The sequence below is a fragment of the Daphnia pulex genome, chromosome 2 (genome assembly GCF_021134715.1).
Source record: "Daphnia pulex isolate KAP4 chromosome 2, ASM2113471v1".
Classification (NCBI taxonomy): domain Eukaryota; kingdom Metazoa; phylum Arthropoda; class Branchiopoda; order Diplostraca; family Daphniidae; genus Daphnia; species Daphnia pulex.
In genome coordinates, this window is record NC_060018.1 from 10,470,180 (window position 1) to 10,542,268 (window position 72,089).

General features: G+C 37.4%; 5 protein-coding genes and 2 long non-coding RNA genes across 7 annotated transcripts; 4 read left to right on the forward strand and 3 right to left on the reverse strand.

Annotated features, from left to right (window-relative positions):
• The first annotated feature begins 27,180 nt into the window (after window positions 1-27,180).
• Window positions 27,181-28,418, forward strand: LOC124209400. The gene is made up of 3 exons (XR_006880898.1): window positions 27,181-27,881; window positions 27,981-28,117; window positions 28,181-28,418. It is a non-coding gene; the product is annotated as an uncharacterized LOC124209400 (long non-coding RNA).
• A 9,230-nt stretch (window positions 28,419-37,648) lies between these two features.
• LOC124207070 (putative nuclease HARBI1) lies at window positions 37,649-38,538 on the forward strand. The gene is made up of 3 exons (XM_046604339.1): window positions 37,649-37,927; window positions 38,001-38,233; window positions 38,302-38,538. Exons 1-3 carry the CDS (start codon window positions 37,681-37,683, stop codon window positions 38,458-38,460), a joined length of 639 nt encoding a protein of 212 aa, XP_046460295.1. The 5' UTR covers window positions 37,649-37,680; the 3' UTR covers window positions 38,461-38,538.
• Window positions 38,539-38,568: 30 nt separating this feature from the next.
• LOC124207741 (putative nuclease HARBI1) lies at window positions 38,569-39,226 on the forward strand. Its single transcript, XM_046605347.1, has 3 exons — window positions 38,569-38,682; window positions 38,746-38,867; window positions 38,946-39,226. Exons 1-3 carry the CDS (start codon window positions 38,569-38,571, stop codon window positions 39,076-39,078), a joined length of 369 nt encoding a protein of 122 aa, XP_046461303.1. The 3' UTR covers window positions 39,079-39,226.
• Window positions 39,227-39,493: 267 nt separating this feature from the next.
• LOC124206037 lies at window positions 39,494-41,157 on the reverse strand. The gene is made up of 5 exons (XM_046603655.1): window positions 40,941-41,157; window positions 40,680-40,881; window positions 40,507-40,604; window positions 40,290-40,432; window positions 39,494-40,224 (listed from the first exon to the last, which is right to left on the reverse strand). Exons 1-5 carry the CDS (start codon window positions 41,097-41,099, stop codon window positions 39,762-39,764), a joined length of 1,065 nt encoding a protein of 354 aa, XP_046459611.1. The 5' UTR covers window positions 41,100-41,157; the 3' UTR covers window positions 39,494-39,761.
• A 4,870-nt stretch (window positions 41,158-46,027) lies between these two features.
• LOC124207171 lies at window positions 46,028-46,954 on the reverse strand. Its single transcript, XM_046604496.1, has 3 exons — window positions 46,754-46,954; window positions 46,464-46,685; window positions 46,028-46,399 (listed from the first exon to the last, which is right to left on the reverse strand). Exons 1-3 carry the CDS (start codon window positions 46,873-46,875, stop codon window positions 46,099-46,101), a joined length of 645 nt encoding a protein of 214 aa, XP_046460452.1. The 5' UTR covers window positions 46,876-46,954; the 3' UTR covers window positions 46,028-46,098.
• Window positions 46,955-52,751: 5,797 nt separating this feature from the next.
• On the reverse strand, window positions 52,752-55,493 carry LOC124204525. Its single transcript, XR_006878959.1, has 3 exons — window positions 55,050-55,493; window positions 54,885-54,992; window positions 52,752-54,809 (listed from the first exon to the last, which is right to left on the reverse strand). It is a non-coding gene; the product is annotated as an uncharacterized LOC124204525 (long non-coding RNA).
• Window positions 55,494-56,840: 1,347 nt separating this feature from the next.
• LOC124207745 (superoxide dismutase [Cu-Zn]-like) lies at window positions 56,841-57,565 on the forward strand. Its single transcript, XM_046605349.1, has 3 exons — window positions 56,841-57,042; window positions 57,106-57,276; window positions 57,366-57,565. Exons 1-3 carry the CDS (start codon window positions 56,841-56,843, stop codon window positions 57,563-57,565), a joined length of 573 nt encoding a protein of 190 aa, XP_046461305.1.
• The last annotated feature ends 14,524 nt before the right edge of the window (window positions 57,566-72,089 follow it).

The window sequence follows — 72,089 nt, forward strand, 5'->3', positions numbered from 1 at the left end:
TTTGTAAAATTTATTATAGCAGTGTTGAACTAGAGACAGTGGCTAAAATTATTATTAAATAAACATGTAATTTAGCTAAGAAAGCATCAAGTATCACTTTTATTTTTAGCAATGATGGCATCTAAATACTTTATGACTTGTTGTAAATACCAGATAATGATTGTAGCACTATCCTCTGAATAATCGTATTAGGAACTCCAAATTCGTACAGGAATTTGAGTATATACCAAGAAGAAAAATCAAGGCTAAAATAAGTGCAAGTAATGTTAATAGAATAGAATTTTGAAAAATAGCTATAGCACAAATTATTGGTGATGAAAGTAAATATAAGATCATAGCTGATGATAAAGCACAAAATATTTTTTTGTTACCAAAAGTTTTAGCTCCTGAAATTTTTGAACTAGCCTTAGTTAATTCTTCTGGGAACGTGTCTGATTTAATACTTAAGGTAGAAGATATAGAGGGGCAAATTATCAAAATTTCCATGGATAATTTTTATAATAAATCATCTAACATCTGCTCCTTATCTCTTGAAAATAAATGGTTAGTACAATCCCAAGAACAAGAAATTGCAAGGATGATAAGGAGTATGGTTTTGGATAAAGAAGATAAATATTACGTAATTAGAGTAAAGAGAAAAATTAACCGTTTGCAAAATATTGGGCTATCCGTAGAGCAAGATAGGATTTATCGTTTAAGTAAACTTATTGGAGCAAGGCTAAACATCACTAACAAAAACTCTAAGAAACTAATTCATCTTAACGAAGCATACTTTAAAATAATCTTTTTGATTTTTGTTTAGCTACCACTATTGAAAACCATACTTCCTCCTAAAGCTAAAGGATTTGTTTGGGTAGTAGCAAAGGAGCGAGACGATTTATCATTTAAATTTCGAGCAGCTACTTTGGGGGTCGAGATTTCAAGACCAGAGAATGAGCATCAACATTTGTAGTTGCACCGAATTGGATAAACTCTATGAAGAATTCCTGTACCACAATGGAATTGACCCCTCCACTGTCACTTTGATTCGAGGTGGTGAGATGCGTGGCAGTGAAATAATCGAGAACCTTCTCCAAACGAAATACTCATTTCTTCCAGAACTAAACTACAAGGCTGAAGATAATAATTGTACCAGTTTTACTTTTACCTCAACGCGCAGAGTTGTGTCTCATTCGTCTATCACATGAACGAGTGGGATGCTCTGACTCTGATGATTCATGATGCAATTCAAGATATGACGACAAGAATCCTTTTTGGGAGAAAATGTTTACGAAGTTTGAGGATAACTTAAATGAAGGTTGTTTTTTCGCAGTATGTTGTCGACCAAAACACAACACTTTTTGCTGACGCTGAATATCCACGTTCATTCACTTGCTAGGCTCTTTTGCTATGTTTGACTTTATTTTTTACTCTAACAGGAGTCTACCGATGTTTCACTAAATTTTTACTCCTTATCTCAAGGATGCTGCGGAAGACATGCATGGCATTAACGTAACTCAGCTATTAGTTGGTTCGAGTATGAGCTACACTGGCTTTCATGTCGAAAACCTGAATGTTCCCAGTTGTATCTACCTGCATCAAGGCGCCGACAAGTTTTGGATTGCTTATGATATTTAATGTTTAATTTATTTGTTTGAGCTAGACGGTTTTGCTACACCTCTTACTTGTAGTCTCACCGATGTTATTTATGTTGTTAATATTGCATTTGTTTCCCCATTACCTGGTGCCTGCTCGGTTTGCTGATAAGTTGCACCAACTTTTGAAACATCTTTTCCCAGCACAATATGCAAAATGTTCACGTTATGATTGGTGAGTATCATAAAATTTTCTGCACTGTAACCGTTGGCTTTAGGCCTACTATTTTAATTCTATTAGTATTTATTTAGTCATAAAGACTGTATAGTTATGCCGCAAGTATTGAGGGCAAATAACATTCCTTTCCACTGCATCAAACAGAGCCCAGGAGAATACGTTATCACGTTTCCGGGAGCTTACCATATGATGATGAATGCGGGTCAAAACTGGGTGGAGGCGGTAATCTTTTGTATGTCCCAGTGGCGGCATTTCGTACCGGATATAGTGTGCACCTGTACCAAGGATTGCAGTGTGGTGCGATCCAAGTTGAAGTCGCATTCTGTTGAGTTACCTTCCCAACAGGAGTATGCAGGCAAAAAATTGGAAAGTAGGACAGTCACTGAAGTTGCCTTACCAACCCATTTGGGTAAGTAGTTTTGGCTAGCGGCGGCGCTTAAGTAATCATAACTCATTTTCGGCTAAACTTCAATTATGGTTGCCGGGGGGCTTTCGCGTGGTACCGCCAGGTGACCTCCCGTCCGTTCCGTCGGGTGACTCTTCTAAAGTGAAAACTAAACGACCTGAGTCAACTGACATTCAAACATCAGGAGGGGCTGAATTGGTCGCTGCCAAACGTCAGTGTTTAATGGATGTCGGCGACATGGGCTCAAACGAACAAGACTCTAAGAATTCTCGTGAAGTCGTCGTCATGAGCGTTCATGACCGTGTGAGCGTTACTTTGACGCCCGCGGACATTGGCTTGCTTAAGCCCCCGAGCATTACTATGGGTGGCTAACTAAGTCCCACCCTTCCCTACTTATACACTCCAAGGGAATCATCTTTAACGCATCTTTAAATCTGGCGGCTCCCCGTAACCGACTAGAGACTATGGAGTGGAGGTTAAAGTCCTCACTCCTTCCACCTCGAATCCAACCAAGGGAATCATGTTAAGCACCTACCCTCCCTACCACGCTATATAAACCTGTGTTCATTTAAATCCAAATTCATTGGGTGCAGTTCTGTTGCGTAGCGACACAACTCACTCACGAGTATGGCTGTTGTTACGATGAGACTTAGAGCTAGTAATTGCTCTTTGTGACTGTTACCCAAGCCTAATTGCTCTAGCAATAGTAAGTGACACCCGAACCGTGACGTTGTCCGATAAGGGGTAGTTTATCTGCCACCTTTTGAAAGGCATGTGTGGGTTTTGATGCATCTCGCGGTTCGCCATTGCGGCTCCAAAAGAAAGATCATTGGCAATGGAAATTATCACAAAAGTAAGCTAAATCCTTTCCTTCCTATTCTACCCTGGTTAAAATTAAGACATCTACTCAAACTTACGCTACTAAAAAAACCTCAAATCAACTAAAAACAAACCAAGAAGAAAACAAGTTCTACAAAAAACAACTCTACAAAGAAGAAATTTGTCCTTTTTAGTCTATATCTTTTTAATTTAGAATTATTCTTAAATTAAAATGTTAAGTTTAGGGTTCCAGTAGAGTGTGGTCCCTTTCTTGGCCTACTCTACCTCGTCCAAAGGGAATATTTGAGATTAGAGGTCGAAATTCCCATCCATGCCTACGGTATGGACAACTTTGGATTCTCAAACTGACGAACTGGATTAGAAAACCCTAGTTTTACTAAGAAAGTTAGGTTAATTTCCAACTAAGTTATCTAGGTTAAAACTTCATTACTTGTTAACTTAAAATAAGAACAATCTTTTTTACATTCTAAAAAAAGTACGTATTAGCATGGACCCACCAGCAGAAAGAACAATTTTGGTTACGGATCTCTTTCCAAATTATCTTGGCGTGATCCTTTCACACTATTGCCCCGCCTTCCTGGCCGGACGATCGGAAGAAGAAATCCACTCTTTTCTTAACGAGGAATCATCGTCTCTAGACAATGGCTCCCACAACTGTTTTTATTGGCCTTGTTGGGCTTTCAATATTGTCCAACAACTGAAAATTTCCCATTCCCTCTCCATTGTTGTAGCCACTGGCATTGCGTCTACAGTGATTGCACCTATATTTCAAATAATCTCACCCCCTTCTTTCTTCCCCATCACCACTAACTACTTGTTTATACATAAATTAAAATAATAAACAATAGAATATGGCCCACCCGTGAAAACACGGAAACCTTCTAAAAAAACAATACTATTTTTCAATAGATAAGAATGAGCCAACATGTTTCACTCGACTTCGTAGAAATCAACGGAAGATACTACAACCTCAGCTTCATAATCGTAAAAAATGGTGATCCCAAGGATCCGTGGTCGAATTTTTTCTGCCGAACTTCATGGGCTTCAAACGTCACCACGCCCATGTCTTTTTACACGTTGGACCTTGGCGTTCACGGCCGACACAAATTCTACCCATGTGCACCGTTCCTTCTCGCAAAAGATGACTGCAGCCCTTGGTTAGAATGGGAAATCGTCCTTCCCAGTAACGACGAAGAAGATGAGGTTAAGATTGTTGCATTTCATCAATGATCCCAATGAAACACTGGCTGACACCAAACTCAAAACAAGGATTTCAGCCCACCCATGCATCGCCCAGTGGGCTGAACAACTACTACAAGGGCCCGCACCCATACTGGGAAATATAAACCGGATGAAAGATCTCGTGCGAAACACAATGTTTCACTCCTCACGTTCGATACCAAATATGGTATGTAACAGACTCCGTCAAGAATTACGAGAGCTCCAGCAGCAGGAACCACGCCAAGTAGAACGACAGTCACGACAACGATCTCCTCACAATCGGAGCTACGATAGGTCACCCGACCGACGTCGATCCCCTCGACGTCATAATTCACCACAGCAATACAGCACACATCCGGTAATTCAGCCCATGTACGGAACTCAGCAGATGCAGCCGCAACAATTATTACAACCCCAAGGGATGCTCCAACCAATGTATACCACACAGCAGCAACAACCAGCACAACAGGTTATGCCACAACAACTTGTTGTACAACAACAGCAACAACTGAACCCCCAACAGCAGCAATGGAACAACGGGATACAAAATGTGATGTCTAACCAACCACAACCGGGACTTCTTTACGCACAACAACGTATGAATAATTCTTAAATTATGTCTCATCGTAATACGTTGTGTGAACCTCACAAACACCATTTGAATTAAGAAATAAAAAGCTTACTCACATCAATTGTTCAAAAAACCGGCCTTACTCGTTTACTAAAATTAAGTTTCTGTCGCTATTATAGTACCCTATCGGAATTACGTAACATCGGTTCATCAAGACTACAAACCACAATTTTTTGCTAATGCAAAACAACTGAATAAACTACTCCAGAAGAAATTTCTGATAAACCAGTCGAACACGGAAATATCTGATGAAGCAACGGAGGTGTTGTGCCTTGGCCTCAACTTCATTCCCTCAAGGAAATTAGTTAAAGAAAAAATAAACAAACCACTTAACAAAGTAATCTCGGATATCAACAAACACATTGTGCTACACAAAAAAAAAGGAAACCGTGAATAAGGGATGGTTATCAAAAATCGTGAAAAATGAATGGATCCCGGACGAGCAGACATGGACACAAGACAACCGGATCATCCCATTGCTGCACAAACTATCTGACCCAGAGGAACGAGTTGACCCTGTCTTACACGACAGTGTCTTGGAAACTCTGAAAAAATTACAAACACGCACGGACATACACATTCTAAAGGCGGACAAAGGAAGAAACACGGTGATTTGGAGTACCGCTGATTATGATAGGGAAGCCGAACGTCAACTAGCAGACTCATCCACTTACCGTGAACTCTCGGAAGATGAGTATAACAGTGAACTATTAAAAATCAAGTACGAATGCTCCCAAATGGCGGAAAACCTACTCGCCCTGAAGCACATCTCCCCAACAGAAGATGAGGCCATCCAACAAAGACAGCCAAAGGGCGCAGAAATATATTTCCTTCCCAAAATCCATAAGGACACACAAAATGATAGTAAAACGTTCCCGGGCAGACCAATAGTAGCTACTTTCTCGTCTGTCACACACCTACTCGACAAATATATAACTGAAATTACCAGCAATCTGATAAGGCTTATTCCCGGATCCCTCATCGACACACAAGACTTTCTAAACAAGCTCCCGACGCATCACTCCCCAAATCAGCATTGCTTGTCACCGCGGACGTATCAAGCCTCTACCCCAACATACCGTGGAAAGAAGGAATTGACGCATCAACACATTTCTACAAAGCCAACCACCTGATCCTGGTCAACAAAGCAATAGAATAAAAAAAGAAGAAACCCCCACAACCCCATTTATTCAAAAGGATCCTTGAGCTCGTTCTCACCAACTCAATGATCTCCTTTAAAAACAAGCGATTTTTCAAACAAATTAAGGGTACAGCAATGGGTTGCTGCATTTCGGTCTACTTCGCAAACTGCTACATGTTTGATGTCACCAAAAACCTGATCAACAACAGACCATCTTGGCTTATTTCCTTCCTTAGGTTTATCGATGACTTATTCTTTATCTCGGAATTAAATAATATTCCTGAAATTAATAAACTCATCCAATCCATTTCAAACGAAAACATCAAGTACGAAGTAAGTACTCCGGGAAAAGTACTGAATTTTCTTGATACAACAATCACATTGACCAAAAAAGGTGTCATCTTGTTTGCCCCTTACTCAAAAGAAATGGCATCAGGTGCCTATCTCCACCCTTCTTCCACACATCCGCAGCACACAATTGTAGCATCACCATACTCTCAGCAGCTTTTAAGGATCAGACGGATATCTTCTAATATATTTATTTACGAGAAACATGCCACACCCATGAAAAATAACTTCATTGACATGGGATATCCGGAGAGACTGATCATTCGCCTCTATAACATTATTATGAAAAAAACTTTGTCCGAACTTGTTCACAAAAAGGATAACAATTCAAGGAATGCCTTTAGATTAATTACGAAATTTAATTTTACCCATGACTGGAAAAAGACCAACAGTGACCTGAAGACCTTCCATATTATTTGCAGTCAACTTATTACCTGTGATTGATTGTCGTCGTTTTTATTTTTCATGGATAGGGATGTCTGGAATGATACCTCGTCGTACGATCGTTTCATAGTTTACGATTTCCAGCTCGTTTATTTTCATGTCGTGCACAGTTTTTCTCCAGAAGTTTAACAAGTTGATTGGAGCGTTCCTAAAATACCCTTCAAATGTTACACTGGCGGTCTTTGACTTAAGTTTTTTTTTTCGTATTGCTGAATCCGGATTAGAAATCTCTGGGCTATAATTTCGCCCTCGTATTGCCTCTTATTTGTTGTTTTTAACCTTCTCTCTACTTCTGAGAATGTTTTCTATCGACGTTGCTTCAACGTATTGTGTGATACGCCAACGTTCGTTCTCTCTCTTTTTCTTGAGTCGGCGAGACTTGTGTCGTCTTGCTTTTCACTCTCTCTTGTCTCAACAAGCGTGTAAAACAAGTTTAATTGAAAATGGGCAAACGCCTTCAAGAAAATCGTGCATCTCATCAAAATTTAAATTTTCTGCAAAATGAAAATATCTACTGGCATTAAGGAGACTTGCATATTTTATTCCTTACTGAGAAATATCACAAACTCTTTCATTTGAAGCTACCACAGCTTGGTCGTAGTCGTAGTCTCTCAAAACGAGCTGGTCGACATTACTTTTAAAATTGATTACTGATCGATGTATTAGGCAAAGACGACAAAACCTTTTTGCCGACGGACTCATAAAACCACCAATTTCGTGAGCCCCCTTACTGTCGGCAGAAACGGAAACAAGGGTACCTCGAATGCAAAAAAATTGCGTGTCTGGAATATCAAGAAGCATCCCTTCCTCAGACTCTAGCTCTTCCAACTCTTTCATAAATTCTCGAAGAACAAACCCGAAATTGTCCTCAACAACATCTAGAGTTTTACAGACGGCAAAAGGCAAAACTCATTAAATAACTCGTGTGATTTGTAGTGATTAGTGTTTATATGGCAACGCATTCTACCGTCAGGGCTTGGTTGCTCTCCAAAATACAAAGCTCTAAATTTAGGAATAGCGAAAAGCGAAGATAGTGTTCCTTTAATTGGGATGTAGTGAAAAAATCGAGGAACAATTAGTTTTCTTATGGTGTTACTTTCAAAACGATTTGCCCAGCGGCGTTGCTGTATCGACAGTAACTGCTTGGGTGATTTGAAACCAAATTTTTTATGTAAAAAGCACTCCTGTTCGTCTGTGAATTCAAGTTTGTAGATGCGTCTTCTATTAGTGAAAGGGGACTTTTGGCGGCCTCAGCAAGGATTTTTGTCATTTCTGCCGAAACAAAATTCAATGCACTATTCGTAACATTGAATTTTGTTCGAAGATTGAGAAACAACTTGGCTTCCTGTACTTGCTTCTCACACACCATTGGTTTTTCTGCAACATCAAAATTTACATCTAAACTGCCATCAATACTTTCATTTTCTGTCAAACTTTCAATTTGTGGAACAGCTGTTTGCGAGGTAACATTATCTCCTTGAAAATATTCACACTCCAATAAATGATGTCGAAATGATCTGAAACTCATTAACTGAGCTGAGCAAGAGTTCTGTCCACATATTAATGGGTTACTTACACGTTTACTTGCGTTAATGTAATGCACATGTTTGAAATGTATAACAAGTTTGAGGTAAGGACCAGAAACTACTACCTTACAAATGAAACATTCAAAATTCTTCCTTGAGGAGGGTATTGATTTTGACTTGTTCGGAAGTTTTTTTGTCAAAACTGAGTTGGACATTGCCTATTGTGGTATTTTAAGTTTACTGAAGGTGCAAGTCAAGTCAAGTAAAGTGCAAGTCAAGAGGAACTCTAAAGAAAGAAAAAGCTGGTATCACGAAGGTAGACAAACCTCATTTTTACTTGGATTTGTTCGACACTTCTTTGCCAAGTTGAGCTCTGAAAGCTAAAAAAACTCATTTCAACTTGTTCGACACTAATTGTTCCACTAAAAGTTGTTAAGCCTGTACAAAGTTGTTTGAATTTGCTCGACACATGTCTTTTCAAAGATGGGTTTAGAAAGCTAAAAAACTGATTGAACTTGTTCGACAAAGTAAAAGCTAACAAATCTAACATTTACCTCTTAACACATTTGTGGTTTTCCACTGAACTCTTTCCCCAAGAGATGAGTCTCAAGTTCCTGTACTTTTAACTTTATAACAGTGCTCTTAGAATCAACGACGAACATGGCAACCGTTCCAACGCACGTGGTCAGCATGAATCCAGTAGGATGCAATCTGATGAAACGAAAAGTATGTTTATATTAGCTCTTGCACACAGCTGTCAAAGCAAGAAACCAACTAATTATTTGGTACCTTTCAAAGTTTCCAAAAATCGAAGAACACAACTTGAAAATATAGACAAGATTAAACTTGCGCAGCCGGCACTCCTATACTTGCAAATTTCTGATCCTAAAAATGGATGAGCATATTCAAAGTTCCTAAGTCCTATCAGCTGACAGGTGGATTAAACAAATCCTTTAAAAAATATTTAATTTTCAAGTATTCAGAGTAACAACTAAAACAATAATTATGACTACATTTTAATTTGTTTTTGAAAAGACAAAAGGAATTTATTTTTACAAAAATTATTCAATTTTCTTAAATTTTTTTATTTTATTGCTATTCTTATTCTCTCTAATCCTTTGTCATCTACTATCGTCTGCTTCAGTTAATCGGTAACACTTGCTTACTTCGAAGATCCTTGAGATTTTGTGATGTTTTATTTTACCTGAACTCTCGCTGGTATTATTTAAAAAATGGAATATGTCAAATATGTAAATAAATAAAATAAAATAATCATGAAAGAGGGAGTTCCCTTGAAAGCCGATTGCTATGAAAGGATGCTGAGAGAAGGTAAATTTGATGGTATTTTCTTATTATTGGTTGCATGTCTCACTCTTAAATCTAATACATTTACAGTTCACTTTTACTGGAAAATGAATATGGAATAAAAGTACACTCACCGGGACTCAGATTTCTCTTACCAAGGCCAGAAATGTATTTGTGAACGTGACTTTTTGGATGGCTTAAAATCCGCTAGTCTGAAATAATCAATCCCGAGCAATAGGCTCGTCTTTATATTTGAGAAAATGCCTGGAACGTGGGGTCGTCATCGGCTTGTAAGGCTACCATTCCATTTGGGAAATGTTGGTGCTGTCGTTGACTTAATTGGGTTGCGATCGCTTCACTTTCGATGCCCATTCTTGAGAGACCAATTTCAGATTCAGATTGCCAACACTGGCCTTGGATCCGGGTCGTTTGCTTCGTTTGACGTTCCGAAGAGTGGGTTTATCTATTCGTTCCCGTTGACCAACAGAACCCCTTGTAGCGCTAAAATAGCATCCGTTCCCATAGAGAGAGGAAAGCCTATTTTGTTGTCCTCTACTCTGTACGCTACGAATGTCGCGGGGTGGTTACCGTAGCCGATTTGAATGCATGTCTCCCCTGAGGATGGGGAAATTACAGGAAGTTATTTGGTTCACGAATGACGTTACTGGGCCAAATACAGGGCGAAGGACACATTCTAGAGCCGTGGCGATGGATTGGCGTACCAGAGTGATCGCCAAGTTGGTGATAAAATATGCACGGATGTGTCTTCCGTTTGCCACTGTGGTTACCACCACTTTCGAATCCAGTTCTGAATTGAAAATTCAGAATAATTTTACAAGAAGTCTGGCCAGTAATACTGTCGAAATCAAAATATTTTGGACTAGGATTATTTGTTTGATCCTTCCATTATTAGCCTTACTTTAAAACATTAAGGTAGAATAAAATATTTCAGATGAATTAGTTGAATTAAAATATTTTAATTTTGTGCCTTACTTAACTTTATGTTCGTAATATAGCCCCCGAAACACTGATCACTCAAAAAATGGATAACAAACGTGATGACAACTATGGTGATTCTAAAAAATTCTTGTCACCCCCTTTACTTTAGAGGGTGATAGCAAAACTATAACGCTGTATTTCGTTTCATTCGTTATTTTTTGTTAATCCTTTTTATGTTTTTGTTCCCTTAACGTTACAAAAAAAATTTCTAATGTTATTTTTGTGAACGAATCTGGTTGCTGCCAGTGGCCAAGTGGTGCGACAAGGAAGGCAGCAGGTTGTTTCGTAAGACTTCTGCCATGGGGCCAGATCTGATTCGGCAACCTTCGTATACTTGTCCGGCAGGTCCTTAGCGGAGAGGAAAGTGAGCTGAGTACCCATAAGGACACCAAGGTAGCATCGCTTTCCCCTTCCTCCAGGTGACGAAGATTGACGCCTGTGTTGAAAAGTGGATGGGCAATGAACGCCTTCCCTTTGATAAGGCAGAGGGAGTAGCACTTTCTTCCGTTGAAATGGAGGCCAAGTTTTGCAACCCCTAAACCATGACATTTAGATGGGAGAGATGACGTCGGCATTGGCCGTTCCTTTGAGAAGAGCGGGAAACCAGTTTTGTGGCTCTTTTGGCGCTGAGGATGAGTGGTTAAACGACAAGATTGAAAATAATTGAGATTAGGTCGCCCACCTTGCGGACATCGGATGTCGGATGTATCGGGATAAGCTCTTGGGAAACGACAAACTGAAAAATGCTTTCCTCGCAGATGTCAGAGAGGATGTCTTCAAGGGCAGTCGGCAATGGAAGGTTCAGAAAAAGCTTAATGAGGAATCTGTGTGGGTGGGAGCCAAATTCGTTGGCGAGTACCTACCAGCAGATGGCAAGGTTCCGCTTTTAAATTTTACTTCTTCGATGGCCAACTCAAGCACAAAATTGTGCTCCTAGATGTCACGAACACCACGAACGAGATCACGAAGCCCTTATGCTCGAGAGACAGCAAGGAGTTATTAAAGGCAACGGTGTTGAGTCTCAATGCGATGGAAATAGAACACCATTTGTACAAGGTAGAGACAACAAGGTAGGCACAAGGTCTTCAACTTCCAGGCTGAGGAATCTTCATCTCGTGTTTTGAGGGAGTGATAACAAGACAGCTGGTTTCTCCTCAGATGACTGAAACCAATGGAAGTCATCGTAGGTACCCTCGGTTTCCTGAATATTAGTAGGCAGTTAGGAGCGGTTGTTTGTAGGCCCCTCTAAGGAACGAAGCTGCAGCCTCTGATTGATCCCGTGTGGATTTATCCTGTGTAGCCCTACTAACATACGCCTGGCAACTCCCAGACGGCTGTTGGGGTAACGTTTGAAGAGAGTCTGGAGCTTCTGGCCTCATTCCACCATTTAGCGTTGTTTTTTTTCCACGATGCACTACTTTTGCGAGACCTCACCTCGTCCTTGGTGAGAAGGGATGCTAGTAGGCGGAGTAGATGGTCGGATAGCCTATCGGTAGTAAGAGGGGATGGATTGGGCTTCAGCTTGACTCTTTGCCACTCGGCGGCGAGGTTATCGGTGACAAAGTCAAAATTTTCTCTGGAAGAACAATTGGAATGAGCTGCTGTATAATACTGATACCTAGGCACGAACTCTTTGTTTAAATAACATGAAACAGGTTGAACGCAATTGTAGAAAATTGGGTGAAATGTAAAAACTAATAAGTAATCACCTAATTATACCCGCCCAGTAATTCAGGCCTGCGTCTTTCAGATTCACAATTTTTTACATGCCCTTCAGGCCCAAATTTTTTCAAATGAATTAAATGACAAATCAATTTGATTTGGTTTTTTAAGAAATGACTCGCTATAAATGACGATTTTTAGTGTTTAATAAAAAGTCAGTGCATTCACCTGAGGGATACGAAAAATAGCCTAGTGATGGAGATATCCATCCCATATATTGTAGTCTATAGTTCGAACAATAATAGAGCTAGATTTAGATTACGGTAATAGTCTTTTGCTGTCAAACAGTGGTTTCCAGTTCCAAATATTATATTTTCTTTATTTTTCTATCCTTTTTTGTAGTTGATTGATCTTCATTACTTAGTTATGAACTACAACATACTTATCATTACTTACTTCATGAACTTTTGTGTCGTGTGGATGAATATCCATAAGTGAAAGAGTTCATAATGGATTTCTAGTGTTTCTTTTTGGAAAGTATATCCTTGTTTTTTATGTTAATCTACAAATCTAACAATGTTAATCTAACAAATTCTTTGTTTCCCTTTTTCCAGGCATGAGAGATGGTATTCAACACAGTGAAGCCAGTTGGATGATACAATCACTTGACCCCGTCTTTCAATCATAACATATATCAAGGCTATAGGACTAAATCCAGCCTATGTAAAGGACAACCAGACCCGGAAAACATGTCGGAAATTGCGTATCCTGCACCTGCTGCCAACACGAAAATCCGGAAAAAGTTGAAAGTATTGCTTCCAATGTTTATGCAGCACGTCAAGATTAATAGCAACGGTGAGGGTACCCACGACAAACTCAAAACTGTTGCTCGTTTTGTGATTTCTTAAATGGTATTTCTGAATTAGGACTTAAATCCACAAATCGTATGACCTTTCTGATTAATGTGTAGGGAGTGGCGAAAAAAATTGTCATTACAGCCAAACTGTTGTAAAAAAAATAAGTCCTCCATAAACTTTATATAGACGCAAGCAGCACAATCTGACCTCTTCAATGCTATCTTTTACAAGGCGCTTTTGCAGCTCGGGGGGCTTACTAAGAAGCATTCCAAAGCATATCTAAGAGAACTGAGGAATGGCTAGGCCAGGAGATCCAATACTGTAATTGAAATTATTATTTCTTTTTATTGATTCAATGTGATCAGTATTGATTCAGATAACAATTCATTTTCATTCACTTCAGTTTTATACTCAATTTATTTCCAGAACTCATATCAAATCTACTGTGCTATCGAAGAAAAGAGTTAATTAAGATCGTCATTAAAAATGTCCTTAATTTTCACATATTTTAATCGGTATAAACATTTTGACATGGACTGGGACCTTGGAGTGGCAGTTCATCTTGCTGACCACTTTTTCACATGTTTTTACCACCATTTTACCAAGCAAACAAAAGTTGTAGTAGATAAAGCAACCGGAATGAAATTTTTCAAGCAGGGAGGTATATTTAACAATGATAAAAGGCGGCTTTTTATTGAAGCAAACTCATTGTGGCTACTTAGATTCAAACTGAAAAAGAAGCCAGAAAATGTTGTCCAAGAAGCCATTCCTCATAAGGAAGTAAATCAAGAACCCACTGAATTCTTGGATGATCTAACATTGGATTCTTGGTACTGATTTCTTGGAAAATTGTCTTCTTGACTTCATCCAAAATGTAGAATCTCCGTTAGAGGATGGAACGGAAGAAAAGGCTTCAAATGACGGCGTAATAGCCTACTGATGCTAAATCAACTAAAGAGATAGATGGGGGTGTGTTTGACGCCGAAGATGGAGACACCATAAGAGAAGTTGTGTTGTGTAGGATATCTAGCACTCTTTTCTTTTTTTCCCCTTGCTCTTTCCTCATGTTATGCTTTCTCGGTCTTTCACCTATAACGGACTCGACATTGGTGGATTCGTCCAAACTTATTTTATTCCTATTTTTGAAATTTACTTTTGATAATTCCATTTCTTCTGTAGATGTCGACGTTTGCGTTTAATTACAACTTATAACTGCAACTTTAACTGGGAATTTTTGGTCGGCCATGAGTCTTTCCCAGGTGTTTTCCCAGCAACTGAACTTGGTGAGGGAAATGATTTCCCCTTTTTTTATTATTCATTTTAACAGTCGCGAGATGGAGCGACCCTGGGAAATCTTGTAAAGCCTAAGCCTCATTGCTGAACCAGTTACATCTCTGAATTTGTTGAAGAAGTTGTTGATTGGTTCACGTTATTGAGATGTTGGACATGAACTTGAGCGACAGGCCAAGGGTTTCGTTTACTAGCCGCTGATGCAGAGGAATGTCGTCGTCCTTGAATTGCTGCGACACGTGCTGCGTACCAGAAAAACAATCTCTTTTTTTATTCTGGTCTTCTTGCCGGAGTTGCTTCGCTCGTTATTAATCCGGCTTTTTAAATTTGCTCTCTGTGGCAGCGGTGGTCTAGGCGATTCATTTTTTTCCTTAATGCGTTCTCTGCTGGAGAGTTTGCGTCGTAACACACGTTTCATTTTTCCATTGCATTTACAAGCTCCATGATGGAGATTATGGTATTGCTAGAATTGCTTCTGTATTACATCTTAAACACACAAAAATTTTCTCTGATGCCAGTCTATGGGGAAGGAGCAAGCAACGTCTGCCGTCCCACCGCAATTTCGGGGGCACTCGCAACAGCTTCCGCTGGTGAGGAAGACGACGATCTACGTCACGGCTCCCGTCGTAAAAATCGAACAGCCAACCGATTTAAATCTCGAACAGGTATTGAAGTCGTTTTCTCCCAGTGGATGGCGTAAAACGATTATTCTTTTTTGTTTTTTTGCACTTTTCAATGATCGTAGTTTACCGTAAGACAACTAGGGCTGCGTCACATGCTGAAGTGCAGGAAAGTGCCAAAGGAAAACGGAAGCTTCCGCCGGTACGGTCACTGAGTAAAAGCTGCAATGGAGCCGGTCATCATTGGAGCAAATATCCGGTGAGGGCAGAAAGACATGAGTCGACGGTGACACTGAGAGAACGCCAGCAATTGGAAGAAATAAGTAAGAAAATTTCTTGCTTTCGATAATTTGAGTTAATATGGTGGTGAATTGCGAAGATGTTACATGTTGCATGTGCCTCACTCCTTTTCAAGAGGCTTATTCAGTTGGAGTATATGACCGAAGACGACAGGTTAGTTGTTTAAAATTTTTGTTATCTTCATTATTAATAATATCTTTTTCTATTTTTATGCAGATGTGGCCCAAAATTTTTGTTGGCTAAATTCTCTTTGGACTGGGAGAGAGGAAACGATCTTGGCGGGTGGGAATATGGGAATTCCAAGTCAAGAATCCTGCAATTAGTTGCCCGAAATAACATCGACTTAAGTATGCGCGAAACATCTTGGCAACACCAAAACCGGAACGTTTTTAGGTGTTCGCTTTATATTCCTGATGGATGTAGTTAATAAAAATTAAGTGTTTAATTATAAAATAATTTTTGTTTTCTTTACAGTTTGTTTAGTGGAGAAAACGAGCACACATTCAAAAAAGGATGCTAATCTATTAGCACATATGGTATTAGCACAGAAACTGTTCGAAAAAAAATGGTGGATCGTTTTGATTACTACACTCAAGAGGCGGCTCGTAAAAGAGCTGAACGGAGGAATTTTGCCATCCCTAATTTTTTTTTTCCAAATGTTTAGTTTTGCTTATTGAAGACATTGTTATCTGTCACCCAACTGAAGCGGAATTAAAAAAATTTCCAAATTTGTTTTTTAATCCGAATTTTTTTTTACCATTTAGTAGCCAACCTTTCTCAATCTGTCAATAGTCTCTTTCTCTCTCGTTTCTTTTTGAAATTTTAACGTCGGATACGTTTTAGGAACGTTTAGTTACGTTTAGGAATGTGTTTTCTTCTAAATTCAGATTGCGAACTGAAAGAATTTCGAAATTTCTGGAATTGATCCAGCCTCCGTCATCTTTATGACCTATGGATTGGACGGAAGCAAGGAAACGGATGAACATTTCTACGGTGTTCCAGAAAAGTTCACAATTTTCACTGGAAAACAAATGCTGGATAGGATTGAGGAAAGTCGTACTCCTCAAGGAAACAGGATTCCCAAATCCACAAAAGCTCATGTGGATGGATTAATAATTTCTGCATCGAACCGTAATTTCAATAATTCATTTTTTTTCAAACAATTAATTTTAATTTTTAATTTAATTTAATTTTAGATGGCGCAACGCGAAAGACTAGGAATGTTGGTGGTCGAAAAAAGGGAAGAGGAAGCGGAAAGAAGGAAAAGGAAAGAAGAAGCCTTAGCCCGACTGATGATTATTTCCTCATTATTCCCTTATCTTATTTCCCTCATCCTCTGGCTCGGTTATTTCAATTCAACGCACATCCTCATTATCTACACCATTATTTGTCAGGAATTCTAGCAAGCCTTCAAGCGGCTACTTTGCGGCAAGGCGGCCGTCAACGGAAGGTCGGCGTATCGACCACGGAAACTTCGTTGAATAAAAAAGAAATTCACCACCTACCATATCCAAAAAACCGCAGAAAACATTTATGAAAAAAGAAAATAAAATCCCCAGTATGCTGGATGTACAATTTGTGTAGAGTGTGTAGAGAAGAAGTAGCGAAATAATCAAATGGGAAAAGAAATAGCTTGAGTTCTTCTTCTTTTTGTTATTTTTTTTAACTTGAACTTTACATTTTTATTTCTTTATTTATTTACGACTCTGGACCAGCGGAAATGATCTCAGAGAAAAAGTTGTACTGTGCATTTATTGTAATATTTCAATTTATTGTTTAATGTTCACAAATGTTAATTTTTAAATTACTTTACTGAAGTGCTTTTCTAACTGTTAGTCTTCATACACGTAAAAGAGGAAATGGGAAAATCAACGAAGATAATAAAGGAGTCTGAAGATGAAATCCATATTCTCCATAGTAATATCGGTATTTAAAAAATCACCACTTCTTATATCTATTGATACTTTTTCTTATCCTATTAATCTAGATTGTTATTGGTATTGAAAGAATACCGGAAAGGAGAATTAATACCATTGATAAAATGTTTCAAATTAAAGCGTTGTATTTGCCCAGGTCAGAGCAGAGAACAGGAACAGGTTGGCAGGAAGAGAACTTATGAATACCGGATAATTGTGAGAAATCATTTTATTGAGGAATTCCCTCATTGCATTTCCCTTTTGGATAAACCCAAACTTAATCTAATTATTTTTTAACCTTTCGATAAAAGGTTCTGAACCTCATAAAATACTGTCGATATAGTCCATTCTGTGCATATTTCATTGCTTGGAAAATATAAGGAATGAGGTTAAATTGGGCTCTTTTAAGAACGACATAAATTGTGTACTTGCTGGACCAAAGATTCAAGACCAACTGCACTACTCATTCTCTAAGAGGAAAGGGCGAAGTTGCCAAGTTATAACATGAAGGAGCAATGGAGGAGGCTCTGCTCGGGCTAAAAAGTGTCGAGATGCTGTAATTTCCGTAGGCCACGTAATTGGTTCCTTTTTCCGTCACTAGGTGCGGAAGAGTAGTCCAAAGTGTCGTTTTCAGGATTTTGGTTGCCATCGTTACGGTACTTAGTCTACTTAGTCGGCAGCCCAACCATAATGTTTCAAAAGTGCAAAATATTTACAAAGTGCCAAAGTGATTCAAACATAGTTAGTTACCCAGGTTCAAATCCAGGTTCATCAAAAATCTTTTTTCGTGAAATTCATTTGCAAACCGCCCAAGGCTGTCCAGAATTTTTAACATGCTAGAGATGACATGGAAATTATTTTTTTTTTATTTCACCATTCTTCAAATTATATCAACATTTGTTTTGCTCAGTAACCTTTGTATCTAAATTGTTTCAGTCGATTTGGGGATATGGAAAAACATAGTTACCAAAATCGAATCCAAGATTCATCAAATTCTTTTTTCATCACATTCATTTTGGAAATCGTCCCAGGCTGTCAAGAATTTATAACGCGCTAGAGATGGCATGGAAAAGTATTCTTTTTTGAAATTTCATTATTCTTCAAATTACTTTAACATTTGTTATGCTCAGTAACCACCCTTGGATATAAAGGAGATATAAAGGTCATTATGGTTGTAGACGAGTGTAAAATAACCTTTTCTTTGTTCAAAATACTGCCGGAATTTCTAGCCAAAAAAGTCGAAAATCATACTGGAGACCTTTTCTATCCTATATAAACAAATAACCCTCCCCCTCCCCCCAAAAAATATTTATTACAATTATCAGCCATTCTTCCTTTGTAGGGTTTTTACTAAAAAAATATCTATCAATAAAAAAAAAGTTCATGAATAAAATTTGAAGTTACCATTTCTTCCCAATTCCAATGTTGTGAGTAAGGCGCGCGGAGGTAGGGTGTTAATATCGATATTTTAGCTCCGTTTTCACTATCGAGCAGAGATAACAGTGATTAGCTTCGTCTCAGAAGCAGACCAACAATGTGTGAAAGCCTGGGGTTGAAAAAAGGAGATGAAGGGCGTATCAAGTTTGTAAGCCCTCATCTTGGATCAGAGGGGAAAATGGATCTCAACTGAGTTTTGTGTATGCAGTAGCAGACGACACAGCGGACGCGAAGTGCGTTAAATGTTTTGTTTGAAGAAAAACAAAAAAAAAATCTGTTGAGAAGGTGGGGATAGAAAGCTTTGGAGATCATTAAGCAAAATATTGAATTCAGAGGTTTGGGCACTAAAACCTTTTCGGGGTTAAAGTGTTTCTTTCTTTAGTTTGTAAAAAGCGTTCACAGGAGAAAGAGAGAGTGAATCATGTCTGAAAATGAAGTTTTTGGGAATGGATCCAACGTTTTGAAATATTTTATTCCTTGTTGTTGCATCGTATACCTTCGTGTGACGGAGGAGATAAAAACTAAATATGAAAATGGTAAAGTAATTTTAATTTTCTGACTATCTTTGTAGTGATTCAAATGTTCCCTTGGCGTGTTACGCACGTGTGTTCATTTCTTTCAGATTCCCAATACAAAGCTGATCTTAATGCTAAGGCGTATCAATATTTCCTCAACATGGAAGAACAGAGAAAGAGGGTCGAAGAAGAAAGAAAGAGGCAAGAAGAATTAGAATTAAAAAAGACGGTTAAGTCTGAAGTTTGCTGTATATTTCATTTGGTTTATTTCAAATAACATTTATGTAAATTTATTTTATTTTCAAGAAGACCAAACGGAATGTGAAGTAGAATCGTCAGGTGACGAGCAGGTTGCCAAATCGGGTTGTGGAGCCAAGCGTCGTTTTGGCGCTGCATCACGTGTGCAGGTTGATAACGGAGTAATTAAAGTCTTACCCGAGCCTGTTAATAGTAAACAATCCGCACCTTAAAAAAATCAAGAGAGAAAAAAGCCGACTCGACCATTCAAAAAGAGAAGAATGGACTATGCTGAGAACGAGCCGAAACCTTCCTCATCAACTGCTGTTGGTACTTGTTCATTAATCTGCGTGAAAGTTGTGTGCCGGATATTTAACTTTTTTTTGTAGACGTATCTGACGAGGAAAACGAAGACATTTCTGGGGCTGGCGAACAGGATTCTGATCCTAATTTGGCCATAGAAGATTCCGGGTCGGACGAGGGTGGTGGTGATCCTGGAAAGTGGACCACCAAAGAAGTTTCTACACTCTTGGACGTGTATCAAAATTTTAAGCCACAATTTAACGAGCCTTACGCGGTTAAGTTCCACATCTGGAAAAAAGTAAAAAAATTTAACTTTATAATTATTTTTTAGCCTGATTTACAGCCATTTTGTTATTTAGATTTCGAAAATTCCCAAAATAGTGGCAACCGGAATGTCATGTTTTCAACTCTCGAAAAAAATTGATAACCTGAAAAAGACTTGGCGCAAGATGAAACGTCCATGCGCAAAGGCTAATTCCAATTGAAGATGGACCGAAAAAATGGATCTTATATTTGGGGACGACCCAGCCATTGAGTTGAATGACGTTGCCGAGGTCGGGGATGGTGGTCCCAAAAAGAAGGCGCCAGCAGTTAATAATTCTTCAAATTGGAAGACACAGTTGGTGGCCATTGGGAAAGAACGTGTCGATGTTCTCAAAGACATCGCACGTAGTCAAGTAAAAAAAACTGCAACTTTTGACCGTTTAACTTCTATTATTGAAAAGTGGTCTGAGAAATAATAAATTAATACACTGCTTTTGTTCATACTTCGATTTGATTTCATTTTCTGATTAGACAATAATGATATACGAAAACTGACGGATTGCACTACTCACACATAATTACATCAAAAGATATGATATGATTTGTCTTTTTCCAGCAGCCGTACCACGTTCGTCACAGTTTTCATCCTCTTCACCAGCATCATCTTCTACCTCCTCAGCGTGTACATCCTCATCTACATCCTTCAGTTGATTGCACATATTGTGAAGACAGCAGGAAATAATAATGACGTCTGGCATCCTGTTCTAAAGCAACATATCTAGATAGCGAAGTCGTCTCCATTTTTCTTTCAACAGTGCAAACGCACGTTCAATAGCTGACCGATTTCTGGATAGTGTTTTGTTGAAATTTTTCTGCCTCTAAATTAAAATGATTTTCAGCATTAAGTAAATTTCCCTAAACAAAAAATAAAAATGTGAACTCAGACGAGAAAGTCTACCATTATTTCGGTACGGTTTCATGATTCGCGTAGATATGCTGAATCTGCTAACAATTAATACCGCGTCTCGGCTAGTAGTCTTGTTAAATTCTGACCAATATTGCTTTGGGCAAAAACATTTGTATCGTGCATAGACGAAGGATAACCAGTAGAAACATCAATGAATTCCCGATTAGGGTAGTTACACTTCAAGCAGTCTGTAAGACTGCTTGATTGATTTAAGAAGAACAAGAGGATGCTGATGATGTTGTTTCATTACCCCAAGTAGTGGTACTTTTTGAATTCGTCTACTGAATAGAAAAGAGAAAACACCACAATAAAATGTGACATGTCGTAGCTTTTATCCATCTTTAGTAAGTATCCACAAGATAATTTTAGCCATCGATATTGGGGGTCAGAGAAATTCAGATCAGGGACATTCCGGTCAGGGATATTCAAGCCGAGGGCTTGAAAGTCCCGGCCACTGGCCTGAATATCCTAATCCTTTTAGGCCAAGGTACTAGTAATCCATTTTCGTCTTATTATATTATAATAAATATTATTGCAAGATATCTAGTGCTTTCTTCTATCCCAATTTGTCTTAGCATCAAGGACGTCTCTTTTTTCTTCGAAACATGATTTGCTCCACCTTTTAATAGTTTGCAACCATCGATAGGAACAAACATGTCGACCGCTACTTTAAATTCTTTTTTTGTGGTATCTGAAGGTAGATTTGAAACGAAGATGTTTAAGTGATACATAAACATTTGATTGATTAGTAGTACTACCGATGTCGTAGTCTAAAAAATAATAACAATTAGAATTTTATGTTTATTGTAATTATGTAATTAATTGAAGAGAAATGGGATTTACAGACAAATTTATACCCCGGTCAACTTCTTGCTGACTTGGAGTGTATGCTGCTCTAATGTGAGCTGTAGCATCCCTGAATTCAATTCCGTAACTGCTTCTGCAATTACAAAAGATTCCGTTGTGATTGCCGCTTGGTCGATGGAAGCTGCCACACTTCAAGCATTTCAGCCTCTCTCTCAGGGTTCAGTGCATAAGGCTCTTGTTATGGTCTTACTGAAGATATTATTGGTGCAGAAAGGGTTGAACTTGACGAGCAGACAATTTTGTCATAAATCAATAAAGTAGAAACAAAATATATATATATTGGAAACAAAGTTGCTACAGAGGTGAGTGACATAGTAAGAAAAATAACTGTTGATTCAACTAGCCCTTTTTAAGTCAAAGTGTTTCTTAGTAGATATTGCTGTTAAAACTATTCTACAGCTAAAAATATTCACATACCTACTTGTCGCACCTTTACACTAGGAATTATGATTAATGACACAAAAAGGAAAGCAAGAAAAGGTTTGATAAAAAATGCTTAATTTTCCGTTCAAAAATTTTTTCTACTCGTTTCCGTTTTTGAATTAAAGAAAAAAACAGGGTTGTTAACGATACTCTAAAATAATACCGGCGACATAGATACCGATACTCGTTTTTTTTTCTATCGTCGATACCGTTACCGGTACTGATTTTCGAAAGTATCGCGATACCGATACCGATACCGGTACCTATATTTTAGACTAAAAAGTTACAAACTATTCATTTCAAATTTATTTTTTCATGTATGAATACAACTCTAATCTAGAAAAGGCAAGAATTTAACCTAAAAAAAAACAGCGATTCAAAACGTTGGTCACTCAGTTGCGTACGCATAGGAGTTAAGACTCTGCCACCAAGAGAGAAAAGCCGTTCTACTGCGGCGCTTCACAGCAAACCAGTATTGAATTGAATAAATAATTTGCGGATATAGGGAAAAGAAGAATCGAGGCATCTGAGATCATAAGTAGTTTTTGATTCAAAAAACCTACTGATTTCATCATCCGCAGGAAAAAAAATGGGCAGTTGGCTAGAGATAGGTTAAAGAGGCGCAAAAAAATCTTTAGGGTCAATCGGGCTTACATCTAGCAAATTATATTATTAGTCGCACCTGAAATCGCTTTGGTATCAGCCTAGATCATGATTTCTATTTTTCTTTTTAATTCAGCAATGAAACTAGTTTTACTGGGATCAATTTCTTATTTTGAAGAGTATCCATCTGACCACCAATTGAATTTAAGTTTTGGGTGAAGGACGGAAGCAAGTCGAAGTTCATAAGAGAAAAAGTAATTATTGCAACATGGCCTCTCCGACTTAAGACAAGGCTGTGTCTGAAACTTTTTCATGTAACAGACAAAGCCATGTCTTAAGTTTTCCTTCTTTTTATTACATTACCTCCTTATATTTGTTATACATTTATTTTATCCCTTTTCAATTCACAGCATAAAATTTTCCAAACGTTAATGTTCCCTTTCATAATTTTCTAAAAAAAATTCTGTTTCAATGGTATGGGTTACATAAAAAATTTCAGACACAGCCTTATCTTAAGTCGCAGAGCATATGTTGAGGGTTGCACATTTTGAGAATTTTTTTCCTTTTTATCTTAGCATTTCTTTAAAAAACTTAAACCTTAGCGTAAAGCAATTATCAAGTTTACTTCAAGATTTGAAAAAAAAAACATTTTTTGAAAATTCTTCCCATTTTCATTGTTGGAGCACGGTCTACCAGGAGAGGTACCCAAACGCCTATCCCTTTCGTCAGCCAGAATAATCAAGGGACTTAGAAGCTTCCTCAAAATGCCGCTTGTATCGCGGGCGTGGCTTGGCCACCTGCTCCCTCTCCCCCCTCCCTCGATATATTCGGGGAATCCCACCCCAAGCCGCCAGCGGCAATTGGCGGCAATGGCAGCATTGAAGAGTTCTGACCAAGCTACGCCCGATCCCACCCCAATCAAATCGCCTAACTGTTCAGGGAGATGAGAGGAAAGTGTCAAAATGACGCATTTTGACCGAAAGGCCTGTCATCATGTAACCACAAATTTATAAGGAATTTTAAAAATAAAAATACCAACAAGAAATGTAACTTGACTGGGAAGTGAAGAAAAGACTGTAAAGAAAGCGGCCAATGCTAACTGACTAATGGCTCAAAAGCAAAGACATCACAATTAACCAAAGAAAGTAACACCTCACATCAAAATTGCACGGAATAAGACAAGCAATTATTGACTTTAAAACAAATGAGGGGAGGGCATTCGTTCGCCTTTGGAACACCATAAAAATTCTGAATGATTTGTACGGGGGGGGGGGGGAAGAATGGCCCATTGAAAAAAGCCTCGAACCTACCTTGTTAAAATCGCATTCCCGCCAGCGACGTTGACTTGTTATATATAACAGACGATAGTCATAGGCCTACTCGCCGTCTCACGTCAGCCCGGACGAACTCGAAGACATCTGACGATAGAAAAAAGTATTTTGCTTAGATTTATAAAAATAAAGTGATCTGCACCTATGCTACTAGATTCAAATAAGTGGAAAGTTAAAATTAAAATTTTAGCAAGAAATAAGCCAGAGGTGACGTCATTAGTATCTAATATACATCCTATACAATAAAGATTCAATTAAGGGATTACTTACTTCTTTTTTTAAGGGTTGAATTCCAGAAGTCTCTTTGAAGTGACGATCCATTTTCCAGGCAGTGTCATGTGACATAGGCACAAAAATCCACTCCACTGGAGACTGCTGCTGCCGCCTGAAAAGGAGGTAACCCCAAGATCATTTCTCCGTCTCGGACGCTTCCTTCTGAGTTCATCTGATCCATCTCTTGACCTTGAACTATGCAAACATGAAATAAAGAAAATTGAATTATCACCATCTCCATTTCTTTACGATCAGAAAATCAAGGGGAAAATCAGACAAACCATCAGAAAACCACCAGGTGTGTGAAGCAAGTGGATGCGGATGTATCTGCCATATGTATTGATGTATATAAGGACTGTAATCTTGCCATCAAGTAAAGTGGGCTCAGCAACTGAAACTTCAAATAAATAAAAAGATCCATCTCCAATGGATTTCTTAAAAAAAATCTTAAGAAGAAATAGCAACTGTGTAAAACATAAATTAAATTGAACGCACTTTGGTTTGATGATGTATACTGTATATCTGCTCTGTTGATCTCATTCCAGGTTATCTCGATGCCTAATCCTGACGAACTTTGTTCCTTCCTATAGGTAGCGGAGGTAGCGAAAAAATGTATGCATGCAAACAATCAGATTTTGTTTAATGATACGCCTTAAATATATAATACATAGTTTAAACAGTTTAATAGCACAGCTACACAACCGAAGCTTTCACCATGTCGCTTTCTTTTCAAACTAATTTGAACTCTCTGGTATTGAATCTTTTTCTTGAACTGTATAATGTAACATTTTTACTGTTATTTTGTTAGAAAAGAATGGGCCATGCTTTCCGTTAAAAAAAACAAAAACAAATTATATTAATCGAATCGAATTTCCTTCTACCTACTACCGACATTAAATACCAGGAGAATATTCACAGACAATATTACGAATCGAACTAATAATAATACATTCCGGGAAAGAAATTTTTCAACCCAAATCTGTCAAGAACTAGCTTGGAAATGTTATCGACAGTTGCGCATTTCCAGCACCCGAAGTGTAAAAGTAACATTTAGACACATATATAGATGTAGTCTCAAAACCACTTCTCGTTGGCTCTATAATCTGCATAACCTGTAGGGCCCATAGGCACGCACAACTCCCTACATCGTGAGGACGAACATGCGCCTTCGACATGTCGCCATGGAAATTCCCGTTTACCTTACGGAGACACTGCCTTTCTCTTTCCTTTTTTGTTCGCTAGCCGAGAGGCGAGAACGTTCAAGAAAGTGCGCAGCAGTAGACGTTGGCGAGTGGAACAGAGCTGACTGTTTTTGAGACCGAAATATTAAATCAATAATTAATTATTCGTCGTTTGTTTAATCCATAAACTATTTGCAACAATTTGAAATTGTGTTTCGTGTTTGGACGTGGGGCTGCTGCAATTCCCAGCATTGAGTTGACAATGTGTGACACTTATTCAACGAGACGGGCGCTGATGCTCGGACTTTGGTTTTCTTTTTGAGCCAATCACATCGTTCAAACTGATGCTGACGAACAATTACATAATACTGCCCAAAGTAGAAAAGGACGAACAAGTCAATGACGAAGGATCAACCTTGACACTCAATTGCATCGACGAAGATGTCGATGCAACTTTTATTAATTAAACCGATCCAAAATGGATTTTTCCACGATCTGAGATGATAAAAATTACTTCGATTAACTATTAAATTTTGAATGTCGTCACTCGTAACCGTTAGTTTTCTCTAGACGGAAGCGCAATGGGATGGGCATTCAATTGACGAAAAAGACGAGCGACTAAACATAACCATTTTCAGAAATGAAACGCACCAGATTACGACGATTGACTTTAATGAACCTAAAACCCGAGGACACGGGCTATTACAAATGCGAAGCCTGGCCGTTTCATTATTCATCATTCTTATCCCATTCATTCATCATTCTTATCCCATTCATCATTCTTATCCCTTTCATTACAACTCATCCGAACGTCAGCATTTCACTTTTCAAGCGTGCTCGAAGCGACTGGCGCACGTACCTCGAGGTAGGCCTATTTCGAAATCATGGCATCAAAGAAAACATGAAAGAAGACACGGCAATATGACACGAATAAAATTTTGCAAATCGTGTAGCTCGCAAGGTTTGGAATTCCTCAACCCCAACTGAAAATTCGAGATGGTCGTTCGATCCTAGAACTGGATTGACGTTGAAGAATCGAACCGTTTTCGACTCGGCAAAATATTATGTTTTCGGCCATTTGCCCTTTGTTAACGGAAAACCCGCCAACATTCAACACAACGATACCGATATAGAAGAGATGATACGCAGAATCTTCCCAGTGGATCGGATCGAAGCTGTCTGGATAACATTTCGGTTTCTTGTACCAGGCAATAAAAATAGTGACATTACCCCAGTAAACTTATACAAATTGAATGCGATTATGCAACTAGGAATCGAAGTTGAGAGAGTGGGAGCACCTGATGATCCAGTGGAAGGATCCAACGTCACTTTAATCTGCACTTGTTTCGCAATATCCTCAAACTACTATTCAAGAGACCCACCGACATGGTTCTATTGCGCAAATGGGAACGCGACGTGGCACGAATTTTCCAAAAATGTTTTAAAGGAACCAAACGCAGGCATTTTAACACTATAAATACTACAAGAAAATTGACGTTGATTTTTTACATTCTTTCTATTTGCAAATCTCACTACCGTCGCAGATATTAGAAACGAAATTGAAGTGACGTGGGAAGAGTTTTACAAGTGCCAATTGCACTTGATTAACGTAACTTTAAACACTCCATACACGAAATTCAAATGCGCGGATGGTGGTGACAATTCGACAGTCAAAGAGATTTCTTTCACTATTAAAGGTTTGATGAATTAAAATAATAAAAAATGCCAAGTCCTATGCAAATCAGTTTCATGTTTAATTAACAATACTAACCAATTTCTTTTGATTTAATAGAAATAGACAACGACCCATTGTCTAATTCAATTATCCTGGAAAAAGGAGTTGGCCGAAATTTGATCTGAAACCGACTATCGCAACATGTTCCCATTCATTGGCTCAAGGTGAAATCTTTAATTATTCTCCTAAACGATATTTTAACCCATTAAACGAATCCGCTTCTGTTTTGCCACTGCAAGGAAAATAAAACGAAAGAGGAATCTACAAATGTCGATGGAAAAATAGCAGAGAAGAAAGACAAAATAACTTCACAGTCAGCATCTCGTTTTTCAAACAACCAGCATTTCACATCATCGCCATGACTGCCACTTTAATCGGATTACTGGCAGTTGGAACGGGAATCGGAATTTAAGTTTACCGCGACAAAGTAAGAAATAAACTCATATTGATTATATAACGCACTTAACTAAAACACACATAATTTCAAATTTGCATTTTAACTATCACACAAAATACAATTCAAAAGATAAAAAATGTGGAAAAGGAACTCAACAAAATTTGGAACGAAGATCAGAGAAAAATCGACCCAGACGTTGGAATATCAAACGGAATTCCTGCCCTACGATAAGAAATGGGAATTCCCTAGTAAACGGCTCAGACTCGGTTTGTTGTTCGCCAACATTTCAGACATTAAACGGAGAAAAAAATTAAAAATTAAATTTGAAGGTCAAGAACTGGGATCCGGTTGTTTCGGTCAAGTTGTTAAAGCAGACGCAGTGGGCATCAAAGACTCGGATGAAACTGTGACAACAGTGGCCGTCAAAATGATCAAACCGACTGCCAATTGCCAAATCTCCTAACGCACTGGACGCTCTCATAAGGGAATTAAAAATTATGATTTATTTGGGACCGCACTTAAATGTCGTCAATTTAATGGGGGCCTGCACCAACACTATGATCAAAGGTAAAATCACCAGCATTTAACAGGTGAAACAAAATAATTAAATTAGATTTAAAAAAAACTTGTTTGCTACTTGCAAAAGAAATTCTGGTCATCATCGATTTCTGCCGATTCTGCAATTTAAAATCTTATTTAATTGAACACCGGAATAAATTCATCAACCAGTTGAACCCATTAGGTAATTTTCTACCTGAGGACGAAACGGTGGAAATCAACACACCAACTAAGTAATAAATGTGGATGAAACGGTGAACGACAGCCACATAATTATTCTATTCCTTTTAATAATTCAAGTCCCTCGGTTTCAAATGATTTTACCGTCGACAATGACGTTCCAGGACGTGAGTTTACGCTGAAATTCATTTTACATCAACAGCATCATATTTACATGACTTTTATCGTTTAAAAAGTTGAAGGAGAGGGGGGGAATGATGTTGAAAAGCAGCCCGAATCAAACCAGGCCAGTTGTAAAGCACAAGATTCGAATGCAACTGCCAATCAAATAATAAAAACGAACGACTTGATTTCATGGTCATTACAAATCGCGCGAGGCATGGAATTCTTGGCCAGCAAAAAGGTGAAAGACGTAGTCAAATTTTGAACGCAATAATTTAATAAAAATGTCCCGTACCTTCGCACTATCGCAGGTATTGCACGGCGACTTGGCCGCCCGCAATTTCCTTTTGGCCGATCACGGATTCGTCAAAGTGGCCGATTTCGGAATGTCAAGACAAATGGAAAATTGCGATTACCAGAAAAAAGGAGATGTAAGGAAGTCGATAATCATCAAACATTGATTTTATAATTAGTAATTGTCTGGTTTATTATTGATAGTCTGAGTTGTTGCCAATCAAGTGGATGGCCATCGAGTCCCTGATGACGAATAAAATCTTTTCCAGCCAATCGGATGTCTGGTCCTACGGCATTCTCTTGTGGGAAATCTTTTCTGTCGGCAAAGTTCCGTAACCAGGTGGGAAATTAAATCAATTGATATTGCCATAAAAATGAGTGACAAGCGTTAGCTAATTTCACTTAATTTTACAGGAATGAATAATGGTTGGGCGCTTGTAAAAGTTAAAAGACATTCAAAACGGACACCGAATTGAAAAACCGGAAAATTCAACAAATTTTTTTGGGGAAATTATGAAAAAATGTTGGCAATTAAACCCAAAAGAGAGGCCGGCATTCTCCCAACTGGCAGAGATGATCGAAAAACACATGGACTTCTTTGTCAGCTTGGATTATTTGAATATGAATGAACCAACAGGTGAAAATGAACAAAACGAAGAGACAATCGATCCTTCCTTACCCTATCGTTTGGAAATTATCAAACTGTTTGACGAGGCAGCGCATTCGTAGGCAACTGAATTATTGAGTCATCTACGATTTTGGAGTTTTAAGACAATTGTTGAATGGCACCTCTTTTGCACACAAATTAAAAAAGGCGAATTAACTCGGAATTAACATTTCCAAACGGAATCCAAATATTTAAATAAGGATCTTGAATTTCCCCTGGTAATAATAGCTTCTACCAATATTCACACAATTCTCTAAAGGATGCAGATAATACGATGCCTGGATTGTATTTGCTCACGTGGAGAAACAGAACTGTTTCCACAAGACCCTTTTATGGTATCATCACGCGAATAAATGAACTGCTAATAACGATGGTGGTAACGCTGGTGATACAATCAATTTGAAACATCACGAGTATTACAAAGTTCTATCGTTTCAGATCAACTCGATTCATTCATTCATTACCATGAGGAAGTTGACAGAAACAAAGAATTCATCCAAATCAAATCGGAAAATCGCCCAACGGATCAGGGTGGAGAGAGGGGAAGAAAGCGAAAAAAAAGGAGAAAAATGCATTACAAACGATAGGCTTGTTAATTGCTGTACAGCCACGAAACTAAAAATAATCCGAAAAAGCGATAAAAACATGATCCCTCTAAAATATCCAAAAGCCTCGTTTCATGTAAAAATCTCTGTGAAATACGCCTAACAAACTAACAGAAATATCGGCCAGTAGTTTTTCTAACAGAAAACTGACTCGACTGCAGCACAGGCCACGAACGGATAAAATCACAAACGAGAGGAAAAGTGTTGCTATCAAAATCAAATTGAGGTAATTAAATCAGCGACAACATCAAAAATGCCTAAAATAGAGATTCAAGAGAGATAGATGACTTACTTCACAGGTATTACTGTTGGTTCCTTAGCCATGACCAGTTGCGCCATCTCATATGATGGATTACTGTTACAAATGCGACAACTGTGTACCAATTAAATAATAACAGTTCAGGATATACTGTTGGCATGGAGACTCTGGCTACCTTTTCCACTGGCTACCGATGGGGGCGACACCTGCTACCCCTACAGTGGCTACCTATATAAAGTGACACCAGCTACCCACAGATGGCGGCACTGGCCACCCACGGGTAGCGGACACTGGCTACCCTGTTTGATTTGTTTGAAATTATAAAATAATAAACTGGAAAGTGTTGTGAGGAGATATGATAAAAAATTACAGTAGAAAAGAATACAACATTTGATCTAAAACGGAAAACTGTGTCCAGCTATACATTGTATGATTCTTCTTCGTGGTAATGGTAATTTTTTCATTGAATAGTGAAATGAATATAAAGGGATACGAAGCATGAACAAGCAGCACAGAAGCAATACATCTATTTAGCCTAATGAAAATCCGAAAGAAATCACACCACAGCTTCGTTATTGGCTGATCAATGCTGGCTGATAAGAAACGCAAATTTGTTTGAGTCATTTACATAACAGCCATGGCGACAGATTATTTATTGGCCTCAACGGTCCCGGAAAAATAATTTTGTTAGGAAAATAAGTTTGTATGATATTCAGGAATGACGAGCGAAGTTGAAAGTGTACCAATGAACCATATGATGTGACTAGGAAGATATTTGTTGAATTTCGGTTCATGTCATCGAGGGCTCTTGTTAAGTTAAAATTATATCAGCCAAACACTTGTTGTATACAAGTAAAAAAGGACTTAGGAATAAACTAGAAAACTTTCTAACTTAAAAACTTCATAGAATTGTTGGGTTGTGGTGGCCTTGCAAAAAGGCAGAAAACTAGGCTCTTCAACGCCGAGAATCACCCTCAGAATTCCCAGAAGGATTGTATAAAGGGGTTGCGCACCGTTCCGGCGAGTTCAAAACAGAGCTGTTACGGCGGCAGCTGATCACCGCCGGTAAGATCACACGAAGGTTCTGTATTGGCTCTCAGAAACTGGTGGCTCTCAGAAACTGGCAACAGGCACGGAACTGTCTGAAACGGATATATAAGCAGAATGGATGAATCGAAAGTCAGTTCAGTGTCTTTTCCAGTCTTACCCAAGCATCTTCTACCATCACTGCTGCCAAAGAGAAGAACGACGATGAATGCAGAGCAGTTTGAGGAGGACGATCATCCCCAGGTTGAAAAGGTTAAAGCGTGGATTCATCTATCACTTCCAGAAGGCGACATATTGATTTTCGTTAAAAAATTTAATGAATTTAAATTTGAACTAACTTGATAATCAATAAAATGATTTTGCAAAGGTTGTCCGACGAAGTCTTCATCTGCATTAACCAGAAGAGGACGAAAGGGAACTGCAATGCTCGAATCCGCAAGGATACAGAGGCCGGCGAGTTCCGAAAAGACGGCCATCACGCCCATAACCATCCTCCTGAGCTGGATCAACAGCGAAATGTAGCTTTTGTCAACGCTTGCGCTGTCGAGGCCTGTATTTCAAGTGATCCTCCTCGTGAAATATTTGACCGTATTCGACGAGGGTATCCAGGCCTCCTTTTAACCTACAAAGACGCAATGCAACGACGAATCCAGCGTGCTAAGCGCAGCATGCAGCCTCGTATCCCCAAGACCATCGACGAAGCCTATGAACTACTGATGCAGCATCCTGAATACACGTAAGATGACCGTACACTAATGAACTTAGCAACATTGCTGATTTAATTTTACTTTGTTACCATTTTCCTTTTCTATTTTCATAACAGTGATGCCTTTGAAGGGGGTGAATTCTTCAAAGGGCGCGTGCAATCCAGTGACGGAGGAGAGGGCTTTGTGTTCATATCTCCAAAGCTTTTGCCAGAAATGTCGAATACGACAGAGCTCCAAGCTGACGGCACATTTGACAGTCTACCCTCCCTCTTTAAGCAGCTGTTCACTCTACATATTAGCCGCTTTGGTCAGGTAAAAATGAGAAAAGATCGGCATTAAACAAGTTATTATTTTACTCAAAATATAATGTACCTAGGTGTATCCATTTGCGTTCGTGTTAATGACAAAAAAGACCCGAGAGCTATACGACACTGTCCTTGAGAAGATCTTGTCCGTCTACGATGAGCTTTACCCGGACGTGTACCTCATCGTAGAGAGGCTGATTTCAGATTTCGATAGGGCTATTCAAGATTCGTGCAAGCAGGCATTTATGGGATGTGAGTGTGTCGGCTGCTGGTTCCACTATGGACAGGTAACAAATCATTGACATCATACATCATTTGATTTAAATAATTAAAATTATTTCATTAACAAACCAATTTTTCATAGGCGATATGGAGAAAGGTACAAAAGTATGGACTGCAGTGCTCCTACCGTACTCGGAAACAGGTGCGGCAGATCATCAAAGAGCTCATCGCGTTAGCTCTCCTTCCTGCGGATGACATTTTACGAGGATTTCAGGTGAATCGAATTCTTCAATTTGTCAAACAGTTGCAAAAATTTAATAACCTGATTTGTGTTTGGTTCTGCAGAACATCAAAACCCACTATCGAAGGTCACTCTTGCAAGAATCAGGCGAGATCCAAGCTGCCATCAAACGACTGATGGACTATGTCTACAATTTCTGGATTGACGATGTTACACCAGAAGCATTCAGCGTGTTCGGTCTTCTAAACCGAACCAACAATCTCGTTGAGGCGTGGTATCGTTGGTTCAACAAACGTTGCAGAGGAATTCACCTAAACTTTTGGGATTTCACCTGTAAGTTAAATTGTTTATTAGAATAATTCTAAAAATAATGGACTATTTTTTTTTATGTTTATACCTTTAAACAGACGCCTAAAAGTGTCGGAAAATTCAAAGATGCGCGATTACCTTGCTGAAGCAATCCTTGGGGATGATCATCGAAGAAGAAAGACACCATATCAGCGACAAAGGGAACGCAACATTTCCAACAACGAGAGGATGTACAGGGAGGGGCAAAAATCAATGGACGATGTGCGCAAGTTCCTAGAGACGGCAAGAATGTTTATGGAGCCTGATGTAAGTCCTATAATTTAATTAAGTGCGATTGTATATTAATATTTTATACACTTACAGCTCTCTGCTCCTGTTGAAAACGAGCAGGATGACGTCCAGCCCGAAGGAGATCAACTCGATATTGGTCCAGCCCAGAATGAGGTACCACGATGACGTCAACGCTTTTTAGCTGGCACGCCTCAGCTTTTTGAGCCTGCTGATGAGCCTGTCGATCCTGAAGTTCCGCGCCCAGCTGTTCGTGGTCGTCAACGTGGACGCCAAATCGTCGAGCCACGTCCAGCTGCCAATGATGTAAGGAAACGAGCTTTCGCTTTGCCTGCTCTTGCCGAAGAGCCCGTTGAGGTCGATGCTGTTGCTGCCGAACCGTTGCCTATTGAACCTGCCGGCCGTACACAGCGGATTCGTCGCCGACCTCGAAGCCTGGAAGAAAATGGTGATTTTGTGTTCCCCTCTGCTCGCCGAGGAAGACTGAATGCTGCTCCTGTTCGTGGCCGTGGCCGTGGTCGTGGCAATGGACGTTAAGATCTTCAATTCAGCCCAATTTCCATTGAACATATGTATGATCTAGACTATAAATAAAATTCATTTTCCTGCTCCAGTCGTCTATTCTTCAGTCACAATTCTCTATTCAAATATAATAATGAATGAAAATCATGTGAATAAGCAAAATTAGTTCATCTTACCACCGACCTCACACATTTGCTACATCATTACTAAAGAATTCAATTGAATAAAGCACCTACAGCCTTATGTCTGCTTCTTCCATTGACCATCACAAGGTTGTTGTCGTATGTTGTGGACTTGTGGTGTATCATTTGAAAAATAACTGTAACGAGAGCTTAAGGATCTTCAGATGAAAACACTAATTCTTGAAAGATTATGATGGAAGTTGCTATCCGATACATGACTGGCTTTTTTATGATGCAGCCCAGGAGAAACATTTTGTTAAGAGTAAAGCATGAAATTAGGATTGAGAAAATGTTGAAATAAAAGAATGAATTTTGTTTGAGAACATATTTAAAAGTTACAATTCTTCTGAGCTACAGCTTATTGTGAGTTGTTCCATCTTCAAAGGATTTCCATATAATTTGGCCGGGTACAATATAATTCAGCTCTTGAAAAGCTCTTTTCTTCGTCAAATCAGTAAAAGCATTCTGTTGAGAGACGAAATTAGTGAATTTTAATGGGCTATCATGTTAACAAGGTTTTTGTGTATGCTGTGTGCCGTCAGCCCGTCAGTCCGTCACATTCCGAAATGGGTAGCTAAGCAACGGGTAGCAAGTGTCGCCATCTGTGGGTAGCTGGTGTCACTTTATATAGGTAGCCACTGTCGGGGTAGCAAGTGTCGCCCCCATCGGTAGCCAGTGTCCGATTCCCATACTGTTGCAGTAGGAAACCAGGCAGGTGCAGTAAATCAAGCCCAGAACGCAATTCCGATAGGAAACAATGCAGGATTGGTACAACAAGGACAAAATGCGATTGCCATTGGAAACTTTGCAGGATTACAGTATCAAATCTCTAATTCTATTATTCTGAATGCATCTGGATTATCAGTAAATGCTGCATCGCAAGGCTTTTATGTGGCACCGATTGCATCGTATAGTTTGTCTAGTTCTTCTTTATTTTCTTTATTAGCATATGGCACAGATAATCAAGTAATACAGACAGGACTTACGTATAGCTCTCCAAGTAGCATAATAAGTAATTCAATAAGTGATTTAATATTACAATCAACACCATATAATTCATGGATTATATTATTTCCTGCATATAATTTTGGTAATGCATATCCTTGTACAGCATATGGATCAAGTTCAATGTCTATTACATGGACATTAGCAAATACTGGTGAAATAGATTTTTTAAATAATTATGGAATGACAGGAATTAATGCAGGAAGTCCTAGTCTTACAGCTGGATTTAATTTTTATAATCGTTCAGGAACTTCTAGTTCGACTCTTCTTGCTTCTATAAAATCAACTGATATATTATCACTTAGTACTGCGACTGATTTTGTCATAGGAGCAAATGCATTTGATTCAACAAATGGTTGGAATACAATTAGTCTTAATAATAATAATGGTAAACATCCAACTTCTATTCCTGGAAGCTCTACTGTATCTATTGGTTATAATCTTGATGGAGGAGGGATTATAAATTTTATGAATAATACAGGTAATGATGGATTTAGTTTTTATAATCGTGTTGCAACAACAACATCAAGTCGTCTTTTAACAATTAATAGTGGTGGAATAACACTTCCTGCAGCCAAAGGAATCACATTAGTTTCTACTTCTACTAATTCTTGGTTTAATTTTATTGGAAGTACTAGTTCATATAGTCTTCAACAAGGAGGTGGATATCTTTATGAATTAGCATATTTAAATAGTACAGGAACTTTTACTGTAACAAGTGATAAAAATTCAAAGAAAAATATTGAACCAATAGAACCTATTCTTGTTAACTATTTACAACTTAAACCTTCATATTTTCATTATAATTTGCAAGAAGATGAAACAACTGATAAAAGTATTGGTTTGATAGCACAAGATGTAGCAGAATTATTTAATAATAAAAATATTATAAATAAAAATGAATTGGAATATATAGTTTAAACTATGGTAATTTTACAGTGTTGACAATAAAAGCGGTTCAAGAACAGCACACAATTGTTGTCACACAGCAAACAGAAATTAACAATTTGATAATACAACTTGTTATGAAAGTGACCCAAATTGATACACATACTACTAAAATTGATTCACTTGAAACACAAATCGCGTTAAAATCAACTCAAATTGATTCATTAGAATTACAGTTGTCCCAAGTTCTTCAACGTCTAGCTGCTGCAGGGATTGCAGAATGCTTTTTAGCACTTTTTATAACGAAGTAAAACAAAAGTGCGCAAAACTATTCTGATATGCTTTTATAAGACATTATACTATTCTTATGCAAAAATGTATTATCAATCTATAATATATTTTTACAAAATAGTAGTATAATACATTATAAAAGCATACAGAATAGTTTTTTACCATCTTCGATAGCGTATGCCTTACTTTTTCTTTACTTCATTATAAAAACGATTATTGTATTTTTTGGCGTTTTTTTTTTAAGTGCAAATAGATACCTGGCTTTCCTTGCGAGCCTCCGAAGTACCATTGCCTATCAAACCAATAGGAGTATAGAGTTCCATGATACGACTGCAAATTTGTTCACGTCGTGGAAAGGGAGTAGTTTGATCATAATACAGATAAATGCTTTGAATACTGTATGTATTCGATGCAACTTCAATTCCTGTTGAATAACGAACCGAAGCCATGGGAGTATTTGTCCAGATTGCACCTGACTGTGTTCGCAAGTACGCCACCAATTCATTATAATGATCAATAATTTGCGGTGTATTTGGTACCTCTGCTTCTACTATCATGGCGTGAACATGACGCATCCATCGTGCAGCCACTTCATTGCTTTTGAGTACATCGCATACATGTGGGTTTTCTTTTTTTTCGGTTTAACAGTTTTTTTTAGCTTTCTTTCCTTTAGTGGCGTTAGGTTTTTCATTAACTTTAACTTCATTAACTAAGTCATTAACTACTTCGTTGTTTGGTACTTCGGTGGATCCCGATACAATGACCTGGGGTCGAATTCTGAACATGAAACTTGACTTGAAAATTGACTTAAGTCGGCTTTTTTAACTTGACTTTAGAGATTTTCTGACTTGAATCTCCAAGTGTGATTCCGAACAAAATTTTTTAAGTCAAGTAAGCGACTTGAACTTAAAAATGTCAAAGTCGAGTGTGAAACTTAATCTCAAGCCAAGGTACGTCGGGACGTATCTTGGCTTGGATTTTCTGACTTAAGAGCGGTAAAAAGAGGTGAATTCTATTAAATGATATGGCAACGTCCGCTGTCAAAATTGCCATTTTTGATGTCTGCTGCTAGTTGTCTCTAGCTTTCTACTGCGAAAATGGACATTGAGAACAATTTTATTGGTGATTTTTTAAACGATTTAGCCTATATTACGGACAATGAAAGTAGCTCAGAGTCAAGTAATGAAGAAGAAGACGAAGCATACGCAAAACAAGTGAGAACATATCGTAGGAGCAAGTTAATCCCGTTTTACAACACTCGCAAGGACATCTTCACCTACTTTGAGGAAGAAAAGTTGATCAAGACTTTCAGATTTGACCGGGCATCAATTGAAATTATTCTAAGTATTACATAATTTGTGTATGCTTAATTATCTTTGTGGTTTTTTAATGATTCATCATGCATCTCTCCCAATAGGCTTAATTGTTCACCTCTTGCCCAAGCGAAAGACCAAAGCTAAGCGGAACCTGGAGCCAATTGACATGCTATTAGTAACACTGCAATTCTATGCCACAGGCACCTTTCAAAGTGTGGTTGGCAATGTGTTACGCTACAGCCAATCATCAGTTTGTCGCTCAATATCCATTATTTCATTGGCACTGGCTATGATATCAAAAAAAAAGATAGCATTTCCAGCTGACCTTCTTACGGTACGTTATTGTTGTTTATGACATAATTGAAGGCTTATGTTTACTAATTGATTTTTTTATTTTGACAGTTGAAAAGAGATTTTTATGAGATCGCTCGGATGGCTGGTGTTGTTTGCTGTATAGACGGCACGCACATAAGGATTGTGAGGCCCCAAAATCACGAGAAAGCTTATGTCAACCGCAAGAACTATCATTCTCTGAATGTTCAGGTAAATTTGTGGCCTTAATTTAGATTCTTATATGTTGTTTTGACTATTCTTCATCTCATATTCAGGCTATTTGTGATGCCAATCATCGTTTTCTCAGTGTTTGTGCAACAAAACCAGGGTCTTGCCATGATTCCACAATATTTAAACCAATTTGGAGAGCCTTTTCTGTTGGGAGACAGTGGATATTCCAACACCACCTTCCTGCTTACTCCTTATTCCAATCCTATTCAGCCATATGAGGTATAACTCAATAATAATTTGATTTTCATCCTTTCCCAATAAATTAATGTCTAATTTTAACAGGTTCGATTCAATCGCTCTCACAAGTCAACTAGATGCACAATCGAGAGGGCATTTGGAGTGCTAAAAAAGCGCTTTAATTTGCTGCACGGCGAGATTAGAATGAGCCCCACAAAGGCATCTTGGTATGTGCTCATCTTAAGTCACATTTTTCAGTCATATTTATTATACACATTTATTTAATCATCTTAATATCATTGCAGGATTACGGTTGCTTGTTGTGTCTTACACAACATAGCGATTGACCGGAAAATGCCTCTTGATGATCCAGAGTTGGATGAAATAGATGACGAAGTCGCTCACTGCCATCCTGCCCAGTCTGTTTCTGATGTTTGAGCTCGTCAGTTGGGCAGTGCTAAAAGACAAAGAATTGCTCAAAATTTATTCAACTATTGATTTTTGTTTTGTTTTGTTGATCTTGCCAATACAAAATCAACTTGATAAGATACATGGTCGCAGGATCAACATGAAGCTGTTGCCCAATTGGGACCCGTTTATTTAAATGAACATACAGGGTGTTTATCAAAGTCGACTGAGAGTCATAGGTGTGTAGGGCTCCACCGAATTCAATCCATTTTCGCTGAAGGCCTCAATTAAATACCACACATCGATAAGGTGCACTGAAGAGATAATAACAACCAAGTGAATTCAACTAGAAAATATTTTAGGAATAAATGAATGTGTTACAATAAGTTCTTCGCTGAATGAAACGGAATTTGACAGCCGTTCGATAAGAAGCTAGACGAATGACGTTGAAATTCTGTCCAATTTGCCCGACTCATTTTGTTCCATACTGATCCTATATATTCAATTATATTCACGTACAACGATCGATTTTCAAACACCCGAGAGGTAGTAGAGTAAATTATCTTGGTATTCACATCCTGTTAAAATCAGAACTGCTGTAGTGCTACCGCTAAGCCGATTTGATCGACTTCGTGAGACAACAACAACAAGCACGTACCTAGCATTAATTGTATTTGCACACAAACCGAGAACAAAATAGACAATCATGAGGTTCAAATGTTTTCGTAAGGATCAAAGATAATGTCTTGTAAGTCTTTTGGGATTTCGGCAGCAGTCATTGGATTGTTTAACTTGTTACGCACCTCCATGGCAGAAGAGAGTAGTCGCAAGCGTGTCTCCATCATGCGGGCGTGGCCAGCCGTCTCACTTGTAGTACAAAGCTTGAATTGCGTAGTTTTCTTGGTCTCCCTGAGGGTTTTGGAATTGCGCTTGGAACTGTTATTTAAAATAGAATGAAGGGACGATTCAGCTGCAGGGGTCGTTCGGCCACCGGAATAAACAGCCATGGCACTTGATGGACGCTTTTGCGTATTCTTTGGGGCCCGTAAAGTCAAAGAGTCTTCTGGCGTAGAGTTGGAAAGAGCGTTGTCAAAAGATAGACGAAGTTCTCCTCTTTCATCATCAGCAGATAATCCTGTCCCATCTCCATCGTTACTCTGCTCACCCAAAAACTGGCTAAAAACGAATCAATGGATGTAAAAATTGTGTTGAGAAATCGTTGCTGAATAAATAATTTATACCTGTTATCCTCCGACGACTCATCAGTCCTTTGAAAAAGGTCAGTATTGTGACTTTCATTTGGCTCCCTGCCCAAGAAGTGCTGAATCAAATCCCTTTCTTGCCCGGTGAGCAATTCATTAACTGCTTCGGTGTCAATCGCGCCCTGTTATGCAATAAATTATTAAAATAGTCAATATTTATCACACTTGATTTAGGAATTGAGTCAGAGATACATACCTCTATGGTTGATGTGACACAAGGATTGTCAATGTCCAAGTATTCATCCCAATACTTTTGGTACAAAGGATTCAATGGGCCAGTTGATGGGCCACCACCTGTTGATATGGAAATGGAACATGGCTATAAAATAGCTATTATAATTAGAGTGTTGAGTGAAATGGAGAGGCTACCTGTCTCGCTCAATCCAGCTTTATGATTGCGAATGATCTGACGGGCTTTTTGCTCAAAATTGCCAAACTTCTTCTTCACAGCATCAGGAAGTTTTGGTGGACAATCGGGATGTTCCAACACAATGCACTCTGTAATAATCACCCAAGCTTGCTTGCGAGTTTCCTTTGTCACAAGAGCACTGAAAGATCCAGCAATGGAATCCTATAATAAATAACTCTGTTTAGTTTGAATTGATGCAGTCAAATAAACTAGATTTTTACCTTGTTAATGATGGCATGAGAGAGCAACGATTCAGTTTCACCATCAGTCCACGTCTCTCGTTTCTTCTTGCCGACCGATGCTGAAGCAAGACGACTAACTGTATTTCTTGCATTTTTAGATTGAATCGAAACAGAGTTATTTACTGTTTTAGTAGCCATTTCTTTTAATTGAGATGAACACAAGTCCACACCGGTGGGAAAAGTCAAAAAATTGTCAAACAAGGCTGTGTTTTTTCGTCTGCTATGATACCTATCTGCCATGAAAGGACTATTTCTATTGGTTCATTAAACTCCTCCCCCTTCTTTTGCCAAGTCGAGTACTTCTTCTGCCAAGTCGAGTTTTAATTTTTAACTTGGCTAAGTCAGCATCGCTTTTGGTTTCAGAATTCTACTTAGACTTACAATTTCAAGTTTGAATTTCAAGTTGAATACTTGACTTAGCCAAGTCAAGTTTGATCGGTTAAGTCAAGTTTTTTTTCAAAGTCAAGTGAGAAGTTCAGAATTCGACCCCTGTTCCAATGGAGCATGTAATGATTCTGCCCACAAAATTGGTGTATCATAAGTTTTAGAAGGACGCGGTCCTTTTACTTCTAAGACACGACCATCCTTCATGATTACAGCAGTATACCGTTCACTGTTTACAATTACACGAAGCATAGACTTTGGTTCAATGGTATCCGTTGCAATCGCGGCAAGTGGAGTAATTACCATATCATCATCCATGTAATTTGGGTCAATTGCAGCCATTGTTTCTCTAACTTGTTGGTAAGAGCAGAAAGAAAAGAAATCAGTACTTCAATTTTTATTTTGTATTAATGATTATATTACTATTCTTACTAACTCGGTGGCAGCAAAGGTGCCGCATTTTTGCCAGGCTTTTTTTAACAAGTTCTTAAAAAGCGCTGCTTACTCATAATCTCTAATTGCAATCCCCACAGGAAACCGTAACAATCCATCATCTGTCTTCTCTTGATACCGCACCGTTAACATTTTACCAATATAGTTATCACCTGATTCAAATAATTGTTGCCGTTCCTCTCGTGTACCACGTGGGCGACAGGCAAATTCTTTTCCTTCTTCTGTCTGGCAGATCCAAACAACACATCCCTTTTCTACACCATCTCCCATTCTCCCTCCTTGAACCCAACAATCTTACATTCTTCATCTAAGAACTCCTTGTATTTCTGTAAATGAACCGATCGAGCATTCGAGTATAAACCCGTCATGTTTCGTAGCATAATTCCTTCATAGCCATCTGCAACATATTCTGCATGTTTCTCTTTCATTTTATTCTCTGATTCACAGTATTCTGTTTTTACTAAGACCAGGTGCTGAAAATTATATTCTTTGAAATGCCATCGTAATGTAATACATCGATCTTGAAAGTTTTGATCATTAATCATATCACACACATGAAACTTGATCTGTTCTTGTTTTGGTTGAAGTGTTTCATTCTTCACAAGCCCCATAATCTCTTGAAATGTAAGTGTATCACTGTATAATTCACCATCCAGAATAATATTTGCAGATAATAAGTCAATTTCTTCTCGAATATGTTCCAAGTGAGGATATGCTTTTCGATTACGAGAAAAGAGTCCGTTTCCAGGAATAGCTACCATTCGAGCTCCATCCAGTTTTGGCTGAATATAACAAGGAAACAATATACTTCTACCACGCTTGTTATAATCATGCGCCAACATTGGACTGGGAGCGGTATCATCTGTTGGTGCATTCCTTGTAGTAACGGTAGTTGCTCTAACAATGGATGCATTAGATGCAGTTGCAGCATCTTTGGATCGCGGAGCATATTTCCCATCTCGTTTCTTCTGCCATGTACTTTGTGCTTCTGAAATAGCCTGTTGCAATGGAGTTGTTTCATTTGATCGCCCAATATTTTTCCCTTTTAAAATTATTTTCTCATTTTGTTGTAGTTTACCACCTTCATACCCATGCAATGTTCGAATATAAATAGATCCCATGGTTTCCACCACTTCAATAGACCATTGCTTGATTTTACCATTCGTAGCCGTCCCATACAATGTAGGAAATTGTGACATAAGGTTATATAATGTACTATACAATGTTATAGTTTATAGGGGGGAGTGGGGCTATTCCGGACAACATTTTTCCAACTGTGTTCTAGTAGATATTTCTTGAAATGCAAGCAAATATAAGTATTTCTTTTTGGACCAAAATGTAGCCTAGCTTTTCTACTTTTAAAAACTTATTTTACAAACTGTTTATGTTAATAAATGGCTTTCATATAAACGTTTTAGTTTCATTGCCTTTTTGTCCGGTTTTACCCGACCGAAGGGGCTTTTTCGGACAGTTTACGAATAAATATATTTAAAATAGTTCCGGAACCGGAATTTCATTTCCGTTTTGATGGTATAACTTTTATGTTACCATAAAGTAAAGGAATTAAAAGAAATTAAAAGAAATGAAAGACAGTATAGTAAAAGGTTGTTTTCCGTTTTTATGTTGTTTTGTTTAGCAGAACCCGCAAAAAGGGGGAGGAGCCTATAGTAGCAGAAGTTATAGTGTCAGAACGGCGGGTTCTAATATTCTGTGTAGCATAACAACTAAATTCAATAAGTTCATTGTGAAAATGATTCGTGTCTACAAGATAAAAAGGATAAACCACCACCTACTGATGCTGAGATAGTTTCTGCATTACTTTTGATTAAAACTAGTGATAAATCATTAAGAGAAGTTGCTAAAACAAGTGGTATTCCAAAAAGCACACTTTGTGATTATTCGAAACGGTTTCCAGACTTTTCAAACCTACCACCTGATACCAAAATTAAACCAACATTTCACCATCTACAAGTGCTCAAACCAACACACGAGAAAGAATTAACAGATTACTTGATTGCATCACAACTAAGAAGCCATGGCCTGACACCCAAAAAGCTGAAACTTCTCGTGTACTCTTATGCTGTTTTTAATGGTATCCCAGTCCCTCCAACTTGGGTGCAAAAGAAAACAGCTGGAAAAGATTGGTTCACTAGTTTTCTCAAACGAAACCAGAGGCTGTCAATTCGTAAACCTGAAGCAACGAGCCAGGCTAGGGCAGCTGCATTAAAAAAAGTCGTAATGACCGTGTTGAAGGTGGATGAGCAATATGTGACGCACAAGTTTGATGCAGATTCAGTTTTCAATACAGATGAGACGAATAACCCAACTGTAGTTGAACCAGCCAAAGTAATTGCACAGAAAGGCACTCACCAGGTATTATTTCTCGTTCAATTTGTTTTTCTTTTCTAAAGATTAACATATTTAATAATTTCAGGTTCATCAAATGACTTCTCAAGAAAGAGGTGTAAACGTAACAATGTTGCCCTTCGTAAATGCTGCTGGAAAGTTATTCGGTGGTGTTTTTGTTTTTCCACGTAAGAAAGTTAGCGAGAAAATGAAAAACTTGCCAGAAGGTTTTATTGCACTAGCCCACTCTTCAGGATGGATGACAGAGGAAAACTTTTTTAAAGCTCTAAAACATTTTCATTCACAAGTTAAAAGTAGTAAAGAAAAGCCTATATTGTTGTTCCTCGATAACCACATCAGCCATATGGGTTATTCGATTTGTATTTTCGCCAAAGAAAATGGCATAATTCTTCAAACATTGCCCCCTCATACTTCTCATGCTTCACAACCATTGGATAGAACTACATTTGGCCCATTTAAGTCCAATCTTGCAGATAGTCACTCGGATTGGATGAGGGAACATCCAGGTCAACGCATTTCAATTTATGAAATCCCTCTTCTTTCAAACCCTGCTCTTCAACGCGCATTCACTGAGAAAAATATTAAAAAGGGTTCAAGGCAACAGGTTTATTCCCTTTTAATCGTAATGCCATTCCTGACAGCATGTATGCTCCTTCGTTAGTAACTAATTTTCCAGGTATGCAAGTGTTTCCATTACATTTACTCCTATGTTTATAAATTAATGTCGACTTTACTACATTATACCTACAGCGCCAACTAAGGTTAATTCTCGTCAAAATGGTCTTACTATTAGTAATACTATCCAGCATCTTCCCATCTAAGGTAAGTTTAAATGTATTCTAATGACAAGCAACGTTATTAAACTAAAATCCCTTTTTACAATTAATAGCAAACCAAACATTGCGATTTGAGATGCCGCCTTCTATAGCTGAACAGCATACCACAATGGCAACACAAGATCCTCCAAAGAGTCATTATTTATTGACAGTTTCATCAGCTGGACAGTTGACGTTGAGTCCAATAAATGTTTCACCCGTTTCTCAGCTACAAGAAAGTCGTTCTTCTGAAATTACGTCATCTAGTCCTACGCCAATAATTCAGACGGAACAAGAAAGAACAACGTCAACTGGGTCACCCTCAACAATTAATGAAATGTCTTCTCCTACCTCAAGTTTGCCTAACCAGCCAAACCCTCAACTACTGCTAACTACTCCAGTATCATTTCGCGACATTTATTCTTTTCGTCCACACGATATTCTCCAATTGCCACAAGTCGCACAAAATGGGCCAAGAAATTCCAATCGAAATAAACGACTTGGGGCATCACGTTGTTTGACCAGCTCTCCAGAAATGAAACGAATTCGAGAGGAACATGAATAAAAGGAGCGCAAGCTAAAAGCAGCAGAGAATCGGAAGTTAGCCAAAGCAACAAAAGCAAAAGCAGTTGGTGGAAAAAGGAAATCAAACAAAGTAAACAATGTGGAAGAGGTAATCAAAACTTTTATTTGTTATATTTTTCAAACCAATGATGCCTTTCTTTGTTAACTGTATTACTTATATAATTTTCAGGATCAAAACTTGGAAACGACACTTGCAGTTTCGAATCCACCACAGGGAAAGAACAGAACCTCCAGAGTGCTGCGGTACGATAAGGAAAATGTGCCACCAATCAATCTCGTAGAAGAAGAAGAGTACCTTCCGAGTGAACCACGTAATGATCCAGTTGTCCCAAGAAGGGAAAGAATAACTCGAGCAGTAAAGCAAAGCAGAATAACTAATGTATGAAGTCGTTAACCTTAACCATGTCTTTTAGTGTTTGTTTTCGTGAAAAAGATAACAAAGAAGGTTTCAATACAACACCATTAATCGAGATAACATCTCTTGTGTTTTTATTTCCCTGATCAAGAAATCAATTAATGTTTCAATCGGTGACTCACACTGACTCACCTTTCTTCAACAAAATCTTTTGCAACTTAATTGGAATTTGGGAAATAATAGACTTTACATAACCATCTTTTTCAGTTAAAGAAACAAATGTGTTTTTGATTTCTTCATAAAGATCTTTTTCACTGTGTACACGCATTTCTTGTTCGTCGAACTCTGTCAAGATTTTTGAGAACACTGCATCCATTGGCATCAAATCACCACTAGCTGGTGGCCAGCTATCCAGAACAGACATTCTTGGATTTTCTCCGAGCCATTTAGTAACTTTGAGACTGCTATAAACTGGATATCTAAAACGATAAGAATTGTTTTATATTAAATGAACATGAAGTTTTCCAATAAACAATAGGCTACTTATTGTGAACGACTGTAATGGGCTCCACTGTTGGGTAAGATGCCATCACCTCCAAGAGAAAATTAATATATTGCTGGGAGTCAATCCGGGTTTGAACTTTACGAATAAGATTGCATCCATCCTCATTTGGTTGTGAGATGCAACCAACCACGGAAACCCTGCATGGTATATTGGTTCGTTGAGTACCAAAATATGAAGATATTACTCCTTTGCAATCAAACCTGGCATAATATTAAATCGATTGTTTTAAAAGTATGTATATGAATAAAATAAATAGAATTAAGTATACTTGTAGCGATGTTCGTTGACGTAAACTTTTGACAACCAAAATGTAACTGGCTTTTCACGAAGCTTTGAAGAAAAATCCATTCGTTCCTCTTTCTGTGAGGTAGAGATAGGCCACTGTGCCATCTTTCAACAATGAGCTCGTCTTATTCTATCTGTATAAAGAAATCAATTCGTCCAACACAGCTTTAGAACACTTGTCACTTTTCACTTGACGATTTTTGTCAATCACGGAATATTCCGCATCACGTTTTTTGTTAAAAGCGAAATTAGGCTCCACCCTAAAGGAGGGGCTTAGCAGGCCAAAAAATCAAATTTTTTCGTCCGGAATAACCCCGCCAATATAGCATTCCCATTCTCGTTAATTGTGAATAAACGAGACAACAAAAAATTTTAAAAAATTTTAAACTTTAAAAGAGAATTGAATGGGCATTTCAGTAATATATAGATAAACTAGATTTAGAATTTTTTAAATGTTCAAAGTCAAAATTAAAGCAGAACACAATTTTTTTGTATTGGAAAAACAAGATTTTCTTACATTACTCTAAAACTAATTATTATTTTTTTACCAACTTTGGCATGCCAGTACCTAACATGGTTATGCATCACTTGGTAAAAAATTATTTCCGTAATGGATTTATATCAGGGCGATAAGGCGGTTGTCCGGAATAGCCCCGTCCGAAATAGCCCCTCTCCCCCTTATTCTACTTTTTAATAATTCATTTTTTTTATGTTTTGCTTTTTTCTGTAACACACGTTCAGCTCGGACTATATTTTGATAATGGATAGGTTAGATAGATTGATCTTATTGTTGGTAGACTAAATACTCGAAAATAAAATACACAGTCTTCTCTAACTTCATATTCAGGTTCTTCAGGAAACTGAACTTGTTGATACACCATTTGTGTAACAGAAACTTGACCATGACGTATTCGCTGTATACCATCAAGCATAATACATCCGCTTGGAGCTTGACGCAGTACATTATGCATAATCGTATAATCCAATGGATCAATCACAGAATAGGGCTGTGAATGCTCTCTGTCTTGAAAGAAACTACGAAGAAGAATATCGGTGTTACCCATACTCTTCCCAATCAATTCCAATCGTTGTGGATGCATCTCATCATCTGCATTAAAAAAACAGAAAATATCTGTCTGTAATTGTTTTGCAGCACAATTACGATTGGTAGATGCATTCTGTTTCTTATCTGTTATCAAGATACGAATGGGATAGGAATAGGATACAACAGGAAAATCAGTTGTTGAACTACAGCTTACTACAACTTCATCTGGACTACGAGTCTGATGTTCAAGCGCATCCAATAATCGCAGACAGTGTGAAATATGCTTTACAAAACATGGGATGGCAACACCGATTCTCATATGGAGTTCTCTGTATTGTTCCTCCTTTTTAACATGATGAAATGTAATTGCATCTGTAATTCGATAAGTTACAGAATTGTAATAATCGCTGTGAAATTGCTCATGATGTACAATATGTACATAGGATAATGCATTAATCCATGTACCAATACATACATCTGCATTAGGATGTACTACTTCTGGGTGCAAATGTACATAGGAATACAGTTCCTTATAAAGTGTACTTGTTATGACAATTCCTGCACCACTATAGAAAAAATCAAAGGTTGGTGGATGATGTACATTTCCAATGGATGTCATGGTGGTTGGATCATTGGTTATTACTAATTGCTGCATACGATCATGAAATACATAGATATCATCATCAAATATAATCATATAATCATATAATTCAAGTGTCATATTCATAAAGAAATCAATGACTTTCTGTGATTGTGATTCATGATCATCCTTTGCAGTCCAGTGATAGATACGCTGCGTAGGATCATGAATATGCCCTAGATAATAGATATCTTCTACCAGGTTTCACGCTGCCATACAACTCGTGTATTCCATTAGGATTCACATGTTAGAATGACGTATGCAATTCGCATTGCCTACAATTATCTACTATTCTTTACATAAGCACTTTTTAAAAAAAAGTGCGGCAAAAAGATTTTTAAATATACCTCACATGCGGTAAAATATTTGTTTGCCATTCCTTTGTAAAATAGCGAATCGAATCCTCAAAGTTTGCACCTGGTGTAAATGCAATCGGTCGCCGTTGCCTAATATATGTCATTGCATCCTCCATCTTCATCCGATTATTTGCAATTAAAAAGAATGCAACTTCTGCTGCACTCCGTTGCATTCCTGCCATACAATGCACCAAGATCGTTTTACCTTTATTATATTCACTCATAATTTTATGAGCAATCTCTACTGACCACAATGCCATATTACGTATTTCCTCTTCTTGTAAATTATCATCTACAGGAATACGATATCGAACAGGAACCATAAAAGAAAATGGTAAATTTTTGGTACAATTAAATACAACTTGAATATTTCAATCATGTAAAAAGCCTTCATCCACAGAAGCTCGGACATTGCCAAGCCAAAGACGTGGAACAATTTCGTCTGCATTATTTGATGGCATCGTTTACCTCCTTTATCATACTATTTATTCTGTTTTTATATTCTCGATTGTTTGGTACTCCATTTATTCTTCCGTCTGGCACTGTATTTTTTCCTCCATTTGGCACGTACATTGTCTAAACAAATCTTTTGCAGTATCAATCTGTTTACGAATGGCAATGATGGCATATCAGGAAACCCAAACCGAAGTTGCTTTTGTGTAGTAGACCACGCATAGAATAGTTCAATCAATTGTACTGCAAGATTGTGGGCATCATCTCCGTTACGTCCTTCTACCGCGAATAATACATAATAAAATGACGTCATGTTCCATCCATCAAATAAGGGTTCGCGTAATGAATTCTGAAATACACCAATGATATGCTCATTACGTGCGGGATGACAACGGGGGCACATTCTTTGTTACTATTATATAATAATGATCTAATCAATTTTATATATAAAGCAAATGAATAGTAGATAGAGTAATGAGTACAATTGCAGCCGTCGGCTGGGTAGATCTCAATCATATATTGGATTTATTTAAAGAAAATCGTAAGATAGAATGGCTTACCTTATATACTGTTAATCAATTATTGTTAGACAGAGAGAATCGTACAACGTTTTGGCATCGCTCTAAAGAATCCCAATTATTGATTCAAATGCTACGAAAACGTGAAACATTGGATAAAAAATTGAATGATTCATTACATATATAATTTACAATGCCATTAACACGACATTTCTATGAATCCGATGAAGTACTATCCACATTATATTATTGCACTAACCGTCGTGATCTATGGGAAACGGAATTCTGGTGCAACGAATGCTGCATCAGCGGATACAGCAGTGAAGCCATTTCCACTCTCTTTGAATCCTGGATCCTACAGCGTGTCCCCTTCTATTTACGATGGCTTCTTGACGCACACACATTGGCTTCACAGACTGTAACTGATGAAATGATTATGAAATCCACCATACAATTAAGTAGTTACGCAGAATGGGATAATTCATTGGTTGCCATTCTTCTTACTCCAACAGTAGACCGCGTCACACCTAAAACACCTCCCTTTATTCAAACAACTGATCCAAACCTATTATATTTATACCGTGCCTTATACCAAGGAAAAGCCCGAAGTGCTTGGGCCATATCCAGAAAGATCCACAATGTATGGTCTGTATTACGAGAATACGGATCCTATCTCTCCCCTTTATATGCGCCATGCTTTGATATCTTGGAACGATATGAAGACCTACTCGGATACAAATCCGATTCGTATGATATAATCATTCAATGCTGTGAAGTTCTCATGCTGTGTTTATCCGATAGTAAACGGGTCGCATCCTTTCAGGAACGGACAATTTCTAGTCGTAGTTATAGCATACCTGTAGGAAGAAAGGCAGCACGACGTTACAGTATTCCGTCTTTGGCATTGTATGGAACACGCCGAGGTGCAACATTATGTACTCAATATCATGTAAATGGTTTATATGATATTGAGAAAGGAATAAAAGGATGTCCCTTCTGGGATGATGTATTGCAAGAATACCAACAAATGGAAAGTGGGTATCAGATGATGCGCAAACCGCATTCTATGATCTGTATGATATGATATTTCCCGATGATATTCCTGATGAATGGTCTAAAGATGAAAAGATGAAATCGCATGACCAAGGACTTTTACATGCTGGTGAGACCATGACATTGCAAAAGTATGCAAATATACACTTTATGAAACCGTGCCGATTGGCACTGAAACGTGTTCTACTAGATAATGTATGTATGGGAACAACCATCACGGATGCAATTGTATTACCTACAATGGATATTGTGATAACGCCATTGAAAAGACGATATATAATTTGAAAAGACGATATGTTATCTAACATATCTTTGAAAAGACGATGTATAATTTGAAGAAAGACGATATGTGATTTGATCAAAACCGATATATTATGGACGAGCGGCATTATTATTTTTCTTTGTTTTTCGTACAGACTTTTTCGGTGATGCTTTTTTTGTTGGCGATGATTTTGTTCCATCAGCAACAACCGTTAGTTTACCAGGTGATCCATCTGCTTTACATTGTCGATAGGTATCCACTCTTCCATCAGGATAGGAAATTGTTCCTGCACCATAGGCTCGTCCATTTCTGAATTTACTAACACGTACTGAACCTTCTTTATAGGTAACTGTCCCATGTCCATCTTGTACAGACTCCTTAAATCCTCCAACATAGGTAAATTCATTGGTTACAAGTGTACCTTGGCCATGAGATGTTCCATGCACACATTCTCCTGTATATGTACCAGCATCTTGATTTGCTGTTACTGTAAATGTACCGGTTAATACAAATCCATTAAATATGCCCGTAAATGTTCCATCATCCGTTGTAAAGGTTCCTTGACCATGCGGGATTCCATTTGTACATTGTCCTTTATATGAATTTCCACTGGTATCATCAAATGAACAATGTACGCATCTTTGCCATCAGTACCACACCATCAATGTCAATGTATACACCTGTCTGAGGTGCAACTTCCTTCACAACTTCTTTCGTATACCGAACTACTTCTGCAATGAGCGCAGCCTCTGTAAAGTGTAACGGATCAATGGCAGGAATACAGTGATAAATTAAACAATTAAAATCCATAAAGAGCCATGCGACAGGATGTGCGTGAGAAGATACTAATCCATGCACACTGTGAATTAGTTTTTTATAATAAGAAGGGATACCCATGAAGTACTACATATTATATTCGTAATAATGCTTTAGATCTATATAATAGAAATAGAGATGGCCGATCTATGAAGTGTGATAATTGGTACAATTCTACAACTTGGAGCATTAATGCCAGAATCTGTATTATTTTGATCATTTCTTCTTTATTTTATTACACTCAATAAATCATTTGGAGTATTTGCTATTTTTATTGTGGAGCTTATTCTGTCGCATAAGTTTTTATCATGGATGTTTACTCAAACAACGGGTGAGTCCGGACATAAAGACATAAAATGCTTTGCGGGATATAAAATACCGCGAACAGATGTACAGCAAATGGCACCATTGCATCAATATCCATCGTATTCATTCTTTTCCATTACTGCAATTGCAACCTATCTAGGTCTATCAACAAGGGAATTTGAAGATACCATGAAAACAATGGGACCACAATGGGAAGGTCGTTCCTTTTTGTCCTGTATGTTTATTATTGGTGTACTTGTTACCTTTTTTATTGTTCGTTTAGCATTCTGTGATGCACCGACAGAATTAATGATTGCATTCTTCGCAGCAATTGCATGTGGTTTTCTGTTTTTTAAACTAAATACAATGTTTTTTACGGTAGAAGCAATCAATTTTTAGGGCTTCCTATGATTGTTTCTAAAAATAAAGAGGGTGAGACCATTTATGTTTGTTCAAAGTAGTAATGGATATAGAAACGACATTGAAAGATATTATATCCGATGTAAAGTTTTTCTTAAAAGGAGGTGTTACGACATTACCACTAACCATTGGTGGATCAATGCTTATTATTGGGTTATTTACTTCAAATTATGCTATGTTATTTTTTCTTCTTGGATTCTTATTTGCAGCACCATTTGTTGAATGGGTGATCAATACAGTTACAGCATTAGTACCAAATAATCCATTTAGCGTATTATCTACTGATATGTGTCGTTTATCAAGTCCATTTCGAACAATGGCAAATGCTCCTGCAACAAAAGAAGTGCGTGTTGTTTCGGAATTGCTTACAATGGTTCTGTTTTTCTTTGGATACATGGGATTCAATGCATTTCAATTGTTGTACATTTATCCGAATGTAGATGGTCCAATGGACGATTCTACATCAGGTAAGGTGTCTGCACGTAAAACACAGGCATTTATGTCACTTCTTGCAATCGTATTAGTATTAATATGTGTTATTATGTTTCAATTAACTTCAAATTGTGAATGATTCACTGCAACGGCCTTTACAATGGTTATTGGATTTATTGTATCGAGTATCTTTTTAGTAGGTGGTGGAGCATGGTATTATCTACTTAGTTTAGTGTGTGAGAATCGTTTATCGGATTTGTTTGGTATTGCAAATCGATTATTAGGTAAAGATGCTACAAAGAATGTACCTGTTGCTTGTGTACATATGCCATAAGGTATAGCTAGTGTTGTGCTTTTAGCACAACATGTACCCTATGCCTTAAGAACCACGTAGCAATTTAATCGTATTTGCATTAGTATGATTTACCATGATACACCGAATGACATTATTATGAATACACATCATGATGTCATTTTCAATCTCTTCCCATAAATAATCAAATATCATTTATGGAGGATAGACGCCACTAAAATCAATAAAAATGGCCTTTGGTAGTCCATTGTTATGGAACGGCTTTAATTGAATACGTTGAGCAGCACTGTCAATGCTACTACATTCCCATGTTTCTACTGTATCAAATAATTGAGGAAATACCCATTGTGATGGAACATGATGATCACGTAATGTATCATTATCGGAATACGGAACAATATATTGACGATCTGGTTTTCCAGTAATATATTGCCATAAGGTGGATCCATCATATTCTATCATAAATGTTGTAACAGGAATGTCATGGAGAAGAATAGATGTAAAAAAAGATCCAAAGGAGGGAAGTGCAGGAGAAGAACTGTCGCGTTTCAACCGAATGTAAATGTATTCATTGGCTTCTACTGCACATTTGATGAGTTCAGTAATGGCATGTTCAACTCTATAATTTGTGCTGAACGTATGACTCAAATAGTATGTATTATTATCCATACGATAACGGAGATCAAATAGACGAACACCTAATGCAAATTGATCTTTCAAGGAAATATCTTGGGTTTGGGCCCATAGCCAACAGATGCACATGCATTCATCTTTAGCAACACATGCACAGAAATCGTGTGATCCGATAATAACCATCTATGTGTATAACACATTCAAAAAAAATCATAAAAACACTTCATTTCAATAAGGAATCGGATGGTTCGTTGAAGATCGATATGGGAGCATGTACCTTGTCGTATGGCTAATGTCATATGTTGTTGTACTAATGTAAAATATTCTTTAAAGTGAAAGATTGGTTCGTATTCTGTATATTTTTCAATAGGAAATGATTCTTTTCCTAGTCGTTGATTGACTTCATTGTGAAGTTGAAACAACCATGTACGAATGTTTTCTTTTGTTACTGATCGGATCAGATGAGCATTCCAATAAGCGGTATAATGTTTTTTACATTGTGGACAGGGAAGAGAATATCGTAGACTTTGAAGTAGTCCGATCCAAATTCGTGATTCTTCCTGTGGAAGTTTTTAAGTTGTTGTGATCAAATTTGTTCACATGCACTGTGAAGGATTTTCCATAAGGCAGGACCCCATTTTCCATTGGATGGACTTTGAACAGGTGGAACTGATCTACGAAACATTACTAAGAGTGTATACTATTCTATATACAAAATGTACACATAGAATAGGATGTCAAATAAAGATATGATGGAAGAAGAGGTTGTATATGAAGATGATGTAGATACACCTATGGAAAAAATAACAATTGATGGAAAATCAATGAATGATATACAGGCAGCTGCATCTATGTCCAACAAAGTACCTTTAAACGAAGTACCTAATAACGGAGTACCTTCAAACGAAGTACCCAATAACGAAGTCGTATATAAAAATAATATATCAATGAAAAATAATACACCCAATGTAGTACCTAATAATAATAATAATAATAATAAATTAAATAATAATGTACCAATGAATGAATTACCAGAGATACCAGAAGAAGAGGAAGATGAACAAGAACAATCATATGATGAAACCTTAACAAAACCAGAAACAGTATATTTGGAGAAAACATTGAGTTCATCTCAGATTAACCATATTCTGTCCCGTGTTGAACCCCGTGTAAAAAAGCAATACCATTTTCAATTTAAAAATGAAGAAGATGATACTGCCTTAAAAATGCCATGGCAAAAATACAATTAAATGTACTCTATGATGAAATGAAAAGCCATGCAGATGTGCGACTCATTCCCATTGGTCATACAGGTAAAGTTACATATGGACAGGAAGAGGGTAGAGTTTGTTGAAGTTAGAGAATTAACAAAGTGCTGATAGTGTTTAAACTTGTATGAAGTATTCGAGGAGATACAAAAACACGTCCATTGTAAATCAGAACTGTCAAGTCAGAGTTAAGGTGTTACTAAACAGCAACCGAAGAAGACTATAGATAGGTAGCCTCACCTTCACAATCAGCGCCATTTGGTGGCTGTTACAATACAACATATATGATTACAGATTACACTTATAGGGTTCATCATTAAGAAGATATGTACATTCAATATCTGGATTGAATATGATTTCCAACAGAGTTCATTTTATGTTATGTGATAAGGATAATGTAGGAAACTCAGAAACATATTATATTCGTTTATACTTTTTTCCATCACGTAATCCATCCATTCAAGAAACAGTTGTTGATTTTTTTACAACAATGGGACACAATGCAATGGGACACAATGCAATGGGACACAATGCAATAGGTCAAAATGGAATGACTAATAATAATATGAATACAAATAATCTACTAGAAGAATCTGCTAAAAAAAGTAATACACCTAATTATCGAAAACGAGTCATACCTCACATTACATCTCGTAAACTTATGACACGTAAACGAAAGAGATCTGTAAAAAAATCTCCTATGTCCTATAATAATTCATATAATAACAAGTCATATAATAACAAGTCATATAATAACTCATATACTAAATCGTATAACAATAGTCCATATAACAACTCATATGATAACAAGTCTTATAATAATATAAACTCATATAATAGTTCCTATAATAGCTCATATAATAACCAAAATAACTAATTTAAAACAGTACGATCTTCCAAATATAAACCATACAAAAAACGTAGGTATAAAAAGCATACTGATAAGAAGCGTACCCATAAGAAACGTGCCGATAAGAAGCGTACCCATAGAAAGCAGTATAAACATCGTATACAGTACAGATCATAACAACTATATCATAAAAATTGAAAATACAGAATGATATATATAAAGGAGACAATTACAATTGAAATGAATGATACGCCTATCAAACAGAACTACAAAGTTCCTCGTATGTTATGGGAGAATTTTAAAGCAGTTCTGTTAGCACAATAAAAAAAAATACATTGAAGAACTTGCAAAAGTCCTAGAAGTAAACCCAATAGAATTACAGAGGCGTGTTATGCCTTCTGCAGATACCATTAAAGTTGTATTACAAGATGCAGAAGAAGGTGTCTGTCAAGCCTATGTTCAGAAAGATGCTCTTACTGTCTTTTGCAGAAAACCAATCTATTATCATTCCAGATTCTGTGCAGCACATACAGCTAATCGCTTATTGGTAAAAGATGGTAATACTACTGTGATACAGAGATTAAAAGATATTGAAACTGTCCCACCCATTTGGGCACTGAATATGGATATTATTACGTCAGCAGGACAGAATATTGGAAAAATTAATCATAGTACACAGAAAATTAAGATCTATGTACTAGATAAATGAATAAGACTAGAAAAGCGAAAAAAGAAAAAACAGCTGCTGTTGCAGTGTTTCACGGAGCAGTAGAAGGTGATATGGTCATTTTGAATTGTAGACAGGGTGTACGAATAAAAGCAACATTTACCGAGCTACCAAAAGTAAAACATGGGTTCCATATTCATAAAGCAGGAGATTTACGTGGCGAAGGCTGTAAGGGTGCTTGTGAGCATTATGATGTGGGGAAGCATACACATGGATCTTATACTTCGAAACAACGTCATACAGGTGATCTAGGAAACATTGAAATGAAACACAAGAAATGTACACAAACTTATACTGTTAAAAATACTTCTGTCCGAGACTTATGGGGACGTTCTATCATTGTACATGCAGATGAAGATGATTTGGGAAAAGGTGGATTTCCAGATTCAACAGCAATAGGTCACTCCGGAGCGCGTATTGCTTTTGCAATTATTAGACGAGGATTATGTTAGAACTAGGTTAGAACTGTGTTAGAACTGTGTTAACTTATGGTTTGTTTGCAGATTTTCTAGTAGATGATCTCGATCTACTAGGAGATTTTCTACCAGGTGATCTACCACGTCTAGTGGCAGAACGATTCGGTGATCTTCTATCAGGCGATCTTCTACCAGGTGATCTTCTACTAGATCTCATAGGAGATCTCATACCACGTCTAGTGTCAGACCGATTAGGCGATCTTCTACCTCGTCTAGTGGCAGAATGATTGGGTGAGCTTGCTCTATTGGGAGATTTTCTATGAGGTGATATTACCCCTTACGTAACGGTACATAACTATTGTATTTGACCGTTGTAAATATCCAATTGATGTAATAAGAGAACCAGCACGAATAAAAGCAATATGACCTTTATTGTCTGTTACATTGGAAGGTCGTGTCAAATTAACCATACCATAGGTTGGTCCATTATCAACAGGTCCATCTGAAATACTGAGGGTTGGCTGAGTTACATATGTTATTGCTACTGTAGGATTGGTGATTTGTACTAATGCACCTCGATTTGATATTCCAATTCCTATATTATTACTTGTATTAATATAAATTCCACTATTACCTGCACCCGTCTGTAAGATTAAATTTCCAGACAATGTATTGATCACTGTATCTCCTGCCGCAGCAAAATTTGAATATGCCCCTGCACTTGATGCAATAGGAATTTGTAATGCAGTAGGATAGGTAGAATTACCCATAATGATCTGCGGATTGGTTGCACCATAAATATATAGTTTCTGTGAAGAACTTGATGTCCCAACTACTCAGACTACATTCCCTGCAACAATCGCATTTCCACTCGTATACCCCGATGGCAATCGAGTGACAGACTCAATCACAACTTCACTAGAAGTACATGATCCAATATACTGTCTATTTGCTGACATAGCACAAAATGTCCATGGATTACTTGGAATGGTAGCAGAGGACCATGTTGTACCATACGTAGTAGAATAATAAATCAATTTAGTACCTACAGTGTTAATTGTTGCAACTTGATACTATCCTGAAGCAGAAAAACATACACAATTCCAATTTGGCGATGAAATACTGTTTGATGTTGCCCATGATACACCATAATTACTTGAATAATAAATAACACCACCCCATGAGACAGCTGTTTGATATTGTCCAGAGGCAGAACAACATACACTTTCAAATGTAATACCTGATAAACCACTTACTTGAGTCCACGTTTGGCCATAATCTGTTGATATATATAAAAATTTTGTTCCTGTTTTTTGTTACAGGTGCATAAAACATGGTTGCTGTCTGATACTGTTTAGAAGCAGAACAACATACAGATGTATAGTATCCAGAGACTGAATTAGATTGTGTCCATGTTACACCATAATTTGTAGAATACCAAATGTAACTTGTAGTTCCACCTACATTTGCTTGTGTAGCAGTCTTATATTGTCCAGATGCAGATACACATGATCCATACCATCTAACTGTTGGTGAAGTAACTCGTGTTCATGATAGACCATAGGTAGAAGATATATATATATTACTTTCTGCATTAAGTACACCTATTATCTGATATTGCCCTGATGCTGACATGGCTCCACCAATATAGTTTAATAGACCATTTGGTATTACTGGTGTCCAGCTTACACCATAATTGTTTGATACAATGACAGCAGTGGCATAATGCGTTACTAATTGATACTGGCCATTAGCAGACATAGCAAATCCTTGACAATTAAGTCTTGTAGTATATGATACCCAGTTCTGTCCAAATGTTCCATAATCCAATGCAGGTGTTGCAGTAATCTGTGTTGAGTTATCCATAAACTGATGTACAGCACTACGAATTCTTCCTGCTACATCAAGTTGATATTGTGGCACAGATAATCCAGTTCCACCTGTTGCGGCAGTTGTCCCAAAAATAGTCTGAAAAAAAGTATTTGTTCTCGTTGGTCCCTGTCCAACACCAACAAATCCAGCAGAATATGTTAATGGATTACCAACTATTCCTGTAGAACCCGTTACATTCCATGTAATAGCACCAATAGAACCAGTAGTACCAGTAGAACCAGTAGAACCAGCAGAACCAGTGGGACTAGTGGGACCAGTAGAACCAGTGGAACGTCCCACTTGTAGAACGACAACAGCAATACGTGAATATGTTGTTTGTATGGTTACCGCATTATTATCATAATAATATACCGCCATGGTTGCACCAGGAATCATCGTAACAACAAAAGAATTAGTAATAATATTGCTCATGGTCAACACCGATGCTGTTCCACCGAGTTGGAAAAAAGTAGATCCATTTCCTGTAGTATTCAGTTGTAATGTATATTCCACTAACACAGGTAGTGTCATATTAGTTTTATTCGTAAATAAACCTGATCCATTCGGTGCACCCAGAATAGAAGTGTTGAGTGACTGAGATGTATCTGAGGTGTTCCATAGTACACTCGCACTCGTTGGTGCAGGAATGGCTTGAACACTTCCTAGTGTAAACGATGACATGGTTGAACCTGACTAGTTAACCCTGGTCCTGTTACTCCAGTAGGACCTTGTGTACCAGCATTAATAAGTGATAATGTAATTGTAGATTCCTTTTTTATTGTTACTGCAGTACCAGCATTTTCTATATAATACAGTGCAATTGTTCCATTGGGAGAAACCAATACTGTACACGAATTGGATATAAAATTACTGTCATTACATGTACCACCAAATAACGTGGTTGTTCCACTTAATCCAATTGCAGAGAAACCACCACCTGTTGTATTCAAACTCAATGAATATTTAATAAGTAAAAGGTGAGATACATTAGATATATTGGTAAAAAGGCCAGATGCATAGGTAAATGGAATGGTACCTTGTGACTGTAATGTTATTAATGTAGGAAAAGCAACAGCTACAAAAATGCCCGATGAGAAGACTCCTCTTTGTGTTCCTGTTGCAGCATACGCTGCTTGTATGGCTTGTCCCTGTGGTCTAGCTGGACCTGTTACACCTGGTGAACCAGCACTGAGTAGTGTGCATATAATACGTGAACTAGAAATCATTGTAGTTACTACTGCATTATCTTGATAGTATATGCCAAAATATACATTAGGAGCCAAAAGAATAGTACAACTATTTGAGAAACCATTTGTATCATTGAAGGTTCTACCAAAATTGTTTGTGGAACCGTTGATGCCAATGGCAGAATAGCAACCAGATGTGTTTCATAAGTTTAATGTATATTCGATATTAAGAGAAAGAGTTATTGTTGTTGTATTTGTAAATGTTCCTGCAGGATTTGCTTCATAATTATATATAACTCCTGTTGTTCCGATTGATTGTGTAAGATCTTGAGTAGACCATGCAATCAGAGTATTTAATTGTCCTTTAATTGGAATACTTTGTGCTCCACCAGCAGTGTATGAGAATTGTCCAACTTGACCAGATGAACCAGCTGCACCTGTTGCACCTGTTGTACCACCACATATTGTGGAACCTGTAACAGATACAAGACTTGATACAGACAATAGGGAAGCATACATGGTTACTGTGGATAAGGTGGATCCAGTGAGGGTAGAGAATGTAGTGAGAGATAGACCAGGAACATTGGTGGTACTTGCATTTAATGTTGAAACCGTGAGTGTTGAAGCAAGTGTCATACTATTTCCTGAAAAAGTAGATGCAGTAATTGTAGAGGCTGTTAATGAACTTCCAATCAGTGTGGAGAATGAGGTAAGTGATAGACCAGGAACATTATTAAAACAGCGAACTGGGACACGGCCCGCGAAAACGCAAATTGGGACACAATTCGACGATTTTTTCTTTAAGTAAAATACAAAAAAATGTGAGGTTTATTGCAAAATCTAATTTATTTAATTTAAAATATAGGGGGGGGGATACGCAATTAGGCAAAAGGACGTAATATACTATTTAGAATTATTCGAGATATAATTAATTGAATTTTAAGAATTTGGCTTACGGCCAAGAAATTTGGGCTCTGTGTTGGCTGTTAGCAAACAACATTGCGGCATAAGGAATATCTAGACTATAAGTGGATTAATCCTTTAAATAATTATACCAAAAAGGTAGAGGGTGAAAAGTTCTACAATAGTATATAAGGTTTTGTCAATATTTTGAATATTTATCGAAATATTTCATTACCAGGAAATGGAAGAAAAATGCGAATTTGGGACAGCAGACGCGAATTGGGACAACAAATTTTGAAAAAAAAAATTATTTCGTTATTTTGCAATGGTTGTACATCAATCGACGCAGAATTTCAAGGCAAATCGATTGATATACAGGATTTATAGGTTTTATTGCGTAATTTTAGCATTATTAGCCAAAAACTATTTCAGTGACGTTGGATTGAGTCTGGCCAGATCCAAGAAAATTGTCACTTCCATCTGTTTTTTTTTAATTTGTTCTTAAAATGAACGATTGAAAGCGAATAGGGTTTCAGATATTTTCGCGAAAATTTTAGAATTTTATGTCAACATTTGAATTAGATCATGGCTCTTCTTTCTCATGGTGCCATACCTTATGTCCCAAACTGTAGCCCCAAATAATTTTATTAAAAATTATTGAAGTCTTAACGTTTTTCGTTAATCCTGTTCATCTTGATAAAATATTTATAGTGCACTTTAAATAATGTAAATAAAACGAAAAACAGTTAATATTTTCGATAAAATAGTAGCAGTTTTGTTGCCATAAGGTGCTATGATGCTAATTGGGACAGCCGAATGGGAAGCTGTGCCTATTGTCTTATCGCAGACTTCTTCAAAGTCAATAAAGTATCAGTGGCACCTTGGTTAAATGCTAAATTTGCATTTGTTTCATCTTATGGTGAGGTGTTCGAGCCCCAAATCCAATAAAAAAAAGAATTAATTCTTCCATCGAATTTACGTGTATCTATAAAATTTTTGATTAAAATCCAACGACAAATAAATTTTTCTAACAAATAAAATGGATTATCGTATCAAAGTTTCACTTGTAATCATTTGAAAAATCTAAAACGCTCCTCAGGTTTGAACCTTTGCCATGTGAATCTGAAATCTACGACCTTATCAACTAGACCACCAATAGCTGTCGTTCAAGAACATATTGGGATAGCTATACGAATACCTGTTCCAACGGACCCGATTTAAATTTTATTTTCATTTGATTGCACGATTTCATCCCAATTGAACGCAAATATCAGAGTTTTAGAACTGTTGCCAAAATCGATTATAGATATCTGGTTGATTATGGGTATCGAACCCCGAACTCATGTGAATCTAATTCGACGGCCGTGATGTTACCACCACGCCATGACAACTTAACGAAAATGTAATTACCACTCTGTATGTTGATGCTACTTAAGTCTGCTGTCCCAGTTCGCATCATCGGCTTACATGGGAAACACAAAACATTAATTAGATGAATAAAATCAGCGCTATGTTAGCAAAATACAGCTTAGTACATACAGAACACTATCCTGAATCCGCATACATAAATTTTTCTTATAAAACTATAGCTTTATTTTATTTTTAATAACACAAGTTTTCGGCTAGTTTGGGACATTCACAACACGGACGTCCAACTTTCAAATTGAATTTCTCGAGAAATAAACAATAGAATTTCGCCTAGTTTATTATTTTGTAAATCTTAGGTTATTCCTTTCAAGTTAAGCTAATGAGTTAATAAGATATTCAAAATAACTTTTTTTTGTTGATGAATAGTTTTGATCCACTGTCGAAAAGTTCAGCAGACGGAAAAAGCTTTTTGACAGCTCAATGTTTTGATTTTTTAAATGAAAATATCTCAATATTTTTCTATTGCACCATACTTGGTGTCTTAAGCGATTCGATTCAGAAAAAAAATTCTGCGTCGAATGAAATAATTAGTTTTTAAAAATAAGTCTGTCCCAATTAGCATTTTTTGTCCCATGATTACATTTTTTCCCCATAATTCGCATTTCGTCGATACACGCAAATGCCATAAGAAAGTCTATTAGGAAAAACGCTGTTCCAGTTCGCTGTTTTACCCTAATAGAACTTGCATTCAATGTTGAGACAGTAAGTGTTGAGTTAACAATGACATCATTGCTATTCAGACTGGATACAGCAATTGTTGATGCAGTTAATGAACTTCCAGTAAGTGTAGAGAATGAAGTAAGAGATAGACCAGGAACATTGATTGTGGATGCATTTAATGTTGAGACAGTAATGGTTGAGTTAATGACAAGATTGTTGGCCTGTATTGTCGATCGGAGTGAGGAATAATAGATGAGTTGTGCTGTCAAAGTGGATACATTAGATACATTTGTTGTTATTGTGGATGTAACAAGTGTTGAAGCCAATTTAGAATTGGTTGCTGTTACATTACTAGCAGTAACATTCGTTGTGGTGACATTCGTTGTACCAATGGTTGATCCATGAAGTGAAGAGAAATTGATAAATTGTGCATTCAAGGTGGATACATTGGACACATTGGTTGTTATTGTGGATGTAACAAGTGTTGAAGCCAATATAGAATCGGTTGCAGTTACATTCGTTGCATTAACATTGGTTGTACCAATGGTCGATCCTTGAAGTGAAGAAAAGGTAACAAACTGTGCAATCAAGGTGGATACATTAGATACATTTGTAGCTAACGTGGATGTAGTTAGCGTAGATGTGGATAATGAAGTAAGTGATACAATAGAGTTTGCTGTAAAAGGACCATTGAAGGTGTTAGAATAAACAACTTCTTTATTGACCGTATCGTACATCATAAGATTGGTGGCGGTGACATTTCGAACAGGAGCAATGTATAATGCATTTGTTGAAACACCCGATAAAGCCGTACCAGATGCAGGACGATACTGGATGCGGGCTGTGACACTGCTCCTGCCAAATATCCGATGGCAATTGATGTGGATCCTTGCAGTGTTGACCCTGCGCCAGTTCCGAAAGAAACGGCATTTATACCTCCATAGGGATACGACATGTTATCTAAAGGCTTTTTAGAAAAAAGCCTACCAAAAAATACAGGTTGTTTATAGGAAAATAGTACAATATGTAGTATTTTCGTATTATAATGGGACCGAAACCAATTATAATAGGAAATGTAGTAGGAACTGTATTAGAAAAAATAGAATAGATACCTAGAGAAAAGACATGGATAAGAACATATATGCATTTTTAAAAAATAGATAAATAATATACTAAAATTAATGAATTACTATGTAGAGATAACATATATCATTATATAGCATATATTGAAAATGTCATATTTACAAAATTTCCAGTATTATTACTAGTTCGTTGATAATAATTAAATATTAAAGGTGATGTTCCAGTAAATCCTAATGCTATACCTCCCATAGATGCTACAGTACCTGTTTCAGTTGTTATTGCAGTACCGTATGAACTATAAAATGTAATACTTGAAGTAACAGGAACAAGTAGTGCCATTCCACCATAATATCCACTTGAAATATTTCCAGTATCAATGGATGCAAATACAAATAAATAAACAGAGGCAGTTCCATTTGACCATATCGTATTTGTAAATGCGGGAGTAGGATTGCTAGGACCACCATCAAGCAACACTTTTATAGGGGTTTGTACAATATTTGATTTAAATCCAGATGTTGCAATTGTACCATTCACATGTAGTGCAGAAGTAGGATTCGTTGTCCCAATTCCTACAAGACCATTTGCTGCAATACGCATACGTTCAACTGCAGGGTTTCCTACAGTACCTGTAATTCCATCTATGGTTCCAAATGAAATTACTCCACTACGAAGTTCAACTGGATAATCACTACGTGTATTTACATCAAGAATACGTATAAATCCTCCTAAATTTTGATAAGAATCTCTTGTTATAAAATAATCATCTAGTCTAGCAACAATATATGTACTTCCATCTGCTCGTGGAGTAGCCCATGATGATCTAATTGTAGTATTTGGTGAAAATAAATGTAATAGTGCACCAGGATTCGTTGTTCCAATTCCTACGTTTCCATTAGATACCATTGAAATTGCTCCATTACTATGTGTAAATTGATTATCTAGTCCATAACCCATAACAGATAAATAAAGTGAGGTAGATGCAGTATATCAGGCAATTAGTGCCAAATAAAAGACCTGTGCAACAGAATTCAACCCTTGACTTAATGGGCCCAAACCAGATGCATTCAGAATAATCGAGTTTGCAGTTTGATTCTGGTACCCAGCATAGTTTCCAATCGCAATAGTATTCTGGGCTTGATTTTGATAACCAGATTGATTTCCTATCGCCACACTGTAACCATTACTATTATTATTTAGTTGATACACAGTTGTTGCATTTGAAACAGTACTATAAGAACCATCATACGAGATGTCACATCATACAAGTGGTGTGGTACCAACAGAGACACCTACAAATGTTACACCATAATAAGTTGAATAGTATACATTATTACCTGTGGTTGCATTTGTAATAATTACCATATATTGTCCTGTAGTACTTATAGCAGACCCTGTAATTACACCAGGGATGGTTCCTGACGCAACCGATGAACCTGATGAAACATTTGTTATTGGTGATATGACATTATATAAGGAAGTGTTTGTTCGTCCTGTAAACATTGGTACAAATTCACCATATTCAAATGCTCCAACATTCATTGGCCATAGAGTTTGTCCAATCACTCTAAAATAGGTATATGCTGTTTTGGTAGTTAGAAAGGTACCAGTGGTTATAGGTTGGGATATACCTGCAATTACAGTTTGTACTCCATTATAATTTACATAGGTAATATTTGTCTGTGTTTGAGAAGCATTGGTAAATGGAATTATACCAGAAAATGCACCCGTTGTTATATTATATCCAAAATTAGATGCCCAGCAATCAGACCCTGAATAATTGATAATTGCATTAAAAAGCATATAGGGTGCACTTAATGTGCCTGAATACGATGAACTTGCACTTACCGTCCATGCAATACCTCCTTGATTCCATGAGGTTGATGCTAACCCAGTTTGTTGTGGGGTTACACTAAATGATGGAACCAATTGGGTAAGTGTGGTAGAATTGAAGTTATTTTCATAAATGACTTGCATTTGGTATGGTGTTAGTGCAGAGTTATAGATACGAAGATTATCGACATATCCTGCATATTGGTTATACAATCCAGCTACACATCCTACAATTAATGAGGTAGCTCCAACTGCAGTAGTTTGTGTACATGGTATGCCTGTATAACTTATTGAGTTTTGAAGTATTCCATTTACGTATAAATAAGCCATCCCATTTGCAATGACTCCTGCAATATGTGTCCATGTATTCATTACTATAGGAATACTTGTTATAATCGTTTTTTGAGTGAATACACTTCCTACTGTTGAAAAACCTTAAATCCAACTAATCCCGCAGGTGAAATATAGAAATCTAATAATGTAGCTCCTCCTTCTCCAGCTCCTAATTGAATTGGTGCCGCTGTATTTGGGGATGGAAGTGCAGTAGGATAAATCCATGCTGAAATGGAAAATGCATTTGGCATCGCAGCAAAAAAGAAGGCAATGTATATGATACAAATGTATTTGATTCATTTGTTCCAGCAATACCAGTAATAACTAATGAATTTGATCCAACTTTTCCTGAACCATTTGTTCCTTGTTTGATTCCTCGCAGAGGTGATTTACTTGGCAGAGTCTATCTTGATATTACACTCCCTCTCATCAAGAATACATCGGGAAATGTATTGTCCCACACAAATACGATTGGACATGCATTGATTGAAGAGATTTCCTTAGAAATTGGTGAGCAAGAGATCGATAAACAGACAGGAGAATGGATGGAAATTTGGACACAGATTTCTACACCTACTTCGCAACGGGATGCACTCAATCAGCTTATTGGTCGTCAAAAACAGTATGAAACGCCAAATATTATTCCAGATGCAACAGGTGGACTACAGCTTCTCATTCCATTACAATTCTTCTTCTGTAATAATCCTGGACTATACTTACCATTGATTGCTCTGCAGTATACACCCATTCGTATTAATATTACATTGAGACCATTACAACAGCTTTTCTGGGTTCCGCCACCAGCAGGTGATCAGAGTCAATGGAATCCATTATGTAATACACAAGCAAGTTGTACAACACCCATTATGAATATGATGTTATGGGGAGATTATGTCTACTTTGATGTGGATGTCTACGTTTGTTTATGAGTACAACACATGAATATGTGATTGAACAAGTGCAATATACACCACCCTATTCGATTACTGCAAATCAAACAACGGCAACAATGTCTGTGGAATTCAATCACCCTGTAAAGGAATTCTTATTTGTGATACAACGAGATGCGATGACAAATCGCAATGAATGGTTTAATTATAGTAGTCTGGTAACTGGTGAATCTGCGATTCAGGCCTTCTGGTACAACTACTATTGGTTCTACAACGTCAATACGTCCGGACTTACTTGCCTCGGCTGTTTTTCAATTGGATGGGTATGATCGATTTACATCACGAAATGCTACATTTTTCCGTGTACATGATGGTCATACAGCTGTTGTAAGCTGTATGACCATCATACTACGACTCCGGTTGATGCATACATTTATAACTATTCCTTTGCATTACGTCCAGAGGACATTCAACCGACGGGGTCAATGAATGCAAGTCGAATCGAAAGTATGACATGGCAGATTCAGATGAACACGGCGCTAACACATCCATTACCTGCATCTGGAAGTCAGACGGCTTATCCTGCACGAGGCAATTGTCACATTGTAATATACGGGCACAATTACAATATATTTCGAGTGATTAATGGTTTCGGTAGATTATTGTTTACCATTTAATTTTGGTTTTTTCATAGACTTTTTCTTACAACATCTAAGTAATGGCATCAGATCCATCTGTACTTCCTAAAGTGATAGAACCAATTCCAAGTGCAACTATTATGCCTACTCCAGGTTTGCCTCTTGCACCAAGTGCTCCAAGTGTACCGACTGCACCGCTTATACCTTCAACAAATGAACCTAAAAAACCAAATGTATCTACTCCTGTTGTTGGACCAGAAAAACCTGGTATAGCTACAGCAACTCCACCAACAGAAACTCCAAAAAAAGAGAAGGTATTAGTAAAATCATAACCCTCAAAGTACTTTCGTGGGTTTAAACCCTCGCGGATTGACAAACGGTTTTCGTGGGTTTTCATGAACGAAAATCGAAGATATTTTTTAACAGTAGGAGTCCATTTTAACCACCAGACAATAATACAATAGTGACAAAAAAAAATTGAGATGTAGGGTGCCTTCAAGATTTTTCTTAAATAATTGCTTTAAGCAGTCTTCAAGACGGTCAAACCCAACATCAGGCCATACAAATTTCTTCACAAATATAAACTATTTTATTTTCTACCCTCGTACCTTTTTTTTCATACCAACTTCATAAAAAAAGCCATCAAATTAAACCAAGTTTTGAACTGGGGCACGAACTACAGCGTCGTAACAGGAAAAGCCCAACAATTGCAACTTTTGAAGGATTAATTTGATCATTGCGTTTCCATGGAAATGAAGAGTTTTTTGTAATTTCTTCGTAAAATTTGCTTACAAGCGCATTGCAATTAGGTATACCTTTGGCAAACCACAAGCTACATCCGACAAGGATTTTTTCCCCTTCCTGTTGGACGAAGTTCACGAATAATGAATTTAACTGGCCAAAGTGCTGTATTAGTTGTTTTAATACTGAGAACGCCATAAGTGGATCCCAACAATTTAATTCTGTATTGTCCTTTTCGTCTCTCAAAATGCTGGGAATATATTAATAAGTTTTATCACTAACGGATACTACGTTCCCAGGATTATGTTTCCCTTTAATACATTTTATATGCCACCCAAGTCTAAAACATTATGATATAACCTTTGACAGTTAATCAGCCACAGACCTGAACTGATAAAAACATCCGGTAAGAACCAAGTCACATTTTGCATGTTCCTTTACCCCATTTTCAAACTGGGAGGTTTCATTATCATTTTCCTCATTATTTTGATAATCTGTAATATAATTGGTATCGCAGGGAATATTCCACATTTATAACGAATATGTTTACGAATATTTGAATGAGCATCCTCTAATGTGAGAGACAAATCCTATAACCACTAAACTATATGATGACAAATAAATACATGCTTCAGCTAGAAAATTTTGAACGTGACTTCCAACATGCAAATGCCTTTTTCGAAACAATGTAAACATAACATCACATTTTGCTGCACCTCGAAGAAGTAAGAATAATACTAATAATCAGTATTACATGAAATATTCCATAATTTATTCGAATATTAAAACCAGCATCCAATAATGTAAGAGACCAGTTTTTTAACCACTATACAATATAACGACAAATATACTACACGCTTATAATTTAAATAACTATTTTATTATTATTATTGTGAACATCATACCATGTGAAATATCGCTAAGCTCGGCGACACCTCGCTGTGATTTCTCTCGGTTTGTTCGGACGGACCTAGAGCTATCGATCGCTCAATCGGTACTTACTTTCTAATCTCTATCGGGAGAAGTAAGCTTTGCTTCGGCTGAGGAATATGTAAATTCTCGTACAGGCCTGCAAAGACAAATCAGACTAAGTTATTGGCGCTGCATGGCCATTCCTGGTAACGAAATATTAAAAAAAATACTCAAAATATTGAGAACACATTATGTAATATTGTAGAACTTTTCGTTCCTTATCTTTTGGTATAATTATTTATAGCATTAGTTAACTTTTTCTCTTGATATTCTTAACGGCGCGATTTTTTCTTACAGCTAGCACTGGGTCCTAATTTCCTTTTCGTAAGGGTCCAAAATTGAGTTAGTATAAGTTTAAGGCTCCAAAATAACCCGATATTTGATATCCTAGTTAAATTTTTGTTTAATTTTATGTGTTGGTTTAATTTCTTTGTGGCGCTATCTTTTCTTACAGCTTGTATACAAGGTCCAAATTTCTTGTCCGTAAGGGAAATTGCGAGATTTGTAACAATTGTAATTGCAATTGTAACAAACTTCATAAGCTCTTAGTTATGTGCATCTTAAAACAACGGAAAAAGTTTCATTCTGGTAGAAAAAGAAGACCTTGGATCATGCCGTCTTGCCAGTCACCATTTACTTGAGACCGGATTCAAACATATCCAATACCTAAAACAGATAAAGGCGATTTTTTTGTCGATGACTTTGATGGTTCTAGTGCCTGGGGCATCGGTCATGAGTTTGGTTCAACCTGAGTCAGCATGCCAATATTTTTATGGAGGATTTGAGACACTTGAAGGGAAAGCATAATCGTCTTCATAGTCGTCTTGCTTTCGCTGTTGTTGTTGTTACTGGAAGATTTAACGGTTAAGGCTGATCCTGCTGCAGCTTCTTTTTTGCCCTCTAGATATGCTTCTTTTCTCCAGCATACGTCTTCCCCAATGGTTGATTTGAATCCTCGGTGTCTACAGAAGTCGTATTGAGGTCGTTTTGTATTCTCGTTATTCATTTTGAATCGAACCATTGAAATTTGTTGACGAAGGGTCCCATTTCGTTGATTTCTGTTTTGAGGCAAAAAACGCTGAGTCGGACTGATATCCGATTGCAATAAACGCAATCTTCGTCATGTTTTCTTCACACAAATGGCGTGTGGTCAATAGGGCAATGGTCTTCTTACTTTCTTCAATATTATCCCAAAAGCTGATAGAAAAGATCTATAACTTGACGGCAGAGTCATCGTGTTCTTTGTGATTATTTGCCCGTCTGATACTAGTGTTCCAAGATCACTGAGCTGGGTAGCAAGTTCTTCTATAGCCGTGATGTGGCTATTGATAGTTTTTCCTTGATGAAAGATTGAAATTGAGTAGGGGCAACGCCACTTTGTTGTCGGCTATAAGAGTCCAAGGTGATGACTGTCAACAGCCGGATGGCGCAATGCAAATCCGGGATGGTGGTATTTGGAGCGTTTGGCACGACACGACCACCAACTGCTCGGTGACTAGGCTCAATTGATTTTCAAAAGTCTAAACCGTCAATTTGTCGCAATTGGGTAAGGCAAAAAATTCAATATTCCTCGAATCGCTGTAGTGACTCTGATAGTGGAAAAGAGTGTGATCCCAAACCGGTTCATGTAATACTCCCAAGACATCTAAATGTTCTGTCCTGCAAGGGAACTGCTGGTTTTGTGGTTCAAACCCTGCGGTTGAGCGAGTTTAAAGGTGGCCCTTGAGCATTACATGTTAAAAATGTTCCCAGTTCCCGATGAAATAGACGGAATTCAGCAATGTCTATATGATGAAAAGTCATCAAATCCATTTATAACTTAAATAGCGCTGTGATATTACAGTCAAATTTTCATTCTTATTTACATCTTATTCATTTACATTTCACTTTGAAAAGGTTAAACAAGAAAAAAATTCACAAAGATTGTAAGGATCTAGAGTACGCAAAGAATGAGCACAATAAACATCACCAGGAGTATTTTAATATTCCTAAAAGAGTAAAAAGGAAAAAAAATGAAGTTTTTGTGTATGAAAGCATCTTTTAAGTTCAAAGTATAAGTTCAAAGTATGAGAGCATGTTACAGTAGCATGCTCTCATACTTTGACTGTATGTTCAATTACCTTCTTTTTAAATTCCGGAGATCACAGGGCCACCTTTGCAAAAAAGATTTGGATGCAACAGGGGATAATATATCTCGACAAAATGTAAAGAAAAGTGAAAAAGACACCACGCAACGAGCAGGATTTGCAGAAAATTATTCAGAAAAGCGAT

Bases quoted from the DNA above. Each gene is read 5' to 3' on its own strand.
- LOC124207070 (XM_046604339.1), top strand. From the start codon at position 37,681: ATGGACATTGAGAACAATTTTATTGGTGATTTTTTAAACGATTTAGCC. The intron at 37,928-38,000 runs GTATTACATAAT...CTCTCCCAATAG, and splicing joins ATCAATTGAAATTATTCTAA to GCTTAATTGTTCACCTCTTG. The intron at 38,234-38,301 runs GTACGTTATTGT...TTATTTTGACAG, and splicing joins TTCCAGCTGACCTTCTTACG to TTGAAAAGAGATTTTTATGA.
- LOC124207171 (XM_046604496.1), bottom strand. From the start codon at position 46,875: ATGGCACAGTGGCCTATCTCTACCTCACAGAAAGAGGAACGAATGGAT. The intron at 46,686-46,753 runs GTATACTTAATT...ATATTATGCCAG, and splicing joins GTCAACGAACATCGCTACAA to GTTTGATTGCAAAGGAGTAA. The intron at 46,400-46,463 runs GTAGCCTATTGT...TTATCGTTTTAG, and splicing joins ATTACAGTCGTTCACAATAA to ATATCCAGTTTATAGCAGTC.
- LOC124206037 (XM_046603655.1), bottom strand. From the start codon at position 41,099: ATGGCTACTAAAACAGTAAATAACTCTGTTTCGATTCAATCTAAAAAT. The intron at 40,882-40,940 runs GTAAAAATCTAG...TATTTATTATAG, and splicing joins CTCATGCCATCATTAACAAG to GATTCCATTGCTGGATCTTT. The intron at 40,605-40,679 runs GTAGCCTCTCCA...CCATATCAACAG, and splicing joins AGCTGGATTGAGCGAGACAG to GTGGTGGCCCATCAACTGGC.
- LOC124207741 (XM_046605347.1), top strand. From the start codon at position 38,569: ATGATTCCACAATATTTAAACCAATTTGGAGAGCCTTTTCTGTTGGGA. The intron at 38,683-38,745 runs GTATAACTCAAT...TAATTTTAACAG, and splicing joins ATCCTATTCAGCCATATGAG to GTTCGATTCAATCGCTCTCA. The intron at 38,868-38,945 runs GTATGTGCTCAT...ATATCATTGCAG, and splicing joins AGCCCCACAAAGGCATCTTG to GATTACGGTTGCTTGTTGTG.
- LOC124207745 (XM_046605349.1), top strand. From the start codon at position 56,841: ATGAATAAGACTAGAAAAGCGAAAAAAGAAAAAACAGCTGCTGTTGCA. The intron at 57,043-57,105 runs GTGAGCATTATG...AACGTCATACAG, and splicing joins CGAAGGCTGTAAGGGTGCTT to GTGATCTAGGAAACATTGAA. The intron at 57,277-57,365 runs GTATTGCTTTTG...GTTTGTTTGCAG, and splicing joins AATAGGTCACTCCGGAGCGC to ATTTTCTAGTAGATGATCTC.